At 37.4% G+C, this 72,089-nt stretch overlaps 2 protein-coding genes and 2 non-coding genes across 4 annotated transcripts; 3 read left to right on the top strand and 1 right to left on the bottom strand.

Annotated features, from left to right (window-relative positions):
- The first annotated feature begins 3,271 nt into the window (after nucleotides 1–3,271).
- Nucleotides 3,272–7,913, top strand: LOC112763332 (uncharacterized). The gene is made up of 8 exons (XM_072222888.1): nucleotides 3,272–3,670; nucleotides 5,372–5,442; nucleotides 5,607–5,681; nucleotides 5,940–6,120; nucleotides 6,728–6,830; nucleotides 6,920–6,992; nucleotides 7,080–7,546; nucleotides 7,653–7,913. The coding sequence occupies exons 1-7, from the start codon at nucleotides 3,607–3,609 to the stop codon at nucleotides 7,152–7,154; spliced, it is 642 nt and encodes a 213-aa protein (XP_072078989.1). The 5' UTR covers nucleotides 3,272–3,606; the 3' UTR covers nucleotides 7,155–7,546; nucleotides 7,653–7,913.
- A 24,192-nt stretch (nucleotides 7,914–32,105) lies between these two features.
- Nucleotides 32,106–32,213, top strand: LOC112767624 (small nucleolar RNA R71). Its single transcript, XR_003185065.1, has one exon. It is a non-coding gene; the product is annotated as a small nucleolar RNA R71 (small nucleolar RNA).
- A 3,960-nt stretch (nucleotides 32,214–36,173) lies between these two features.
- Nucleotides 36,174–38,298, top strand: LOC112764542 (BURP domain-containing protein BNM2A). Its single transcript, XM_025810201.2, has 2 exons — nucleotides 36,174–36,631; nucleotides 36,898–38,298. Exons 1-2 carry the CDS (start codon nucleotides 36,578–36,580, stop codon nucleotides 37,918–37,920), a joined length of 1,077 nt encoding a protein of 358 aa, XP_025665986.1. The 5' UTR covers nucleotides 36,174–36,577; the 3' UTR covers nucleotides 37,921–38,298.
- Nucleotides 38,299–50,481: 12,183 nt separating this feature from the next.
- Nucleotides 50,482–50,588, bottom strand: LOC112768086 (small nucleolar RNA R71). Its single transcript, XR_003185524.1, has one exon. It is a non-coding gene; the product is annotated as a small nucleolar RNA R71 (small nucleolar RNA).
- Nucleotides 50,589–72,089: the final 21,501 nt, after the last annotated feature.

Here is a 72,089-nt window from a genome sequence, read left to right as displayed (position 1 = left end):
CTCTGGCTCCCTCACTCGGATCTCTCTTCCTCCTTTTTTCCCATTTTCTTTTCTTTTCTTTTTGGTTTGCTGAAGTTGTGTTGTGTCTATATGGGGAAGAGGGGCTGGCAATGGATGAGTGAGTAATGAGGGGAAGGTGAGCCTAGCTCCCCGAAGAGTTGACAGGTTAGGGGTATACGTGTGTGTATTGCAGAAATCGGGACTAGGATTAGTGAATTAGGAATTAGGGTTTAGAATTGGGAATTTAAGATTTGAGTAGAGTTTGAATTTAATACCAAATTTAATCAATATAATTAATTTTAAGAATACTATTTAATTTTTAAAATTATAAATTATTTTTAATTAAATACTCTAATTTACAATTTAGAGATAAATAAATAAATTTTCTTTTAGTTTATAAAATTAATCAAAACTTTCAATTATGTAATTTAAATTATATATAAAACTATTTTATCTCCAATTACTAGAACTTTGAATTTTAATTAAGCAAGAACCATTAATTTCAATAAATCAAAAATATCTAATTATAATTGAAAATTTATATAAAACTGAATTAATTTAAAACTCGAAGTCTCATAATCTTTCTAAAAATATGGGGTCTTAAAATCTCTACATTCTGATGTTGAGCCAAAATCTTTTAAGAACGCCAATCAACACTCTAATTGGTGTAGTGCTATGAAAGATGAGTTGGATGCTCTTGAGTTAAACAAAACTTGGTGTCTAGTTGATTTCCCTACAGGCGTTAAGCCGGTTGGCTGTAAATGGGTCTATCGCATCAAACGCAAGCCTGATGGTTCAGTTGATCGATATAAAGCACACCTTGTGGCTAAAGGGTTCACTTAGACTGAAGGTGTTGATTTCTTGGAAACCTTCTTCCATGTTGTCAAGCCTACCACCATCAGATTAGTTTTGGCATTGGCCTCTATGAAGCATTTGCCCATCATCAGTTGAATGTCAATAACGCTTTCTTATATGGGGATCTTTCTGAGGATGTTTATATGAATCTGCCACCCGGGTACATCTCCTCGACCGAATCAATGCTGCAAGCTGCTAAAGTCATTGTATGGTTTACGACAATCTAGTCGTATGTGGTATGACAAACTTTCTCATCTTTTGCTATCTCATAGATATCAGCAGACCTTACCTGATTATAGTCTATTTGTTAACTTCACTGGTACTCAAATTTCTACCCTTCTAGTTTATGTTGACGATATTGTTTTCACTGGTAATTCCATTTCTGAACTTGCTGTCATTAAGTCTATTTTGCACCTACATTTCTGAATTAAAGACTTGGGCCCATTAAAATATTTTTTGGGTATTGAGGTTGCTCAATCAGCGAAGAAAATTTGCTTATCTCAGAGAAAATATTGTCTTGATCTTTTTTGGAGGATTCTGGTTTATTAGGTGCTAAATCTGTCTCTGTTCCAAAGGATAGTACCACAAGACTATATCAAGACAAAAGTCTCCTGCTATCTGATCCTTTTTTATATCGCCATTTGGTTGGGCATCTTATCTATCTCACCACTACTCGACTAGACATCATGTATGCCACTCAACAATTAAGTCAATTTACGGCATCTTCTATTGAATCTCATCTTCAAGCTGCTAAGCATGTGCTACGATATCTGAAAAGTAGCCCCCGCAAAGGACTTTTTTCCAAGAGAATTAGAAATTCAGCTTCTCGACTTCAGTGACTCTGATTGGGCCGGATGTTCTGACACTCGGCGATCTTTAACAAGCTATTGTTTCTTCTTAGACAGTTCTTTAATCTCTTGGAAGACCAAGAAATAAACCATCGTTGCCCGCTCATCGAGTGAAGCAGAATATCGTGCACTTGCCAATACATCTTGTGAACTTCAATGGATACTAAATGTGTTACAATTTTTACGCATCTCTACTATCCGCTCACCAGTTTTATATTGTGATAATCAGAGTGCTCTTCATATTGCTGTTAACCCGGTTTTTTATGAACGAACCAAACATTTAGAGGTTGATTGTCACTTGGTTTGACAAAAAGCTCAAGTTGGAGTGATGAAACTTCTCCCCATTTCCTCTTATGGGCAGTTAGCTAACATTTTCACCAAGCCATTGTCTTCTCAACCCTTCCATATCTTAATCTCAATAAGCTTGGTGTTCTTGACATCTTTCATCCTCCAGCTTGTGGGGGCATATTAAACCATTCTTCCACCTTAGTCCATGACAACAATAAAGAAGTTTCACGGCCCACAAATTCAGCCCAACAAAATATAAATTCAGTTACAATTTTAGTCTTATTTTATCTTTATGTTATCTTCTTATCTTATCTTATCTTTACTTTTATCTTTTGTAGGCAATGCTTTATATATATTTAGTTTTACCTTCATAATTCAATTATTCAACAATCAATAAAATTTTTTTCATCTTTTCTTTTCTTTTTCTATTTTTTCACAATTTTATTAGCATCTAATACACACAAAATGATTGAGCTTATTTTAGACCCAAACAAAAAAATTTTTATCGAAAATATAAAATATTTAAATTTTTAATATACTTATTTTATATTCATTAAATAAAAATATTTAAAATTTTTTATTAATAATAAATTTATCATGTAAATTAAAATTACATGTTAGCTAAACCCTTTAATTAAATGTTTATTATGCATCAACGTCTAATGCTCTATCTATAACTACTCCATGACCATAGTTTGAGACATCTCTCTCAATTCTGGCCAACCTTACATTATTTCATTTAAAAGTGCCTTTCATACAAATATATGTATCACGGTGTATTTAAGTTATAAAATTGAAACGCCACGTTCAATGCATCAGTTGATTAAGCTAAGGAATCGGTGGTCGTGTATCTTGGAGGATTCCAACTATGAACGTTAGCCAAAGAATGATTTCACTACTAGAAAACTAGTTATTACAGACGGATATTTTCGACAGATTTTATCCCACGAAAATACAGACAGAATTTCAGAAGGATTTTTTTGTCGGAAAACAAAAAAAATAAATTAACATAAATTACAGACGGAAAATAAAATCCGTCGATAATTCTGTCGATAAAATTAATTTTTTTCCGTAAAAAATAGTTACAGACAGAAAATCCATCTATAATTAAATAGACAAAACACTGCGTTTTATTAAATAATTACAGATGGAAAAATCCGTCTGTAATTTAAAATTTCCGTCGGAAAATATTAAAATAAGGTTGTGACAAAAAAGCTCGGCGTTTCAATCGCGATACTTCAACAAATCTCCACGCTCATCCCTTCCAAATCCTCCATCAGTGGCGCATCTCAGCTTTGGTTCAGTCGCACCGAAGCTCCGTCACACCCCTTCCCGGATCTTCTCCGTCACACCCTTTCCAATGGATCTTCTCCGTCACGCTCTCTTCCGTCCCTCCTCCTCCTCCGCCGCCGCCTCTACTGCCATTGTTCGATTGTTCCTCTGAGTTTTCGTCTTCTTCCGCCGCTGCCGCCACCGCTTGCGTCGCACGATCTCTCTCTATCATCCCTTGCGACGCACGAGCCCCCTCCTTGCTGTTGCTTAGGGTTCAATTTTTCTGTGCCAATTTTAGGTTTATCAATTTTTCCTCGCAGTTTCTATCTTCTTGTTGTTGTTGATGCTGATTGAGCTTCTTGTTCCTGTTGCAGTTTCTATCACATGTTGGTATCTCGAAACAGATGGTAATTTTGCCCTTTCCATTCTCTTTCTTCTGTTTAAATTTTTCTAATTTCCAGCTTAGGGATTCCATCACCTGTTCTGAGCTTGTTCCACGATTCTACTCTATTTGTGATTTTTTTTGTGTAGATAAATGCATTGCTTTCAATCATTCATCTTAGTATTTTTCGTTCTTATACGATGTGCGAAACACTTGGATTTCAATTTTATATATATAGCTTGAAGAGGCTTTCTGAAACTTTTTCAGTTTCACCATTGTAACGCTGGTTTAATCTATTTCCTCTCATATTGTATGCATGTTTGTTTATTCTGTTTGGTGAATTGTTTTTGGAACCCTAGAATTGCACATTCTTAAGTAATCAGTGTTCTAGCAATACAGTGAAATTCGTTGAACTCTTATAGATATAGAATGGAATTGAACTTCTAGATTATGGCTTCTCTTAATCACTTATTGCAGCAGATAGATTTATCTATGCAGAAATTGTAGTATTAGGATTATTTATTGCAGTATTATTCTCTCTTCTGTGATTTGGAAGTTGTAGAAGTAGTTAGGTGATATGTTAAGATAGAATATTGAAAGGTTCCTTTTTTTTTCTCCTTCTATTTTATGACCTTCTTTTCAGCTTAAATATTAATGGAAAATAAAATTAACTTTGTCTATGACCTACTTGGCTGAGGAGTGAGGAGCAGATACTCCGGGATGATATCAAGTTTGGTGGAAAAGCCCAAACAGCTTTTCATGAAAGATATCAGCTTAGTGCACTGATTGATTCTATGGATTTGTCAAATAGGAATTGGTTACTGACCTGGTTATTTTGGTGGTAGGATGCTACCCAAGTATAATGTCACTGCCACGTTAAGGTTAGTTTCAAATTAATAAGGAACATGATTTATTTCCTTTTTTCTTTTCGAAGGTGTTTTTGTTTTTGGTATATATACTGCAAATGAATTTGATTTTCACTTCTTGGGTCTGTTTGGTTTTTGCTTTTATTTTCTGTTTGGTATAAGAGGTATGCATTTCATGCAAAGATTGCAAATGCTGATTAGTTTTGTTGGCTTATATGATTTGGCAGGTCTCAGGACAAAGCTCTGGTTACAATGCAATTTTTGTATTGACCAGAGCTTGCTTCTCTTGCCATAAGTGTAATGCAGTTTCCTTTGATTATTGTTATGGTTAATAATTCTATAATTTTGCAATTCCTTAAAATAGTAAATAACTGTGTAATGCCAATGTCTTTTATTGTGAAAATTTGCTTGTGCTTTTTCTAAAACAATATTGTTACTACCTCGGAAATAAAATAATATCCAAGTTTCACTCCATGGCTTGGCAATTGGTCATTTTATTTCATATTGCAAAGAGGCTGATATGACTAAGGAACGCATTGAAAAACTATTGAAAGCTGGAGCCAATGTTGTTCTGACTACTATGGATGGTGTTTGATATGAGTCATATGACTCTCCTACAAAATTTGCTAGATTATCCTCATATGCTAGATTATCCAAATCTTTGAGCACCAAGGAAAGTAGATTTTTCCCTTCTTGAAGTCCTCCAAAGTAATGTGTTGTGGGACTGTATAATGTATGTTAATATTTTCCAAAATGTCAATCAATCAGTTTTGTTTTGTGCCTTTTGTTTTTAAGAGTTCTGCAAACTTTTTTTGTATACTGGTGCAAGTTACGGAAAAAGTAGCTATTGAAATTTGCAGGTTCAGCTGATAGAACAGTGAAATTCTGGGATTTAGAAACCTTTGAATTGATTGGTTCTGCCAGGCGTGAGGTACTTAAATGTACTTAATCTTTAGTTTCTATTCAAAAGGAAACAATTATGTCCATTTATGTCTTAATTTGTGCCTCTCTCTGTCTCTCTCTGTCATAAATATAAATGTCATTGCTTTAAAGTTATGTTGCTTCTCTGAAATATATTATATTACTTTAAATTAGGCTACAGGGGTGCGCTCAATAGCATTTCATCCTGATGGAAGAACCCTATTTACTGGACATGAGGATGGTTTGAAGGTAAGAGATTGAAAGAGATAATATAATGAAGAACTTGGACAAGGATAAAAGAGTCATGTATAATGCCGATATGATATGTTGCAGGTGTGTTCATGATATGTTGCAGGTGTATTCATGGGAGCCTGATATGATATGAAGAACTTGGACAAGGATAAAAGATTTTTTATTTTTTATTTTATTTTCCCCTACATTGCATTGCATGCACTATGCTTTATCTCTCTTTAACTATATTATTATGTGTTAATTTCAACGTGTCAGCTTATTAAACCATACGGTGATGGTTCCGGCTTGGATGCCAAGACAAGTGAAGGCATGGAGCACAAACTTAATCTTAAGGAAAATAAACAAGAGCAAGTAGAGGTTGATGTGGGGCCAACTACCAGATTCCGCAGTGTGTCCCCTGATGAGTCAAAAGAGATAAAGAATATATATATTGACTGTAAGCCGCTGACCTTTGATCTTCTCTTATTTGGTCTTCGAGTACTGCAACACTGTTAATCATTCGCAGTGTGTTTCTGAAACTGCCAAATTTTATACATTTCAATATTTTTCAGAAGTGTCAAGTGATAACTCTTGTCAAGTGATCCTTTTATAACTGTAAGCTATGTAGTGGTTTGTGTCTGTGAAGGATGTCTGTAGTGACTCAAGGCTAGAAACTTAACTTCTACATGCATTTATGTGCATCTAATGAATGCTATTTTCTTACATATGAAGCTTCTGGAGGGAAACCGATTACATTACAGGGAAACAATAGCAGGACTACTTGAAGGATGTTTCTGTGCGGCATAGTGAAATAAAAGCACCTAAAGTTCGAGATTCTTTATCTTGGGGGAAGCAAAAAAGTCAACATTCTGCTGAGGGAGCTGCACTCATTTCTGCAGCAACATCTAGCCTAAATAAATTTTCTAATGATGGAAGCTTTATGCGTGAATTTGTTAGCAACAAGAGCTCAAGCTTCAGGTGATTCAGATAGAACTGTTAGATATATAATATGGTTTGTGTTGATGATCACTAATATGAATGTTAATGTTTATACTCTATACAAGGTTCAACAAAAATTGAGGGGATTCCTGAGAAAACAGATTCCAAGGATGATAATTTAGTATTTGTTGCTGGTGCTACTGGTAGAGTTGGTTCAAGAACTGTTAGGTACATTTGTTAGTACTCTTCAATTCACTTGTTCTTTAAGAAGAAACTTCTTTTCTTTAAAATGCTGACTAGTGATAGTTTCATTTCAGAGAGCTTATAAAACATGGATTTAAAGTAAGAGCTGGAGTGAGGAGTGCTGAGAGAGCTGGTCCACTAATCAAGGTACAGGTTCTATCTTATGAACAAGATTTGGTATCCATTAGTGCTTGATATGAAAAGGATGTGCATTAAGATATAGAACATATGCAGAGTGTTGAGCAAATGAAGCTTGATGATGGAACAAGTGGAGGGAAGAGTACTGGTTACTTCATTGGGAACAAATAAATTTGGTTTACCTGCAGCTATTCTTAAGTGAGCATTAATGAAATTCTTTCTGATATTATCATATTTTAACAAGAAGTTCAAACTCATAACCTAACACTATCAACAGAAGACACTTTATTTGGGGGTCAAGTATCAAACTTTCAGGTGCTTAACATGTAAACTTTTGTGCTGATTTCCAATTTTGTAAAACTAGTCCTATGAATGACAGAGCAAAAGTAACAAATTCTGTTTCATGGTAGGTGGCAGAACTTATGGCAGTCATGGCCAAGAACCCTGATCTTGCATATTGTAAAATAGTGGAGGTAGTAGCAGAGACAACTGCGCCGCTGACTCCCAGGGAGGAGCTTCTTGCAAAGATATCATCTCAAAGACCTTACATTTCTTCACCAAAGGTATGTCCTTTCTTACATTACAAGTTATGACAAAGAAAAATTTACCTCACTGCTATAACTATACTAAGCTCTAATTTATGATTCATTATTTATTGTGATTATGCAGAAACCGGATGCTACAGCCATCAGTGATCCGGCTCCCTCGGAACCTGCCATTGCCACAACCACTGAGAAGGAAATTGCACAACCAAAACCGGTTGCGAAAGAGTCACTTTCGCCCTTTTCCAATTGCATTAAGAGATATAAAGCAACACCACATTACTCTAGTTGATTGGCTTGTAGAGATTTGCATAATGTAATTTTTCTCGTATAATACAATGTTATGAATTATAGCTGATAAATTTAGTACGGTTGGACAATACACTTAGGATTATAGTTGATGTATCAATACACTTCGTTTATGTTTTGATAATACGATGAATTTATGTATTTTTTGAAGTATTATAAATATTCAAATATAAATTAGATAAAAATTTGTATTAAATTTATATTTATTTTGTATGAAAACAAGTTTATTTTGTAATTAGAAAAATAAAAAAATTTCTATTTTACCTTACCGACAGATTTACAGACGGATTTTCTGTCTGTAATCAAAGTGAGATGATTTTCTAAGATTCAAATTACAGACGAAAAATCTGTCGAAAAATTTGTCTATAATTACAGACGGAAAATCCGTCTGTAATTACAGACGGAAAATCCATCTGAAAATCCGCCTGTAATTACAGACGAAAAATCCGTCTGCAAGTTTGTCGCCTTCAGGAAATGGAGGAAAAATTTACAGAGAAAAAATTCGTCGGTAACTAGTAAAAATTCGTCGGTAATTTTCCGACGGAAAAAAAATCCGTCGGTAAATAATTTTTGACGAGGCTTTTACAGAGGGACAAAATCCGTCGGTAACCAAAAATCTGTCTGTAATAAAGACTAAATCTGTCTGTAAATCTATCTGTATTAATCAATTTTCTAGTTATGTTTATATTGATGAAGAAAATTGTCATTTGATCACGATTTGACGGGGTGTTTTGTGATCAATTGGCTGTATTTGTGATCCTTAATTAACTACCCAATGGAACCAACCACAGTACCGGGATAATAGGGTTGGCCAAAATGCCGGGTTGGCTTTTTTTCTTCCTTCTTAAAAGTCAACTTATTACAAATATGAAACGATATAGAGAAATGGAATCAAAATTTAGCCGCACTTTGTTTTGTTCCCTACAGGGTACATGCATGCCACGTAATCACTATTGTGATATATCTGGATGGCAAAGTCAACTTTGTTTCTGAATTAGCTAGAAGGCCTCCTAATTTCTTGTCCTTATAATAATATTTGATTGTTTAATTTGTCAATATGGTTCCAATTCTCAATTAATAATTCGTTAAAATTTGTAGTATATATATCTTTGATGAAAAGCTAGTGACAATGCTTTTCCACATTCAACATCCAACTTCTGGAAGAAACTATATTACCATACCATGGTTATATATAATGAGGTGGATTATAGCATACAGATGTTATTTCATAAAGAGATAAAGATATTTTCATTTGTGGAATGGTTATTCGACACCTAGCTCTTCTTTCTTTGTGTAGGGAGCAGCTTGACTAAGCTTGGCAGAGCTTGTCCCAACAATGGCTAGTGATACTTGTGATGGAGTCGCATGTGAGATAGTAAAGTCTTGTAACCAAGCCTTCTAATAAGGAATACACGATTTTATATATTTTAATATTGTAAAAAAATTGTTCACCGTTTAAATAACCATATTAAGTTGAGATTTGTAATTAATAATTTTTATTCTGATTTATTAAAAAATATCTATTCACAACTAATTTAATACATAATAATTAATAATTTTTTAATGTATATATTGAGTTTATTGAAACAATTATTTTGTAATAAATCAATAATCAGTTTATTTATATTGTGTAATATAATTGAAATATTAACTAATGAAATATATTTATCAAATAAAATATGTATTATCACAAAAGAATTAGAAAAAAGTCATACTATGAAATTAATATTTTATTAAAAACACATTTAGTTAAAAGTATGATAGTTGAATTTGGATTTTTTAAATTTTAAATTTTTATTTTAGAGGATAAAGTGTAATTTTTTATCCTTGAATGGTTTTTTTTTTTATATTTTTTCTTGGTTCTACCTATGAAATAAATGGTGAGAGATCACACTTTATTTTTTAAAATAAAATTCAAAATTTAGAGGATCCAAATGCATGACAATTTAGTGGAATATATCAACAAAGTATCAAATTATCCATTTTATTTTCTGATCATAGTGCAATAAGTATAGTATATTTAGTTATAGTCCAATTCTCTTTTAATTTATATTGAAGATGGTCGAAAGCATTTAGAAGAAAGAGATATTTTCGGCATTCCTTACAATTCAATCCCATGTTTTGTTAATTCTGTGTGGAAAAAATTTTAAAAATAAAATTAACTAATTAATTTATATCTCTAAAATAAATTAAATTAACTTTAAGAGTATGAAATTATCATTTATTTAATTTTTTTGTTTTTTTTTATTTTTAACAAGAAGTTAATTTCACATAGTGCTGCACTCTTTATTGAATCCATGGCACAGGCTCTTGGATGTGCTCTATGAGTACTTCCAAGACTAATGTGAAAAGGTATGGACTTAAGGATGATCCCTGGTGTAATTCTATACCAATAGAAAATTCCTCTGTCACACCACCTTGAGTCTTCACACTAGTTGTGGCCCCATCATACATGTCTTTAATTGCACGAATATATGCGATCCTTACTCTCCTCTTTTCTAGAACCTTCCATAAGACCTCCCTTGGTACTCTATCGTACGCTTTTTCCAAATCAATAAATATCATATGTAGATCCCTTTTATTACTACGATACCTTTCTATCATCCTTCTTAAAAGGTATATCGCTTCAGTGGTAGATCTGCCTGGCATAAATCCAAATTGGTTCTCTGTTACTTGTGTCTCTTTTCTCAACCTCCGTTCTATCACCCTTTCCCATAACTTCATGATATGACTCATAAGCTTGATCCCTCTATAGTTTCCGCAACTTTGTATATCCCCCTTATTCTTGTAGATAGGTACCAATGTGCTCTTTCTCCACTCATCAGGCATCTTCTTTGACCTTAAAATCTCATTAAAAAGCTTGGTTAACCAGTTGATGCATTTTTCTCCAAGACCCTTCCAAACCTCAATCGAGATATTATCAGGTCCTACTGCCCTGCCATTTTTCATCTGCCTTAGAGCCTCTTTTACCTCGAAGTCTCGGATCCCCCGATAGTAGTCAAAGTTTTGATCTTCTTCCCTTGTGCATAACCGACCAAGGCTCGGAAGAGTCTTTTGTCCCTCATTAAATAACTCGTAGAAGTAGCTCTTCCACCTTTCATTAATCTTCTCCTCTTGAGCCAACACCTCTCCATCCTTATCCTTTATGCACTTAACCTGATCCAAATCTCTCGTTCTTCTTTCACGGCTCTTTGCGATTCTATATATACCTTTTTCTCCTTCTTTCGTGCCCAAAGACTGGTAGAGACCCTCATATGCTCTTGTTCTTGCTTCACTTACAGCCACTTTTGTCTCTTTCTTAGCCGCCTTATATTTTTCCTAGTTATATGCGTTGTGGCATAGAGACCACTCTTTAAAGCACTCCCTTTTTATCTTTATCTTATCTTGTACACTCGCATTCCACCACCAGGACTCCTTGTCTCTTGGTCCTATTCCTTTAGATTCACCAAAACTTTCTTTTGCTGTTCTTCTAATAACTTCTGCCATCTCCCTCCACATCTCTTCCGCGCTTCCATTCCCATCCCAATTTGCCTCTTCTCCTACCCGTCTTAGAAAGCTTCTTTGTTCCTCACCTTTCATCCTCCACCACCTCGTCCTTGGGTTCTTCATATGATGTCTTTTCCTCAGCTTTTGCTCAACGCGGAAATCCATGACGAGCATCCTATGTTGTGTTGTCAAACTCTCTCCCGGAATAATTTTACAATTAATGCAAAATTTCTGGTCGACTCTCCTCAACAAGAAGAAGTCAATTTGAGAGCTTGTCATGCCACTCTTATATGTTATAAGATGTTCATCTCTCTTTTTAAAACATGTATTTGCGATGAGAAGATCAAAGGTTGAGGAAAAGTCCAAAATAGTTTTACCCTCAGCATTGATCACTCCGAAACCATGGCCTCCGTGAATATTCCCATATCCAGTCACTTCTCTCCCAACATGGCCATTTAAATCTCCTCCTAAGAAAATCTTATCTCCCAAAGGTATGTCTTGAACCAAACTCTCTAGATCCTCCCAAAACCTTATCTTGTGTTGTTCGTCCGAACCCACTTGCGGTGCATAGACGCTAATCACATGAAAAGCACCTCCCTCCACCACAAGTTTGATAGAGATGATCCGATCTCCCACCCTCTTAACATCCACTACGTCCTTCTTCCACTGCTTATCCAAAATTATTCCAATCCTATTCCTATTCTTCACCTTTCCTGTATACCAAAGTTTGAAACTAGAAGTATCCAACTCTCTAGCCTTCGCACCAACCCATTTTGTTTCTTGTAGGCACATAATGTTAATCTTCCTCCTTGTCATGGTGTCCACCACCTCCATGGACTTTCCTGTTAGGGTGCCTATGTTCCACGTCCCAAATCTCAACCTTCCGTCGCTCCGACCTTTACTTTTTACTTTGTGAACTAGCTTATTTACCCTCGTCCGTTCATGAAAACGCGAGAACTCTTGCTCATTTAACACTACATCTGGGCACCGATGCAGCGGCTCTCGCTCATTTGACACCGTACTCGAGCCATACAGCGCGTTGCTTCCGGGCAACGACCTAGCTTTAGCGCAATAATGTCTTTGATTCATGTCATGGGGTTCGACTATATTTTTATGTTGGTTGTCGAAGACCTAGCACAACCCTCCTCCTTTATCCGGACTTGGGACCGGCTATGTACTGCAAATGTAACATAGGCGGAGTTACTCCTTATTTTCTATATCTTAAAGAACTTTTATAATTGAAAAGAGATAATTAAATTAAAATAGAAGAAATATCTTAATAATATTTTAATTATTACTATATAAAAAATTAGATAATCTTTTAATTTTTAAATATTACACTTAGTGTAGACTATAGATATCTATTGAATCATTTTTAAAATTTTTAATTTGAACTCCACTTTATTATATACTAAAACAGTAACTTTTATTTTATAGTTATATTATATAATGTTAAATGTCCTAGATGTTATAGAATTAGAAATTCATGTACCATCTATTTAATGAAATTCTTATGTTTAATTTTTAAATAAGTCCAACATCTCATTGTATATTGTAACTCTTTGTATTTTATAATAATAATAATAATAATAATAATAATAATAATAATAATATATTATTATTATTATTATTATTATTATTATTATTATTATTATTATTATTATTATTATTATTTATGGTCATGACTGTGGGAATCAGATCTCGCATCATTTGTTTACTGGATTTATACATTAAAATAATATTTTAGATTGAAAGAATAAAAAGAAGTAATCCACATTATATGAAGAACAATTCATGCTAAAAAAAATCACACGTTATTGTAGTTGCCGGTTGATTAGGACAAGTAGGAGGATATGTAAAGCGGCTTGGCTTGCACTCGATCTTCAACAAGGCTTTACGAGAATTCAGACAAGTTGATTAGAATTCCTAATCATTTACTACACGTGTCCTTTAACTATGTAAATCTGTAAATCTGTATGAAATTGTATCTATACACTAGAGTGACCCATATAATGATTATTATGAAAACCGGATCGAATTGACTAGAAAATCGACCACGGCATATATCAATCTGATTTTTTAAAAAAAAATCAATAAAAAAAGTAGTTAATTAATTAAATTAATTTTATTTTTTATTAATTAATTAATTTGAAATAATACATTATAATTTTTTTAAAATATATGTTACACATTAATATATTATTTATCATATTTTATTTAACTCTAATTAAATTTTAATTATGTTTTAAATTTTTTAATTTTTAGTTTTATTGATTTAATGTTTGATTCAATTTTTAAAATATTAAGGTGAGTTTGGATAAACAACTTAATTAAATATTTTAAAAAAAATAATTTAAAACATAGACTTATATTAAAAATAACTTATAAATATAATATTTTGTGTTTGAAAAGTTATGATAGAAATATCTATTTTAAAATTGTGACTAAACCACCAAAAGTAACCATGAAAGATTGATTCGCTGACAAAAGTAACCATGGAAGATCAAAACTCTTCAGATACTCACAATTGATTTGCTCTGTTTGTCAAAAATAGCCAAGTCTAATGTAGCCTTAGCAGAATGACATACGTGGACTGTTTACATTGACGATTACACGTGTTAGTAGGCATACGTGTACTCAGTACCATTTAGGGTCAATTTAAGCACTCATAAGCATTCATAAGGTTCTAAAAAGGAACATCAATAATTGTTTAAGTAATGTATATAGCATACGAACATGACATGATAATCCAAAATAAAAATAGTAAACATAACTGATCCTTAGTAGTAAAATTTTGAGCTAAATTACATACATATAGATTTCAAAAAATATAAAGACTGTTAATTTTTTTTTAATTTGGTGTTGAGTTGCTGCTCCCACTGGATAATCCATAGGCTGTGCCTTTCATAGTAGTAGATGGTCTGGGTGGTTTGAATCCAGGAACTGGCCATGTTGGTGTAAGGTACGATCTTGGTGTTGGCATAAACTGTGCGAACTTGTAAGTTGTGCCTGCACTGGCTCCTTGCATTGTATGTGGGGACACGGTGGGTGACCTAACAGATGCATTGGATGGCTGCCGAAGAGTGTTCAAAGTTGGAGCCTGAGCTGAAGAGTGTTCAAAGTTGGAGCCCCAGCGACAGGAATATGAACTTGTGATGGAGAAGGCCTCTTGGTGGATCTCTTTGTTCTTTTTATTTTTGTGGTTGGTAGCCTAATTGGTGGTGGCACTTCCGGTGTATGCGGCATATTAGGAGATGGATTCAATGTGGTAGTGGCATATAATTTAAATTAGACATTAATGTAAGTAAATTTAATAGCTCAAAAAATATTTAAGCAATTTAACAAATTTATATTTTACCTGTGGTTGGGTTCTGGCACACAGAGATGCCTCAAATTCAGCTGCTGCAGTATCTAAGGCTGCCTCTTTTGTTCTCTCCACCTATATACATAATTTTTTCATCTTTTGTTCTCTCAAATTTTCCTCTGTGATATATCTCCAAAGTGATATGTAATGTAGCCATTTACGTAAAAGAATTTAAAATTCACCATTAGTGGCAATCTTACAAATTCCAAGTTATTCAAATCCTAACCATCATGGTACCTAATTTCACTATCAATTTGGTTTCAAGAACAATAATTACCACAATATTCGAACCATAAAAAATTATACAGCTTAAATAGAGGAACAAGAATATAATAAAGTTACAACAAATCCAAACCATATCAGAAATAATCACAACAACAGAACTAATTTTTTCACATTGAACGAACTAAGTCTTATAACTTAGAGGTTACAATCATTAAATGACTTAGTTCATCAAAGTATTACTTCATAGAGCCTTTAAGTGTGACAGAATACGCCTCTAAACACGGTCCGTTGGAGAAGCAGCAACCTCCTTCTCCAATGTCGTCACAGAATCAGAGTACAATAGAAGTACGCTAGAGAAAAAGAAGATGAAAAACTGCTTTGTTAGGACATGATTGATGTCACGCTCAAAAGGAAGGGATAACACCTGTTTCTATTTTTCTAATTTCAATGCTTGAAAGAGTAACATTTTCTTTTTTAATAAACTAAATAAATGCAATTAAATAAATGTAATTTTAACAAAAAAAATTAATCCACGTAAGGCATTCTTTTGCCACGTTACAATGGATGTGGACGTTATAATGGATGTGGACACATCGTATAATTTAAGAACATTTTATTAATATTTGGTCACATTTGACAAACAAAGCAAATCAATTGTGGGTATCTGAAGAATTTTGATCTTTCATGATTACTTTTGTCAGCGAATCAATTTTTCATGGTTACTTTTAGTGGTTTAGTCTAAAATTGTGTAATAAATAAGAATAATAAAATAAGTTTTGAGAAGAAAAAAAATCAATTTTTTTAATTTTTTAAAAATTTTTAAATAATTTTTTAAAAAATAAAAAATATATCTAAAAAATTATACTAAATATTATTAATGTAATTTTTTATAAATCAAAAACTAAAAGCAAATTTTGAAGCCTTTTAAACAATTATATATATATATATATATATATATATTTCCTGTTGGTGCCACAACATTAGGATTAGGTAAAAGCTCAAAACAATGGTTTAGTTTGATGGCCGGGCAAGTTTGATTTAAATTGGATTTATATTTCAAAGGAAAGAAGGAAGGAGAGATCGTCAGGGTTTACATCACACGTGTAAACAATTAATTAAGCAGCTTGTTGAAGAAATCTATGGGAATGTGACCCTGTGTGGTGAGTACTGGTGAGTGCGTGAATCAAAGAAAATTGAATGGGTTCCATGTCAGTCAGTTTGATCGGTTTCTAAGTTAGACACATATTTATCAGTGTGATGAAGTTTTTAGAAACGCAATACTATGTATTATCTTTTCTTATTGCTAGTGATGGTGCAGAAGATTGAACGTATCAGCGTTTCAATTCCCACTATAAACTATTAATGAAAATAGTCAAAGGAATCTGATAAAGTCAGTGGCACGCACTATCATAGTGCCTAGCAAATAGCAACCAACTTTCATTTGTTGAGGGTTAAGTTTATTCGTCTGATTCAATAAATATTTAATATATAATAATTTATTAAATATTAATTAATAATTAATTTTTAAATAAAATTTAAATTTTTAATAAATTAATTTTTAAACTGTTACACTAGATATTACCGTCAGACACTTAAAGAGATAATCATGCGTGGCTCAAATTCCTAAACACAGATTCAATTCTTTTCTTCTTTCTCTTACACTATGTTTGGATCAATAGAAATTAAAAAAAAAAAATTGAAGGAAGGAAAATTGAATGAAAATAAAATTTTTCTTTGATTAGATCAACACAGAAATTAGATGGAAAAGAAAAATAGTAACGTAGGGTTCACATTCAAATTTTCTTTCTCAACTTGCGAAAAAATCACATCCAAATTTTCTTTCTCAACTTGCAAAAAAAACTGCTGAGAATTTCAAAGTAAAAGTAAAATTACTAACATGTCCATTATTAAAATTAAAAACAAAATTTATAATATTTAATAAAAAATAAAAAAATAAATTTTAAAAATATTATTATTTATAATAATACATTAAAATTCTAAAATATAATTAGAAACACTTTTTTTATTAAAAAAATAATTTAAATATATTAGTATATTATAATTTACAAATAATATATATAAGGATATTAATGTAATTTTATACTATTATAATTTTCTTTCTTTTTACTTTTCTTTTCATCCAAACAAAAGAAAATTTTTTTTCTCTATTTTCTTTCTATCTATTTTCTCTTAATCCAAACAATATACAAATAATTCTACTTTTCTTTCTATTTTCTTTTCATTCATTTTTTTTTTCATTTTTTTTTTCAATTTCTTTTCTATATCCAAACAAAGCCTTAACAATGGTTTTCTGCTATTTGACTTTTTATTCGGATTCATCTTTATGAATTTTACACTTTCCAAAACACGTTAATACTAATATACTATCTGTACATAAAATTCGTATGAAAGCCGCATAATTTAATTTTTTTCTTTACCAAGAATATAAGACATTTTTATCGTAAAAATATAAAAGTATATATAAAACTTTATACATGAATTAGTACTAAGAAAATAAATGGTTCAAGTTTCTTGTTCGTTAATAGATTATTACACAATAGACAATAGCATAATTGTTATTTAATTGATAAGTTATGCTAGAAAGCGAAGGGAAAACGATACAACATATATATATATATAGATCATAGATCATAGATGGGTTTAAATAAAATATTTTTTATATGTCCAATTGTCCTGGTTTATATTATAAAAAGTTCCATTTCACTCGAGAATTAAAGTAGTACAGACAAATGTAACAACCAAAAAGTCATAAGTCAATTCAGTTTCTCTGGTATTAAATCAAATTATTATGGTTTAAATTATTAGAAATAAAGACAAATTAAAATGGATAACTCGATTTATAAATTAATATAATTTGATACAATATAAATTGAATTAGATTATTTTGATTTAATTTGATCACTTAATAAATTGAATTAATTTGATTTGATTTAATACTATACAGTATATTCATAGTAAATTTAATTAGTTTTATTCAATTTATTATTTATGCAATTTATTAATATTTACTATTTTAAGTTAATTGTATTTATTTTATATTAATTTTAAAATATAAATATCAACATAATAAAAAAAATTTCATTTAAATTCAAATAAAATATAAAAAAACAAAATAAAAAAAATATAAATTCAAATTTTGTATTTTAGTTCAAATTCCAGAAAATTTATATTTTTAAAAATTTATAAATTCAAAACAGAACCATAAAACGATTTTTAAAAATCATCATTGGACTCATTAACATTTAAAAAATCATTATCGAAACTTTTAATGTTGAAAAAATTATTAAAAAGTATAACCCTCCAAGGTGGCATGGAAGTTAAAACTTGAATTTTTTCAGAATTTTTTTTTGAACCAAAGAAAGCTCAACACAGTAATGTGGAACAAACAGAATCAAACAACAAGTCCTAAAAACATTACAAAAAAACTAATATTTCCAATGTTGTCATCAACACTCAAAAAGATCACTATCTGTCCATTCTTTGTAGCTCAGAATCGTCTTCCTGATAACAATCTCAACACCTGCTTCCTTGTTATTAAAAATCCTAGCATTGCGCTCCATCCAAATGTTCCAAATCACTGCAAAGAACCCTGTTAGCCACTTCTTCTGATCTTGTTTTCACTTATGCCTATCAGTCCACCTCTCAAACAGTTCCCTTATAGTTCCAGGAATAGTCCAAACTTCACCAAAAGACCTCAACCAACTGCACCACACCTGCCATGTTAATTCACATAGAAGAAATAGGTGCTGCACCGACTCTATCTCCTTCTTACATAGTACACATAAATTATCATTGGGTCTAAGAACACCTAGCCTACTCAACCTCTCTTTGGTATTAACTCTACCCACCAGCACAAACCACCCAAAGAGCTCTATTCTCGGTGGTACCAAACCGCGCCAAACTGAACTTGTGAAACTGTAACTCGTTATCTCCTCCGACAGATACTCCGATTGTAGGACCTGCACAACTGACTTGGTAGAAAAAATCCCTTTACTATCATACTTCCACACCATATTATCCTCTTTATCCTCTGACAACTTCACCGGCCTTAGCCTCACATGAAGCTGGTTCACAAGTTCCAACTCCCATTGGAACAACTCCCTTCTCCACTGGAAATTCCATATCCACTCGAGTCCATCCCAAAAGCCACAATCCCCTATCATGTATCCTTGTTGATTCGAGAGAGAGAAGAGTCTCAGAAAAGTCACTTTCAACGGCCCACCTTGCAGCCAGTTATCTTCCCAGAACAAGGTTCGCCTCCCATTTCCTACCTCCATTGCTAGGCCATTAAGCAGTTTGTCTCTTATCCGCTGCTCTTTTATATGTAATTGACAGATGTCTTTCCAGGACCCTCCTTTCGCTGGTAACTGCTGAGTCAATAGCATTTCACCAGGGTTCAAGTTGTTACACGAGCATACAATCTTCTTCCACAATGGACAATCCTCCTTTGAAAATCGCCACCACCACTTAAACAATAACGCTGTGTTCCGAAGTACTGCATCCCCAACTCCCAGTCCCCCAGCCTTTTTTGGTGCCTGAACCAACTCCCACTTGACCAACGGGATACCGTCATTACCATCCCCCTTGCACCACATAAATCGTCTTTGCAATGCAATAAGCTTATTCGCCACCGCCTTTGGCATCTTGTATAGACTTAAGTAGTAAATCGGTAGGCTATTCAGCACTGATTTGATGAGCACAAGCTTGCCTGATTTGGTTAGAACCTTTGCTTTCCAAAGGCTGAGTTTCTCTTCCACCTTATCTATGATCGGTTTCCAAGTCTTCACCAACCGCGGATTCGCCCCCAAGGAAATCCCGAGGTATCTCACAGATAGCATCGCTTGCTTGCATCCCAGCAACCCACACGCTTGATCTACCTAATCCTGCTCACAATTCACCGATATCAGAATTGACTTGTCAAAATTGATGCTCAGTCCCGACATCAACTCAAAACACCGCAGAAGTCTCCTATAATTCACTAATGTCTCCGTTACCGGGGGGCAAAACAATATTGTATCATCTGCAAATTGTAAGTACGACAATGCTATATGCTCTCCTCCGACCAGTAACGGTTCAATGCGCCCATTCCTTACAGCTTCTCCCAGACTCCCACCATCCGATTCAACACATCAACCACTAACACAAACAGAAAAGGAGAAAGAGGATCCCCCTGTCTGAGGCCCCGCTCCATGTTAAACGGCTTGGATGGTGACCCATTTACCATAACAGACATAGTTGCCGAACTAACACACTCCATCACCCAATTCCTCCAACGCTGTCCAAATCCCATTTTCTGTAGCACTATATTCACAAAACTCCACCTGACTCTATCATAAGCTTTATGAAAATCCAGCTTAATGATTGCCGCTTTCTTCCGCCGCGCCTTGAGCCAATGAACCGTCTCACAGGCTATGAGAGCACCATCATGAATTTTCCTGCCTTTCACAAATGCCGTCTGAATCTCTCCCACCAAGCCTGGCATAACCGACCTCATTCTTCTCACCAATACCTTCGAAATCACCTTATACACACATCCCACCAAACTAATCGGTCGAAAATCCTTTATCTCCTTCGTGCCCATAAATTTTGGGGCCAGTGTCACCCATGTTATATTCACATCTGATGGTAACTTTGCCCTTTGGAAGAACTCCAATACCGCCGCCGTGAACTCCTGACCAATCTCTTCCCAACATTTCTTTATGAAATTCATATTGAAGCCATCACTACTTGGGGCCTTAGAAGATTCACAATCCCAGACTGCTTCCCTGATTTCCTCAGCAGTCGGTACAACCTCCAACGCTTCTGCCTCAGCTCTGTCAATTTGCTTCAACAACCCTTCCCGAACACCGATCCTTAGTGCAAACTCCTGCCGATACAACTCCTTATAGAATCCCCTGATTGCATGCTTTATTCTAGCCTGATTCCTCACAAGCCGCCCATGAACCATCAGAGCATCAATTCTGTTATTCCGCCTTCTAGCCGATGCAATATTATGAAAGTACCGGGTATTCCTGTCCATGTCCCTAGCATGTTGGGACCGGGACATCTGCTTCCAATGGATTTCCTTCCTAATATACCACTTTTCACAAAAGCTCACCAACGCCTTCCTCCTAGCCTCCGTTGTACCATCATAGATCCCTTCACTAACCTGATCATCCAGCTTCTTTATCTCATCCTCAAATCTTTTCAGTCTGTTTTCCATATCACTAAAGTTATCTTTGTGCCATTGCCTCAGAGGTATCGTCAAGGCCTTCAGTTTACCAAGAAACGAAGCTCGTCCCAAGTTCCTCCATTCATTTTTTACCATCCTAAGAAAACCCTCATGGGTGAACCAAGAATCTAGACTTCTGAATGGTCGATGCTCCCCTCCAACCCTTGTAACCTCCACAATCAACGGGCAGTGATCCGACAAGCCTCTTGGACCACCTTTCAGCCTAATGTCAGGAAATTCCTCCACCCATTCAATATTAACCAACACTCTATCAATTCTACTACAAGATTGACCCCTGAACCATGTGAACTTCCTATCAGTAAGGGGTAGATCCACCAACTGCATGTCTTGAACCCAACTCTTAAAATCTTCCGCGGAGACCGGCAAGCTCCGCACCCCTTTACGATCCTCCGCTTGTAGAATTTCATTGAAATCCCCCAACAAACAGAAAGGAAATGAACACAAGCCTGCAATATAGCTCAACTCCTCCCACACCACCCGCTTTGCCTCCCTCTCGTGAGCCCCATACACTAGACAATAAGCACACTGAAAATTATTCTTTGTTAACACGCCTTCAACACACAACCACCTCTCTCCTTTATAACAATTACGTTTCTGAAACACCATATCATCCCACATTAACAACAGCCCCCCGGATGCCCCATCAGACTCCACAAACTCCCAACCTAACGTACTATTCCCCCAAATCCTGCCAACATCATATTTCGAAATATCCTCTCTTTTTGTTTCAATCAAACCTAACATGTTTATGTTATATTTCCTCTTCAACATTTTTACCATACTGAACTTTCCATCCCCCCTCAAACCCCTAATATTCCAACAGCTCACAATCATTTAATCAAATTACTGCTCACCTTATGTTTGTTCTTTGGACGACTCCGTCTTGCCTTTTCCTTTTGTTTTGCCAGTTTTAGCTTTTTCGCTATTTCTTCATTTTGAGCTTGCAAAATACTCATGATATCCACTTCGTCATCATACAATTCCGCTCCAGATTCCACCGCCAAAGCCCAGGTAATCTTATTTTCCTCTACCTCTGCTTCCTTGGATATCTCGTCGCCCTCTCCTGTGGTGAATTTTCCTCTGTCCGTGTCAGATCATTCCTCTTCCACTAAGATTCCCGCATCCTGATCTAGGCGGTTAACTTCCGCTTCTTCTCCTCGGTCAGCCATGTTCGGTAGTGCCCCCGCATCGCTACTCCCATCCGCAAGAAACCATGCGTTGTCCGGCTGCCCCTCCTGTCCGACGCACACCCCTGGCCTCCTCTCCTTCCCGCGTCCACCCTCCTCTCCCATACCCAGATCTTGCACAAACCCCTGCCCCTCAGCCACGTCTTCCGCGAAACTACCCTGCGACTGGCTCTGCACCATCGGCCTGGACCACCCGGCTCCACCCTCCTCACTCACAAGCTTGGTCGCCGAGTTTCGCATGTCCCTCCCAGACGCAGCAGAAGAAACACGCTCAACCTGTCTACCCGCTACCCACTCCAGCTTCTCACGGGTCAGGGATCCATCAACCCGGTTCGCCACCTTCCAGCCCAGCACAGGCCCATCCGGTCTCCCACACCCTAGCTGCACTCCCTCTAACACTCGTGTCCCATTACCCTGCTGAGTTGGTATTGGGCTTGTTCCATCTAAGCCCAATTCACACCCCTCCAGATAGCATTCAGTTTGGTTCCTTAATGGCTGGCCCAATGGAGCAGTCCCACGATGTGTACCATAACACACAAAATCCCTTTCTCCCCCAGTACCGAACCCCTGTGTAACCGTTCTGTCAAAATCCCCCTCTTCACTCACACCAAATCCCTGCATAAGCTCCTTGCCCTTATTCTGTGTACTACTCTCCGATTCAGTTGCATCCCCAATCTTTTTCAAATTCAAAAACTCAACGTTCACATCATTCAATAGCATCTCAGGAATTACTATTCTGTCCTTCCCACTATCACCCCCCTGCATACCACCAATGATCATGGCCGCCGCCGGATCCCAAAGCACCGCCGCCTTCGTCAGATTATATTCACAGGACCCATCAGCGGCCCTCCCCTCATATACTGACTTCCTCTCCACCGAAATCCCCGTTCCACTAACCTCTACTCCCACCTCTTTCACGAATACTGTAAACTCCTTCTCCCCAATAACAATATGTACCCTCTCCCTAATCTCATTAAATTCATCAGTAGCCACTTGAAACCTGCCCACCCTAAATGAATCCCCTGCACCTGTTGGAATATCACACTGGAGAACGTCCCCCCATAGGCCTCCTATCGCTTTGAATGATTCTGTCCCACCGCCGGACCTGATGAAAGACCTGCAACATACTGTCCAGTTTAAACGTATAAGCCTCCTGAGCGTGCTCAACCGTATCAAAAGTTAATAACACTTTAGTCTCCCCGATCTCCCTAACATCCTCCACATACTGCCAATTTGTGTGTATTACTCTCTTCAAAGAACAAAGATCCATAGGTTTTATTGTGCATCCTACTAAGCTCCTGGCCAACCATTCCATATTCGATGCTACAATAGGTATCTCAACCCTTTTCATGCACTCATCACCCTGCTGATCTTGCGTTCGGTCTCCTGCCATTGTTCCGGCCACCACAGGGTTCTTCACCTCCTCATTCTCATGAAGAATTTTCTCTGACCTCCTTTCCAACTGACGTCGATTATCCACAGTCACCCATCTGTCCCCTGCCTGCAAATTCCTCCTAAATTTGGCCTCCCTCACAGACATAGTTTTACCGCGCAGCCTAAATTGGTTCATTTCTGCAATAGCCTTCAGAGCACCACCTTTCGTCGTGTAACGAACAAAAGTGAATAGGTGCACCATAACATTTTTCTGTTTTCTTCATATATAAATATCATTGATCCTTCCCGTCCAACAGAACAAGTGATACAATTCCCTCCTAGAGATCTCCTCTGGCAGATTATCCACAAACACTGTGAAGGAGTCCTTCTCTAAGCGATAGTATTCTTCTTTAGTCCAAATCCGCGGATCCTTCGACCCTGAATAGGATCCCCCGCTTCCACCCCCCTGGTGTTTCTTCCACGCTCAGCCTCTCGGTCTCTCATTCTTCCACCCCCCTATAGGATTCAAATTTTGTAAGTAATTTTTTCAGAGTTAGAAATAACAAATAGTCATACAATATAAAATGACCAACTATATTTATAAAATATGTAATTTTATAAAATGATAATTTAATTAGTATAATACTTTAATTATTTCATAAATTACATATTGTATAAATATGGTTCGTCATTTTATATTGTATAACTATCTGTTACTTCTGTCTGAAAAAATTTAAGTTTTAGATTCTATGCCACCTTGGAGGGTTATACTTTTTAATAATTTTTTCAACATTAAAAGTCTCGTTAATAATTTTTTAGATGTTAATGAGTCCAAAGATGATTTTTAACGAATTTTTAGAATCGCTTATTGTTCCATTCTCAATTTATAAGTTTGTAAAAATGTAAATTTTTTGGAATTTGAACTAAAATATAAAATTTGAATTTCTATTTTTTTATTTTAATTTTTTGATATTTTATTTGAATCCAAATGGGATATTTTCCAAGGTTGCGAGAACCAGACCAACCAATAAACTGGTAAAATCACTGGTTCACTGGTTCGACCAAAATTTAACCTGAGTTCAACCAGTTTAATTAAATATTAAATAAAAGTATTAAAAATTCAATATATGATTTCAAATATATTAATTCAATAATTTCTAACTTAATAAAATTCAAAATTTTACAATTTTACATAATAAATTATCCATAATTTAATATTAGAAGGTCACAAATAACTTCAAATATCAAAGTTCATAGCTAAAAATAATCAAAACGCACATAATGACAAACACAAAATATTCTACTATTAAAAGAATCATTGACAAACAAGTTTTCAACTTTCACAAAATTCTGTTAAACAAATATACATAACTAGCGACTGACCTTCAATTAAATCACAAGTATGAATTCAACATAACTAAAGAAAAAAATAAGATTTCAACTTAACTAGAACCTATTCATAACCTACTAATTTTGTCATTGACACCATAGTACCCTAATCCCACCAACTACTACCACCACACACACAAAAAAAAAAGGAAGAGAAAACACACCACACAAAGAAAAAGGGTAGCAATTCTCGATATTTGGCAAGCAGAAGTCTTTTTTAGTAGCTACAAATGTAATACATAAATCGTATAACAATAAGCTGCATTTCGTAGTATGTTCAAGATAAAAATTAAGCTCAAACTTTCATTCAAACTTTCAGCAGTAAATCAATTAATAATCAACAATTTGGTTCTAACTTCCAAATCCAAACTAATCTGAAAACATATCAGCAGCAAAAACTAAATTGAATCAAATTCTAAAGTCAGAATCTAAATTAAATTGAATTCAGAATTACACCAACATTCAACAAATTGAATAAATAATGTCGTTTGGCAGTTGTTTTTGTTCCATCTTCAACATCCAACAAAAAATAAATTGACCTTCAACAAAATTAACTCAAACAAATTAACTCAGCAAAGAAAATATTTAATCAAATCATTCAATTCAACCATTATTTCAGAAAACCAGTAACTCAGATTAAGCAAAATTATCAGACTCAGAATCAGAAATAAAAAAAACCTAAAACCCAGAACGTAGAATGAGTATTATTAACAAAAGTACATAACAAGAAATATTAATTAAAGCAGCAGTGCTTACCAGTGGCGAAGGAGAAAGAAAAGTGACGGAGAAAAGGAAAGTGATGGGCTGATGACAACGGAGAGAGAGAGAGAGAGAGAGAGAGAGAGAGAGAGAGAGAGAGAGAGAGAGAGAGAGAGAGAGAGAGAGAGAGAGAGAGAGAGAGAGAGAGAGAGAGAGAGATGCAACGGTATCAACGCTTCAATTCCCACCCCACGGTTAGGGGTGGCAAGCGGGGAAACCCGCCTTCTCTGCCCCGCCCCCACTTAACTGTGAGTTGGCAGGCTAAGCCCACCAAAGCTCTTTTTTTTTTTTTTACTTATTAACTACTGAATAATATATATAATTTCACAACCATGTTAATAAATTTATAATTTCTAAAGGTATAAAAAAATTATATTTTTTATATTCACAAACATAAATATTGTCTCTAAAGCAACATAAACATAATCCAAAACACTCGATTTTCATCTTCATACTCTTATAAGTTGGGTTGGGGGAAGTCGAGTTTTGGCTAAAAAATTACAAAAATACCGCCTTGCCAAAAAAACTAAGCCCACCCCGTCTGCCAAAACCCGCGGTTTACGCGGTGCAGGTTAGGTGGGTTTTTGTTCTTTGACGGTCCAATTTTGTAGTCCGATCCGCTTTTCTTGGTGGGTTACTGGTGCACAAAATTGTGATCTCCAGGCTCGAACAAATCCTGGTAATGGCTCCAAAGCTTGGTGCTTTGATCTTAATTCATAATTGTCACAACTTCGATACAACTAACCAGCAAGTGCACTGGGTCGTCCAAGTAATACCTTACGTGAGTAAGGGTCGAATCCCACGGAGATTGTTGGTATGAAGCAAGCTATGGTCACCTTGTAAATCTCAGTCAGGCAGATATAAAGTGATAATGGTGTTTTCGAATATTATATAATAAAATAGGGATAGAGATACTTATGTAATTCATTGGTAGGAATTTCAGATAAGCGAATGGAGATGCTTTTCGTTCCTCTGAACCTCTGCTTTCCTGCTATCTTCATCCAATCAGTCTCACTCCTTTCCATGGCTGGCTTTATGTGATACATCACCACTGTCAATGGCTACTTTCGGTCATCTCACGGGAAAATGATCCAATGCCCTGTCACGGCACGGCTAATCGTCTGGAGGCATCACCCTTGCCAATGGCTTCACCTTATCCTCTCAGTGAATAATATGCTCACGCACCCTGTCACGGCACGGCTATTCATCTGTCGGTTCTCGATCATGCTGGAATAGGATTTACTATCCTTTTGCGTCTGTCACTAACGCCCTGCAATCGCGAGTTAGGAGCTCGTCACAGTCATTCAATCATTGAATCCTACTCGGAATACCACAGACAAGGTTTAGACTTTCCGAATTCTCTTGAATGCCGCCATCATTCTAGCGTACGCCACGAAGATTCCGGTTGGGAGATCTAAGAGATATTCATTCTAGCTTATTTCATGTAGAACGGAAGTGTTTGTCAGGCACGCGTTCATAAGGGAGAAGGATGATGAGCGTCACACATAATCATCACCTTCATCACATTCTTGAGTGCGAATGGATATCTTAGAAGAGGAATAAGAAGAATTGAATAGAAAATAGTAGTACTTTGCATTAATCTTTGAGGAACAGCAGAGCTCCACACCTTAATCTATGGAGTGTAGAAACTCTACCGTATGAAATTACATAAGTGAAGGTCCAGGCATGGCCGAGAGGCCAGCCCCTCTGATCTAAGAACCAGGCGTCCAAAGATGCCTAATACAATAGTAAGAGGTCTTATTTATAATAAACTAGTCACTAGGGTTTACATGAGTAAGTAATTGATGCATAAATCCACTTCCTGGGCCCACTTGGTGTGTATTTGGGCTGAGCTTAAGTGTAGCACGTGCAGAGGCCATTTGTGGAGTTGAACGCCAGTTTCTATGCCAGTTTGGGCGTTCAACTCTGGTTTTGGATCCTTTTCTGGCGCTGGACGCCAGATTTGGGCAGAAGGCTGGCGTTGAACGCCAGTTTACGTCGTCAATTCTTGGCCAAAGTATGGACTATTATATATTACTGGAAAGTCCTGGATGTCTACTTTCCAACGCAATTGAAAACACGCCATTTCGAGTTCTGTAGCTCCAGAAAATCCACTTTGAGTGCAGGGAGGTCAGAATCCAACAGCATCAGCAGTCCTTTTTCAACCTCTGAATCTGATTTCTGCTCAAGTCCCTCAATTTCAGTCAGAAAATACCTGAAATCAAAGAAAAACACACAAACTCATAGTAAAGTCCAGAAATGTGAATTTAACATAAAAACTAATGAAAACATCCCTAAAAGTAACTAGATCCTACTAAAAACATACTAAAAACAATGTCAAAAAGCGTATAAATTATCCGCTCATCACAACACCAAACTTAAATTGTTGCTTGTCCCCAAGCAACTAAAAATCAAATAGGATAAAAAGAAGAGAATATACTATAAATTCCAAACAATCAATGAAACATAGCTGCAATCATATGAGCGGGACTTATAGCTTTTTGCCTCTTGAATAGTTTTGGCATCTCACTTTATCCATTGAGGTTCAGAATGATTGGCATCTATAGGAACTTCAGATTTCGAATAGTGTTATTGACTCTCCTAGTTCAGTATGATGATTCTTGAACACAGCTTCTTTATGAGTCTTGGCCGTGGCCCTAAGCACTTTGTTTTCCAGTATTACCACCGGATACATAAATGCCACAGACACATAATTGGGTGAACCTTTTCAGATTGTGACTCAGCTTTGCTAAAGTCCCCAATTAGAGGTGTCCAGGGTTCTTAAGCACACTCTTATTTTGCTTTGGATCTTGACTTTAACCGCTCAGTCTCAATTTTTCACTTGACACCTACACGCCACAAGCACATGGTTAGGGACATCTTGGTTTAGCCGCTTAGACCAGGATTTTATTCCTTTAGGCCCTCCTATCCACTGATGCTCAAAGCCTTGGGATCCTTTTTATTTGCCCTTGCCTTTTGGTTTTAAGGGTTATTGGCTTTTTCTGCTTGCTTTTTCTTTTTCTTTCTATATTTTTTTTCTATATTTTTTTTTCGCCCCCTTTTTTTCTTTTTTTTTTTTCTGCAAGCTTTGTTCTTTGCTGCTTTTTCTTGCTTCAAGAATCATTTTTATGATTTTTCAGATTATCAAATAACATGTCGCCTAGTCATCATTCTTTCAAGAGCCAACATATTTAACATTCTTAAACAACAACTTCAAAAGACATATGCACTGTTCAAGCATTCATTCAGGAAAACAAGAAGCATTGTCACCACATCAATATAATTAAACTAAGTTCAAGGATAAATTCGAAACTCATGTATTTCTTGTTCTTTTGAATTAAAACATTTTTCATTTAAGAGAGGTGATGGATTCATATGACATTCATAACTTTAAGACAGAGTTACTAACTACTAATGATCATGTAATAAAGACACAAACATAGATAAGCACATAACATAGAAAACGAGAAAACAGAGAAAGTAAGAACAAGGAATGAGTCCACCTTAGTGATGTCCTTGAGCTCTTCTATGTCTCTTCCTTGCCTTGGCTGCTCCTCCTTCATTGCTTTTAGATCTTCTCTGATTTCATGAAGGATGATGGAGTGCTCTTGATGTTCCACCCTTAGTTGCTTCCAATAATTGTGTGGAAGAAAATGTATCCCCTGAGGTATCTCAGGGATCTCTTGATTTGCAGTCAAATGTTCTACCACTGAGCTATAGACCCTTGATAGAAGCTTTTGTCTTCCCTTTCCTCTTTCTAGAGGTTTCTCTGGCCTTAGGTGCCATCAATGGTTATGGAAAAAAAAAAAACAAAAAAGCTATGCTTTTACCACACCAAACTTAGAATGTTGCTCGCCCTCGAGCAAAAGAAGAAAGAATAGAAGAATAAGAAGAAGATATGGAGGAGATGGTTGGGAGTGTGTATTTGGCCATATGGGTGGGATTGGGTGGGAGAGAGATGTTGAATTTTTGAAGGTAGAGGGTGTATGGATGTGAGTGGTAAATGGAAAGTAGAAGGGATGATCATGAATGGGAAGAGAGATGATGAGGTAGGTGGGGATACTGTGGGGTCCACAGATCCTGAGATGATCCTGTGGGTCCACAGATCCTAAGGTGTCAAGGCATTTACATCCCTGCACCAATTTAGGCATGTAAAATGCCCTTGCACACAACTCTGGGCGTTCAGCGCCAGGTTGGTGCCCATTTTGGGCGTTCAACGCCCCTTTGCTGCCATTTCTGGCGTTGAACGCCAGAACCATGCTTGTTCTGGGCGTTCAGCGCCAGGATGCTCCCATTCTGGGCGTTCAGCGCCAGAACTATGCTCTGTTCTGGCGTTTGAACGCCAGACAGATGCTCCTCCAGGGTGTGATTTTTCTTCTGCTGTTTTTGATTCCGTTTTCAATTTTTATATTTATTTTGTGATTCCACATGATCATGAACCTAAGAAAACATGAAAAACAATACAAATAAGAATTAGATACACATTAGGTTGCCTCCCAACAAGCGCTTCTTTAATGTCAATAGCTTGACAGTGGGCTCTCATGGAGCCTCACAGATGTGCAGAGCTTTGTTGAGACTCTCCAACACCAAACTTAGAGTTTGGATATGGGAGTTCAACACCAAACTTAGAGTTTGGTTGTGGCCTTCCAACACCAAACTTAGAGTTTGACTGTGGGGCTCTGGTTGACTCTGCTGGGAGAGAAGCTTTTCCTGCTTCCTCTCCATGGTTGTAGAGGGGGATCCTTAAGTTTTGAATACAAGGGAGTTCTCATTCCATTGAAGGAATATTTCACCTCTGTCAACATCAATCACAGCTCTTGCTGTGGCCAGGAAAGGTCTTCCTAGGATGATGGATTCATCCTCTTCCTTTCCAGTATCCAGGACTATGAAATCAGCAGGGATGTAAAGGCCCTCAACCTTTACTAATACATCCTCTACTTGTCCATAAGCCTGTTTTCTTGAGCTGTCTGCCATCTCTAGTGAGATTTTAGCAGCTTGCACCCCATAGATTCCCAGTTTCTCTATTACAGAGAGGGGCATGAGGTTTATTCCTGAACCAAGGTCACACAGAGCCTTAAAGATCATGGTGCCTATGGTACAGGGTATTATGAACTTTCCAGGATCCTGTCTCTTCTGAGGCAATGTCAGTTGATCCAGATCACTTAGTTCATTGATGAACAAGGGAGGTTCAACTTCCCAAGCATCAATGCCAAACACTTTGGCATTCAGTTTCATGATTGTACCAAGAAACTTGGCAGTTTGCTCTTCAGTGACATCCTCATTCTCTTCAGAAGAGGAATACTCATCAGAGCTCATGAAGGGCATAAGGAGGTTCAATGGAATCTCTATGGTCTCTAGATGAGTCTCAGATTCCTTTGGTTCCTCAGAGGGAAGCTCCTTATTGATCACTGGACGTCCCAGGAGGTCTTCCTCCTTGGGATTCACGTCCTCTCCTTTCCTTACAGGTTCGGCCATGGTGCTTATGTCAATGGCCTTGCACTCTCCTTTTGGGTTCTCTTCTGTATTGCTTGGGAGAGTACTAGGAGGGATTTCAGTGATCCTTTTACTCAGCTGGCCCACTTGTGCTTCCAGATTTCTAATGGAAGACCTTGTTTCATTCATGAAACTTACAGTGGCCTTAGATAGATCAGAGACTAGATTTGCTAAATTAGAAGCATTTTGTTCAGAGTTCTCTGTCTGTTGCTGAGTTGATGATGGAAAAGGTTTGCTATTGCTAAACCTGTTTCTTCCACCATTGTTAAAGCCTTGTTGAGGCTTCTGATCCTTCCATGAGAAATTTGGATGATTTCTCCATGTTGAGTTATAGGTGTTTCCATAAGGTTCACCTAAGTAATTCACCTCTGCTATTGCAGGGTTCTCAGGATCATAGGCTTCTTCTTCAGAAGATGCCTCTTGAGTACTGTTGGATGCAGCTTGCATTCCATGCAGACTCTGAGAAATCATATTGACTTGCTGAGTCAATATTTTGTTCTGAGCCAATATGGCATTCAGAGTATCAACTTCAAGAACTCCCTTCTTCATAGGCGTCCCATTACTCACAGGATTCCTTTCAGAAGTGTACATGATCTGGTTGTTAGCAACCATGTCAATGAGTTCTTGAGCTTCTGCAGGCGTTTTCTTTAGGTGAATGGATCCACCTGCAGAGGTGTCCAGTGACATCTTTGATAGCTCAGATAAACCATCATAGAATATATCCAGGATGGTCCATTCTGAAAGCATGTCAGAAGGACACTTTTTGGTCAACTGTTTGTATCTTTCCCAAGCTTCATAGAGGGATTCACCTTCTTTCTGTCTGAAGGTTTGAACATCAGCTCTAAGCTTGCTCAGCTTTTGAGGAGGAAAGTACTTGGCTAAGAAAGCCGTGACCAGCTTATCCCAAGAGTTCAGGCTGTCTTTAGGTTGAGAATCCAACCATAATCTAGCTCTGTCTCTTACAGCAAAAGGGAAAAGCATGAGCCTGTAGACTTCAGGATCTATTCCATTAGTCTTAACAGTATCACATATCTGCAAGAATTTAGTTAAGAACTGAAAAGGGTCTTCAGATGGAAGTCCATGAAACTTGCAGTTCTGCTGCATCAGAGAAACTAATTGAGGTTTCAGCTCAAAGTTGTTTGCTCCAATGGCAGGAATGGAGATGCTTCTTCCATGTAAATTGGAATTAGGTGCAGTAAAGTCACCAAGCATCTTCCTTACATTATCATTATTTTCGGCTGCCATCTCCTCTGCCTGTTCGAAAATTCCTGAAAGGTTATCTCTGGATTGTTGTATTTTAGCTTCTCTTAATTTTCTCTTCAGAGTCCTTTCAGGTTCTGGATCTGCTTCCACAAGAATGTTTTTATCCTTGCTCCTGCTCATATGACAAGGAAGAATGGCCAGAAAAATGATAATAATAATAGAGATCCTCTATACCACAGTATAGGGATCCCTTTGTGAGTGGAAGAAAAGGGGGAGACAAAGAATGTAATATAAAGGAAGAAACACAACTGTGAGAATGGAAGAGATGTGAGATGAGATGTTAGGATATGAATGAATAAATAGAATAAGATGGGGGAGGTATAATTTTCGAAAATTATTTTTGAAAAGGAGTTAGTGATTTTTGAAAATAGTTTTTGAAAATTGTTAGTATTTTTTCGAAAATTTTTTTGAAATAAAAATAAAAATAAAATAATTAGTTAATTAAAAAGAAATTTTTGAAAAAGGGGGAGATATTTTCGAAAAATGAGAGAGAGAGTTAGTTAGGTGGTTTTGAAAAAGTTAAGAAACAAACAAAAAGTTAGTTAGTTAGTTGAAACAAATTTTTGAAAAGATAAGAGGTTAGGAAGTTAGAAAAGATATTTTGAAAAGATATTTTTGAAAAAGATAAGATAAGAAGATATTTTTGGAAAGATATGATTGAAATTAGTTTTGAAAAAGATTTGATTTTTAAAATCTCAATTAATGACTTGATTCATAAGAAATCACAAGATATGATTCTAGAACTTAAAGTTTGAATCTTTCTTAACAAGCAAGTAACAAACTTCAAATTTTTGAATCAAAACATTAATTGATTGTATTATTTTCGAAAATTTGATATAAAAATAAGAAAAAGATTTTTGAAAAATATTTTTTTTAATTTTCGAAAATAACTAAGAATTTTGAAAAAGATTTGATTTTTGAAAAAGATTTTGAAAAAGATAAGATTTTCAAATTGAAAATTTGATTTGACTCATAAGAAACAATTTGATTTTAAAAATTTTTGAAAAAGTCAATCCAAATTTTCGAATTTGATGAGAGAAAAAGGGAAAGATATTTTTTTTGATTTTTGAAATTTTTATGATGCAAGAGAAAAACACTAAAAAGATGCAATGCATGAAATGGATATCTTAGAAGAGGAATAAGAAGAATTGAATAGAAAATAGTAGTACTTTGCATTAATCTTTGAGGAACAGCAGAGCTCCACACCTTAATCTATGGAGTGTAGAAACTCTACCGTATGAAATTACATAAGTGAAGGTCCAGGCATGGCCGAGAGGCCAGCCCCTCTGATCTAAGAACCAGGCGTCCAAAGATGCCTAATACAATAGTAAGAGGTCTTATTTATAATAAACTAGTCACTAGGGTTTACATGAGTAAGTAATTGATGCATAAATCCACTTCCTGGGCCCACTTGGTGTGTATTTGGGCTGAGCTTAAGTGTAGCACGTGCAGAGGCCATTTGTGGAGTTGAACGCCAGTTTCTATGCCAGTTTGGGCGTTCAACTCTGGTTTTGGATCCTTTTCTGGCGCTGGACGCCAGATTTGGGCAGAAGGCTGGCGTTGAACGCCAGTTTACGTCGTCAATTCTTGGCCAAAGTATGGACTATTATATATTGCTGGAAAGCCCTGGATGTCTACTTTCCAACGCAATTGGAAGCGCGCCATTTCGAGTTCTGTAGCTCCAGAAAATCCACTTTGAGTGCAGGGAGGTCAGAATCCAACAGCATCAGCAGTCCTTTTTCAACCTCTGAATCTGATTTCTGCTCAAGTCCCTCAATTTCAGTCAGAAAATACCTGAAATAACAGAAAAACACACAAACTCATAGTAAAGTCCAGAAATGTGAATTTAACATAAAAACTAATGAAAACATCCCTAAAAGTAACTAGATACTACTAAAAACATACTAAAAACAATGTTAAAAAGCGTATAAATTATCCGCTCATCAGTTACGCGGACCAGCCCAGCGGATTTAGACCCGTTTGCCACCCCTACCCACGGTTCCTGCCAGCGGTGACAGCACCATTTACCGAAAAAGAAGAGTTCGGCCATGGGGGATAGTGATGGTGCGCTGGGTTTAGGTTAGGGTTAGGTTTCTGATTCTCAGAGAGATGAGAGAAAGGAGTGGGGGTGGCATGGGTTTTTCTTCTGAGAGAAACAGTGCGTTGGAGCTTAATTACCCAAACCGAAAATCTTGAAAAAAATCGGTCGGTTCCAACAGTTCACCGATTAACTACTGGTTTGGCTAATTTTTAAACCGGTTTTTTGTAAAGCAGTTTTATGTCTCAACCGAATCAACTAAGTGACCGGTTTTTGGTTAACCCAATTGAATCGGTTGATTCGGTTCGATTTTCAGAACATTGGTATTTTTTTATTGACATTTATATTTTAAAGTTAACATAAAATAAGCTTTATAAGGATTCATTTGGGAAGTTTCAAAAGTAACTTGTTTGAGATTTTGACTTATGAAAAGTAGTAGTATTAATGTCTAGTGTAATTTTCAAAATCAAATTGCAACTTTCTAAGAAGCTATTTAGGAGCTTATAGAGAAGTTAAAAAAATAACTTCTTTCATAATACTATTATTTTTTATCACATTTTTATAACATAAGTATTTTTAAAACTAAAAATTTAAACATAAAATAACTTATTTATAAGTTACTTTTAATATAGTCATTTATTATTTAAACTATTTTTTCAAAAGAAGCTTAATTAAGGTATTTACCCAAACTAGACTTAAGTGGTAAATCAAATTAGATTAACTCAATTTACTAAATGACCTAATTCAATTTACATTATATCAAATTTTATTTATTTATAAATCGAAGCTATTCATTTTGATTTGTCTGATCTTTATTTCTACTAATTCGAATCAGTATGATTCGATTTAGTACCAAAAAAAACTAAATCAAATTTACATAAATTTATGCATGAGAATATGCAAGTACAGTTTTTTAATTTGAGATTTTCATATAATATTAAATCCTACTTAATTTATTAATGTTATTTACCCGACAAATGTAAAAACGAGAAGCCATAGCGCGTGAAGTGTGAACATAGCATAATCCGTTCATTTTTCTGGCACCATATTTATTTCCATGAAGAATTGACATTATATATGTTTGACTATAATAAATTTTGATATTGTAAATATGTAACGTTCGTTAGTGGGTAGAATTACGTTAAAATTTAGATGATCTAAAATAAAAATAAAATAAAAAATTAATGATCACTAAATTTATAAATTTTATAAAATATATATTTTACTATTTTAATTTAAATATGATTAATTCATTATTCTATTACTTTATCAACTTATTCGCTTTGAAAAATATTGATCTTACGTTGAAACTTGAAAGCTGCATGCCAGTATAGAAATGACAAAGCATTATTTAATTTGTTGTCATCTATATGATATTTTTCTTAGCTACATGAGGTGTATCCGTTTATGCTTAATAGAATAAGATTCTTTGAAAATAGATGTGTGATAATAAAGGTTTGACTTATAAAATCACATATAAATATATATTATTGAATTTTAACAATTTATATTACAGAGCAAGATAATAATATTTGTTAATCAAAATTTAAGTGAAGAAACAAAAAGGCAAAGAATTAATTTTTGCACATGATTCAAGTATGATTTCTATTTCTCGTCACTGAAAATATTTAAAAAAAAAAAAAATAAATGACCAACATTGTTTTAAACAATTTTGTCTTGTATTTGAATCCGCTAACCAAGAACTATTAAATTTAAATGCGTTACGGTCATGCAAATATGTCTTACTATTATTAATAATATTAAATCAAGAGGAAACAGAGCATTTAGTGGAGTAAGCATCTAGGGATAAAAGCATCTGAATTTCTAGTTCAGATTTCTGTACCATTTCTTTCGAAGTAGTAACAGAAAAAGAAACAGAGAAAAAGAAAGATCTGAAAATCAAGAGAAAGAAATGAGACTTAGAATAGCTTCTTGGAGTTTCATCCTATTTACCCTAGTCTTTTTGGTAAGATCTACCTATGTTATTCAATTAAAGTTACTCAATTTTATCGTAAGGGTAGTGTTATAGATCTTGCATCGAATACTTTGGTCCCTTCATTATTTGGTTTCAGAATTAGTCATCCTCTGTTTCAGCGAAACTTAGTTTGAAATGAATCTGGCTTTGTTTTCATGATACTGTTGAAGTTGAACTAAAAGCACTTTTTCTTTTTCTTTTTTTTCTTTTGGAGAGAAATTTGACTTTGTTTTTCAACTGTAATTCTGATGCTGCAGGTTGTGAAAGATGGTAGCGCAAGAAAGATAGGTATAACAACTGAGAGGGATAATCAAGTGAAGCTAGTAACCTATGATTTGCATCAATCTGCAGCAGAGGATCTTGCGCTTAATAATATTATGCAAGTTGAAGGCACCGATTTGAAAATGAAAACAGAAGCAGCAGAAGAAGAAGATGATGATGATCATGATGATCACCATAAACACAAAGAAAAAGATGATGAAGACTCCGATGATGAAGATGAAGATGATGATGACGAGGATGATCATAAGAAGAAAGGAAAGCATTATTCTAAAAACGAGCACGATAAAGATGAACACAAAAAGTTCATCATGGACCCTGAACTAAATGTGTTCTTCACACCAAAGGATCTCTACGTTGGGAAAACGATGCCGATATATTTTGCAAAAAGAAATTCGTCAACATCTCCAAAGTTTCTCCCAAGAGAAGAAGCAGAACAGATTCCATTCTCATCAAAAAAGCTTTCCTCTCTTCTCAAATTCTTCTCCCTGCCAAAACACTCACCACAGGCCCAGGCCATGAAATACACACTCAAAAACTGTGAGATTGAACCCATGGAGGGAGAGACCAAGTTCTGTGCTACTTCCTTGGAATCCCTTCTTGATTTTGCACGCTACCTCTTCGGATCCAACAAGCAGTTCAAGGTTTTAACCACCACACACCTCACGAACACAACGGTTCTTCTGCAGAACTACACAATCAGAGAAGTGAAGGAGATTTCAGTTGCAAACGTTTTAGGGTGCCACCCAATGCCTTACCCTTATGCAGTTTTCTATTGTCATAGCCAAAAGAGTGATGTTAATTTGTATGAGATGTTGGTAGAAGGTGACAATGGCGGCAAGGTTCATGCTGCAGCTATTTGCCACATGGACACATCGATGTGGGACTCCGATCACGTGTCCTTTCGCGTACTCCATGTCGCTCCGGGAACCTCTCCGGTGTGCCACTTTTTCCCTCCTGATAATCTTGTTTGGGTGCCTTCCCCTGCTGCAAATCCATGATAATCTATCACTGCTACTTGCGTAAACAGTGTTTCTTGTATATGAAACTATCTACAAAATGTTAGTTCTTAACCTGGTGTTCTATGAAATAAACGACTGTCTTAGTGAAAATACTATTAATGTGTCTGTCAATAAAGATGTTATTTTGGTGTGCTTAGAACCTTGGAGTAATCTTTGTTCTATGTGTAAGGACTAGATGTAAATTCTTCAATGTGTTAGTTACTAGGGCTTGACACAGTTTAGTCTTAATGGACTGTTGGACATTGCAAACTTCTTTAATTTTCAGTTTTTGATGGTCAAGCTCTAGCTATTTGTTAGGGCAAGTTCCCTAATTAAATTGTTTGAAAATGAAATTTATTAGAATACAACTTTTAAATATTTAAGATGTTTTTATAACTTTTTTATTTTTATAGAAATCGCTATAAGATGTAGCAATTTCTGGGCAAATGGAGCGTTGCAGAAATCTTGGCATCCTGTAGCAATTTCTTTATAGAGGGATTCTCTATAAATACTAGTACGAGGCATTTGTGAAGAAGCCTAGTGTTATTTTCACAAATGGAGTGTGAGGAGAGTTTTTTAGCATTTGTGCATTGCTTCGGAAAAATTCAAAAAAGCAAAAGGTACCATATTAAGTTTACTGATAGAGAACCAGTGAGTGTTTTTATCCGGTCATCAAATATGTTGTGAGAGCAAAAAATCAGTATATTGCAAAAGTTAGGGGTGTGTGGAACAAAGTGGGTGAAGTTGTTTTACAATATCTCTATTACTGTTGTGTCAACTGGTGTGAAGTATGAAACATTTGTGATAGGGTTCGATGAAGATATGCATGTTTTGTTTCATTGTCAGCGAAGTTTTTCGGAAGTGAGAATACACGAGTTGTATGTCAAGTTGGAAGATGGTATCGACAGTTCTGGGGCATTAGCGTCGAATCCTCAGTCGACTACGTTAGGGGTTGTTCTACCTCGATGCCTGTGGTTGCACCTGCTTGTCTGTTGGTTGATCCTCCATCTGTTGCAGTGGGATAGTTAGGCCACCCCGTCTTATTTTGGATATTGCTGGTGAGGGTGAACCGGATCGAGTTAAAAATGCAATACAATAGGATGATTCGGATGAAGAGCCTATTGACATTGTTTGGGACAGTGATGAGGATACTTGGACCAACTCACCTATACATCAGGGGCTATCAAGTTCCGGCACACAACAACATCGTTCACATTTTTCAACCTTGAACTTTGGGGTTCAAGGATTGAATGAGGGATGTAACACCCTATTACCCTAAGCCTTACCTCTAGCTGTAAAGTAAAGAATAACAAAGCGTGACAACATAAAGAAATAAAGCTCAAAGACGTAGAAAATAGAGATACAAAAGCACGAAGTGTTACACACGATAAACAAATGCGTAAAGGTAAGAAAAGGATCATAGATACAAGATAATCAAAGTATATACATATATAGGATACAAAAGAGGACTAGTCACAGCCTACGGAACTTAGGCCGGCTAGCTCAAACAGAATACAAAAGAATTTTATTCTGTCTCTCAAAGTAAGCCTCTAAGGCAACCAGTGCAATATACAAAAGTGAGAGATACTACATCAAAATAATCAAAATACAAAAGATAAAGAGCGATTCTCCGCTTTGTCACCATCCCCAAACTCACCGATGTGGGTTGCGACCTACATCTGAAATACAACAACAACATATGGTATGAGAACCGGAGGTTCTTAGTTTGGTAACAGTTCCCAATAGATAAGATATAAGGTTTTGGAATGCCAAAGGCAATCCTAGAACTTCACACCGATATAAAGATTCAAAACCTAGAAATATTTAATAAAAATCCATAAAGGGTTATCTACTCCTGAGGATTTTCTGACTAACAGAAACACTGATGTCTTACAGCCTTCGCCAACCTATCCTCCATGTGATCCCATCGCTATCGCCTACCGAACCTCCTCAATCCCATCAAAAAACACAGATAAATGCAAGCAAGTAAAGCACAGATAATATACATTTACAGCAAGTAATTCAGAAAGCAAGTATCCAGGTATGTCGCCTTTCGGTCACAAATAATTGTTACCCGAAGGATATAGTGTCAAGAACACTCTTGTGACTCAAAAGGATGTGAGCGGGATACTCTGCCTCAGCCCTCACATTGTTCTCAACATAAGCAGGATTAATAACCGTTCTTATGCCGGCGCTGTAATCTCGACAAGCGGGATCCATCACCAACCTTGTCCGAGGAGCATAACGACTTATCAATAATCTTGTGGATCTCTAACGTGGGATAAATGTCGGCTTAGAAAATTCTAAAGGATTTTTCAAACTCAAGTGTCACAAGTATAGCCTAAACCGACAAGTGATCCGCAATCAAAGTTTAGAAGAATGTCACAACAATCAAATCAATTATCAGGAGTGGAATCCTGGGTCGTTTTCCCTAGGACTTGCCATTGAATGCACATCATTGGTTAGGAAATTTAGGGGTTTTGAATTGCTTGCAGAAAAAGTAAAGTGACAAGAAACTAAGAGCAATGAACAAGTAACAATTAAATTAGAACAACTCGAATTACCAATCAAGTAATTGACTAACTAACAAGCATCTAATAAAATGATAGCAATAAAAATGGCATATAACTAATCAGGGTAAAATTAAGCTAAAAGAGCTAGGAAATCAAAGCTAACAAAAAGGAATGACAATCAATCAATATAAAAAGCCTTAGCTAGGAGTGAGAATTAGAATTCCTATCCTTATTATCATCGTCAATTGTGATGGTAAGTGTACATTGCTATCACTTAGTCATCCTCTAACATTGAAGGAAAGTCAAGTGAGCACAATTACCTGTAGTCCACAAGTCCTAATCAAATCCTAATGAAAGATTAGATTTAGTGAAATTTAAGCCAACTAGCAATCTTCAATTACCAATCAACATTAGATTTTGATAATTCAAGAGTCTCAAATTACTCAACTCAAAGCCAAGAATAGAAATCTACACCATAATCATAAGTTGCATTTTCACAAACACTTGGTGAGCACTAATAAAAGACATCATAAAATTGAGGAATCAACCCAAATTAAAACTACCCACTGTCAATTATCAACAATAATAAATCAAATAACACATATGAAACATAAAAACCTCAATGCATTAACTAGAAATCAAATCCAACAAGATCCAAAATCATAAACCAAGGTAACTTGATTTACAAGACTACTAAGCAAAAGTAAAGTAGAGAAACTACAATTAGAGTAATAAAAACTTAATGTAAACAAGATCTAATCCATGGATTCAAGCAAAAGTTGATCAAAGAACAATAAAACCTAGAGAAAAAGAAGAGTTTCTCTCTCTAGAAGTAAAAACTATCTAATTTTCTACATTATGGAATGTTGTGTCTTTGCCTCCTTCACCCCCAGCCTCTATTCTTCGAATTGGGCTTGAAATTGGGCCAAAAGAGCTTCAGAAATTGCCCCCCATGTGTTCTATTAATGAGGCACATGTTTGTGTTCCCGCGTATGTGGCAAGTGGTCCGCATACGCGGACGATGCGAAACTCAGCTAACGTGTACGCGGCAAAGGAGACGCGTACATGGGTGTGCTAAAATTTCAAGCTCCACTTCTTCATGATTTCCCTACTTGTTCATACCCTGGGTCGAGCTATCCGACCTGGGGTGATCGAGGACAAAGCAACCGACCTCTTCAAGTAAGCACAACCGACCTCTTCTTTAAAAGAGTTCGGCCAAATCACTACAAGAAGCCCAAAGACGGCCCAAACTAAGGGACATAGCCCAATCTAAAGGCCAAAAGCCCAGAAAGATAGAGGCGGTACCCCTGGAGATAAGATGACCTCACTTAAAGATAAGATAAGATAACTAACTTATCTTATCTAGAAAGGTCAGCCCACACTAATACAAATACATTGGAGCACCCAGGTATAACTCATACTCTGATTCTACTAAAAACCTGCTTAAAGCCCATGCTAACTTAAGTATCGGAGTCTCTTGCAGGTACCACCACTCTCCGGTGACGAAGGATCAGCAGCATGACGAACGGATTTCTGCCGGTAAAGAATTTTATAAAAATAATCACGTTGTAAGTATAGTTTCTAAACCAACAGAGAATTCTTTTGTACAAAAGTTTTGTTTGTCACTTAAGCAAACCTAATAAAATTGATAACCGAAGTATTTAAACCTCGGGTCGTCTTCTCAAGGAATTGCAGGGAGGTGTATTTATTATTGGTTATGGAAAAAGGTATATTTTTGGGTTTCTGAAATAAGGAACAAGTAATTTAAATGGCAAGAAAAATAAATTAATAATTTGAAAAACCATTGCAAGGTATGAGAACTGGAAATCCCATCCCAGTTATCCTTATCAGGTGTGATGAGAATTATTTATTGCTCCCACTTAGTTAACCCTTACTAAATAAAGAAAAGTCAACTGGACTAATTAATTTGATTCCTCAAGTCCTAGTCAACTCCTGTGGAAAGACTAGCTTTAGAGGGATCCAAATCAATCAGCAAATCTTAATTTTCAATCAACAGCTGAGTTTGATAACTCAAGTGTCACCAATTACTCAACCAAAGCAAAGGGGGAAAAATCTAAATTATTTATATCATAAATAGAAGAAAGCAATCATAAATCTGAAATACCTCAAATTGCATTAAATAGAATATTCAAATCTAACATGAAGAGTTCATAAGCCAATTTGGCAACATAAGTAATTAACAAGTAAAAGCATTAGAATAAATAAAAGTAGAAGAGAAATATAAATTAAAGAAACATAGAACCTAGAATGAAGAAATAACCATAAAGTAAAAGAAATGATAATCCTAAAACCTAAGAGAGAGGAGAGAGCCTCTCTCTCTAGAAAACTACATCTAAAACCTAAAATTGTGAATTATGAATGTTGTATCAATTGTCTCAATGAATGGATCGATTTTCCCACTTTATAGCCTCTAATCTATGTTTTCTGGGCCGAAAATTGAGTCAAAAACAGTCCAAAAATTGCCCTCATCAATTTCTGGTACGTACAGGTCGCTGCAGAGCCACGCGTTAGCGTCGTCCACTCGTTCACACGGATTGAGTTTTTGCCAGGTCACGCGTCCGCGTGATCCACGCGTGCGCGTCACATGGCTTTGGGGCAGTTGTGGCAAATTATATATCGTTGCGAAGCTCCGGATGTTAACTTTCCAATGCAACTGAAACAGCATCATTTGGAACTCTGTAGCTCAAGTTATGATCGTTTGAGTGCGAAGAGGTCAGGTTGGACAGCTTAGCAATTTCTTCAACTTCTTGTATTCCTTCCACTTTTGCATGCTTCGTTTCCATCCTCTAAGCCATTCCTACCCTATAAACCCTGAAATCACTTAACACACATATCAAGGTATCAAATGGTATAAAGGGAGAATTAATATTTGGTAATTTAAAGGCCAAAGAAGCATGTTTTCAATCATAGCACAAAATCAGGAAGGAAAAATGTAAACTCATGCAAATCATATGAATAAGTGAGTAAAGAATTGATATAAACCACTCAATTGAGCATAAGATAAACCATAAAATAGTGGTTTATCAATCTTCCCACACTTAAACATTAGCATGTCCTCATGCTAAGCTCAAGAGAAGCTATAAGAGAGTGAAGGGGAATGGTAAAACTTATGAAATGCAACCTATCTATATGAATGTAACTAAATGCAAAAATACTTCTACCTACTTGATTAAAAGTAAACAAATCTTTTAAGAACAAACATGAACTGGATTTCACTAATTCAAATCACAAAATAAAGTACAAGTAAACTTGCAGAAGAAAATAGCTTATGAAAGCCGGGAACAAAGAATCGAGCATCGAACCCTCACCGAAAGTGTATACACTCTAATCACTCAAGTGTTTAAGGTTCGACTCTCTCAATTCTCTACTAACCTTGCTTTCTAAGGCTTGTTTTTCTTCTATCAATCAACAAAAATTTAATGTATAAATACACATATCAAAAGGTCTTTTAAGGGTTGTAATGGGGTTAGGGTCAAGGTAGGATTGTATTTGGCCAAGTGGACTAAAATCTGAATCCTTAATTAACTTAAACTTTTCTCACCTAACTTAAGACAATCCATGTAATCATAATACAATGTCTAACTATCCATTAACCATGTTTTCCACATATTCATGCATTCTAATTTCAAGTACAGTACATATGCATTGCACCACTTACTTTGGGGCATTTTGTCCCCTTTTACTTATTTGCTCTTTTTCTTTTCTTTTTCTCCTTTATTTTTCTTTTCCTTTTTTTATCTATATTATTTTTTTTGTCTTTTGTTTTTCTCAATGCATATGATTAAATTATTTAATGCATGAACATGTCCTAAATATTTCTTTCACATTTTCAAAAAATTCTAACATACTCAATTCTCAAACCAAAGGTTTCCAAACCCAATTTTCCCACACTTAAATCATAAGCACTCTCACTAGTCTAAGCTAACCAAGGATTCAAATTAAGGGCATTATTGTTTTCTACTTAGAGTTAATGATGTGCTAAAGTAAAGAATAAAAAGGGTAAAATAGGCTCGAATTGGTTTGCAAAGGATAATGAAAGGTTAAGGTCATATGGCTATGTAAGCTTAGTGAAACAAGGCCTCAATCATATAAGTGCATGCATACATCAAACAATGGAAATATAGAATTAAGCAAGACAAAGATCACAATTTTAGAGAGAACAACACACACCAAAAATAAAATATTGGTTGATAAGATGCAACCAATCAATTAGGCTCAAAATCTCACTGGTTTTGTGTGTTCGAGCTCTAAACCATGTTCCAAAATAAGATTCCTTCAAACAAGTTTATCAAAAATTTTAAATCAAATTAGTGAAATTTTATAAAAAGTTTCTTGAAGAAGAAAATATTACTTTAACCAAGTGGTGGTAAAATATGCATAAAATCAAACAAATATGCAATCAATCATGCAAATGCAACAACTAACTAAAAAGAAAATTAGACATTGGTGTTGAAAAGAAAATAACTAACCCATGGAGATCGGTATCAACCTCCCCACACATAAAGATTACACCGTCCTCAGTGCATGCTGAGATGTGCAAGTGGACGGGCTGCTACAACTGATGCTTTCTCTAGAGATTGTGCAGATGGACTTGTCTGTTGCCCCATATAGAAGTTTCTCTTTCCCTTTCTCGGTGGCTAGCCTGAAGGAAGAGGAAAAAGAAGAAAAAGTAACCCAGAAAACAAAGATAGAAAACAAATAAAATATGGGTGTTAATGCCAAATAATAAGGGTCTCAATTACATAGTAGCTACAACATGCAAGTGAAAAAATAGTAGAAGCAAACAACATATCAATAGTACAAAATTGCAACAAAGGGGAAGAGAGAGTAGGTAATGAAAGACAGTATAAACTCATGTCAATGCAAAAGTGATACAAGTATCATAAAAGATGAGCATTGACTTAAATAATATTACCCAACAGTGGAAAACAAGTCACTAAGCACCAAAATAATACCAGAAAAGATGTAACAGTTGAATAAGAAAATTTAACACCAATGGAAAAATAATCAATTTAGAAAAGAATAAAAAAGGCACAAAATTAAAATGCAATGAATGAAAGTATGCAAATAAATTAAGTAAAATAGAATGGAAGTGAAGAAGGATGAGAAGTTAAAGAGATGAAGAAAAAGAAAGTAAGAAAGGAAGAAGAAAGAATAAGAAAAGATAGAAGAAAGAAGAAAGAATGATAATAGAAAGATAAGTAGGATTGGAGAAGAAAAGATAGGAATTCTGGCGCTGATCTGGATAAACTGTGCGGCGCATGCGACGCAGACGCGTGGGTCACGCGTTCGCGTGGAATGAACTGTGCCATTGGCGCGAGTGCAGCCTCGCGCACGTGCAACTCTCTGTTTCGTTCGCATAATGCCAAAAATTTTGGGTGACGCGTGCACGTGGGTGACGCCCACGCGTGAATGGCTTCTATTTGAAAAATGACGCGGACGCATGGGGCACGCGTTCGCGGGATAGGGCTTGTGCTTCCAGCACCACTCCATCATAACTTTCTGCCATACACCCCTTTACGTCGATTTTGCAGGGTCACGCGTGCGCATGGGCGACGCACACGCGTGGGTGGCTGATTTTCGCAAACGACGCGGACGCGTCAGGGATGCGTTCGCATGGGCGTGTTTGTGCCTAAGGCACACCTCCAGCCACGCTCTCGCGTGACTTTCTACTTCCTTTCTTCTCGTGTCCAAGGTGGTGCCATTGCCGGGGAATTGCAAACGTGTACCTTAATATTGGTTATTGTAAATATTTTATTTTGCTTGTTTATTTGTTTTTATTTTTGTTTTTAATTTTCATTAGCTACTATGAGTTCTCACCCCCGTCGCTTCAAGTTTGGTTCCAATGTTGTTGTAAGGAATGGAAACTATAATGAAAATAGGCATCAAGGTTGGAAGAATCAAAGATGGGAGGAGCCACAAGGATTTGATCAACCCTGTTGGCAACAACCCCCTCCAATGCGCTATAACTAACAACCATTCTGTGATGCATACCAAGACAATAGTTATGATGGACCCTTTCGTGACAAACCACCTCCACCTAATTACTATGGTCAAGAGCCATTCCGAGGTGCATACCAAGATGATAGATATGGTGGACCCCCTTGTAGTTACTAACAAGTCCCATCATATGCTTATGAACCACCTCCACAACATACCTTTGAACCACCAAACTCACAAGCCCCTTTACACCATTCACCTCCATATGACCATAACCCTTACCCACCCCAATTCCAATCCAATTACCCCCAAGAACCACCACTTTCATATACACCATGTCCATATCCATTAACCCAAGAATCACAGGCTCGCCTCAAGGAAACAGTAGATCAATTTAATGCAACCCTTCATCAACTGGAGAAAGCAATAAATCGATTACCTTCCTAACGTTCGGGCACTCAAGGAACTCCCATGGCTACATGTGGAGAATCTAATGAAGAACGTAGCATGAAGGAGACACTAGAAACTCCGGTGGACAGTAAGGAGCATGACTTGGTACTAGAACAAGTGGAGGAAGCCGGAATTATCAAAGAAGAAGAAGTGGTTGAACACTTAGGAGATGCGGAACGTCCATGGGAAAGCCCAGTCATAGAGTCCCCTTCTAAGGAGTTTGAATTTGATGTTGAGGATGGTGTACAACCTCCAAGGTATATCATGGTTGAAGACTTTGAAGGGGATGATCAAGAGATGGATTCAATCATTGATGAATTCTTATCTACATTTGAATACTCTTCCATTGGACTTGACATGGAGATTAAAGAAGAAGAAGCACAACCTCCCATACCTCTGGTGAACAATGAAGAAGAGATCGAATTGGAAGAATGCTACCAAGAGGAAGAGGTTGATATTAAAGAAGCTTGCAAAGAGGTGGAAGTTGTCAAAGAAGAACTCAAGGGAATGGAGCTGGAAATCACCTTGCCAAAGCTGTTGGAAACCTCTCCCCCAAGGCCATCACCATCCATTCCTTCATTCAAGTGGGTAAATCTTTCATCTCTAAGCTTAATTAGCCCACTTGAATATGCTTTGCTTGAGACGGATGGGCAACTTAGAGCTCTTTGTGGCTATAAGAGTAAGAGGGAGATGGTTAGTGGTTGGCAACACAATCCTAGGTTCATTGTGGTAGGAAGCTCACGGCTGAATTATCATGGTTAGAAGAATACTAAATTGCATGGGTCTAGGAAGCTGTTTGGATGCCTCAGTGAGAATTCGGATTGCTTACCACCCAGTTGGAACAAAGATAGTCAACAAGAAGACGGGTGCAAAAGCAAGATTTGGGACCCCGGAATTCATTCTAGCAATCAACCCTCTTGGGGCTTTGTCACTTGCTTTAACTTACTTGAAGTCTTTATGCAACTAGTATGGGAACCCGGAGGCTATTGGAATTGCAAACATTGGTGGAGATTCCTGGATGAGTTCAAGCACAAGCCACCATAACAAGGAGCTCACCAAACGTCCAACTTAAGGACTTAAACCAAAAGTGCTAGGTGGGAGACAACCTACCATGGTATATTCTTTACTTTTTGTTCTTAGTTTAATTTTATTATATTTTCATTTGTGATCATTCATAATTTCTGCATAATCATCTACATTCTACATTTTGCATTCTGCATGCTGCATTAAAAAAAAATTGCAAGCGACGTGTAAGCGTCGCTGACGTGTCCGCGTCATATGTGCATTGGACACGAGAAGAAAGGAAGCAGAGAGTCACGTGAGAGCGTGGCTAGAGGCGTGCCTTAGGCACAAACATGCCCACGTGAATGCGTCCCTGACGCGTCCGCGTCGTTTGCGAAAATCAGCCTCCCACGCGTTCGCGTCGCCCATGCGCACGCGTGACCCTGCAAAATCGACGTAAAAGGGTGTATGGCTGATAAACCACTATTTTATGGTTTATATTGTGTCTAATTGTGTGGTTTTATCATGATCTTTACCCACTTATTCATTAAATAAGCATGCATTTGTAATTCCTTCCTAAAGATGCTTTATGATTGAAAACTTGCTTCCCAGAGACTTTTAATTATGTATTTTAATTCTCCTTTATTCCATTCGATGCCTGATCTGTGTGTTAAGTGTTTCAGGCTTTATAGGGCATGAATGAGTTAGAGATTGGAAAGGAAGCTTGCAAAAATGGAAGGAACACAAGAAGTTGAGGAGATGACCAGCGAGAAGTGACGCGGCCGCATGGCTCACGCGACCGCGCGAAAGAGAGGAAATCGTAGTGACGCGGTCGCATGGCTCACGAAACCACGCGGATTGGAATAGCACAAGTGATGTGGAGGCGTGGACGACGTGCCCGCGTGGCAAAGCAAAACGCCGAATGACGCGTCTGCATGAATGACGCGATCGCGTGACGTGCGCGATCTGCATAATCTGCAGAATTCGCTGAGGGCGATTTTGGGCCCTACTTTGACCCAATTCTCCGCCCGGAAAAGCAGACTAGAGCCAGAGAACATGCAGAAACCAACAACAACATTCATTCTACACAGTTTTTAGTTTTTAGATCTAGTTTTACCCCTCCTCTAGGTTTTCTCTCTCTACACATTCATAGTTCTTAGGATTTTAATTTCTATTGTTCTTTGCATTGGGATATTGAGAAGAGTTATTACCTCATCAAGACTTCGTCATTCTAGTTCGTATTCTTTACTTGGCTTTACTCTTCCATGTCCTTTAATTTACTCAATTTTACTATTGGATTATTTTAGAATTTATTAATACAAGAATTATGTTTATTTTTAATTCATTCCTTTGAGTTTTATTTATCATGTCTTCCTTTAATTCCCTTTCTTATGTTATGAGTTCTACATTCACAATGAGCGAGTAGCTCCTTAACTTGATGGGGAGTTGATTGAAAGGAACCCTTTAATTGGGGTGCTTAAAAGAAAAATTGTAATTGGGTTTATTGTTGGAATGCTCTCTGATCACTGACACTAATCCTTTTCAATTGAGCGGATTGGGACTTGTGAATAGAAACAACATTCCAACTTGTTTGACCTTCCCTTACCTAGTAAAGGATAACTAAACAGAACAACCTTTAATTATCAATTAATCTTGAGAGTACTGCAACAAGAATAGGGCTTCCAACTAATCTACTCCCAGTCAAGGCTTCTATTTAAATTATTTAATTTCTCTAATTTAATTTCCTGTTTATTTAACTCAAACCATTTTGAAAACATCTGATTAATAAAATAGCACACCTTTCTGCAACTCGTTGGGAGACGACCTGTGATTCATACTCCCAGTATTTTAATTTTAATTTTTGTGACAACCCTTCTAAATTGATAAGCAGATTTCTGGTTGATTAAGAACTATACTTGCAACACATATCTCATAACAATTCTTAATTCGCCAATTTCTGCCATGTCAATTTTTGGCGCCGTTGTCGGGGAATTGCAATAAAGTGCTAAAGTTATTAATTAGAATTTATTTATTTGCATTTTATTTTATCTTGCTACTATGAGCTTCTTGTTTCTTTCGCTAGATGACGCGTTCACTTCCTGATCCAAGCTTGCCAGTATTCGATCCTGAGATTGAAAGAACTGTTTCACGAATAAGGCAAGCTCGGTGTCGGTTAGTCCTCTCTGAGGGCGGATCTGAAACGTCATTTGAGGAAGAAACCAGCCCTCGTTCTACTGATTCGGTTGATTTACGTGTAGGTGACATGGCAGAACCTAGGAGAGTTACTATCCAGGAGCCTAGAGCCCCTGATTTTACAATGCAACCATTTCAAGCGCATCACCCAGCGGTGGCTACAGACTTTGAAATAAAGACCGCACTGCTCAATTTGATGCCCAAGTTTCATGGCTTACCTACTCAAGAGCCTATCAAGCACCTGAGAGATTTTTAAGAAGCCTGTTCTACTGTCAGGCGTGATGGTGCAGATGAAACTTCAATTTTGTTGAAAGCTTTCCCGTTTTCTCTTGAGGGAAAGGCAAGAGAGTGTTACTACACTCAACCCGCAGCAACTGTATCCAACTGGGATACACTTAGAAGAGAATTCTTGGAAAAATTCTTTCCAGCTGAAGTTACTGATAAACTAAGGAAAGATATTTCCATGATTATTCAGGACGAATCTGAGACTCTCTATGAATGCTGGGAGCGCTTCAATAATCTTCTGGAAGCATGCCCCCACCATATGATCGACAAGATAGTGTTGCTCGGTTACGTCACACAGGGCATGAGGCCCCAAGATAAGACCACATTGGAAAGTGCTAGCAATGGGTCTATGAAAAAGTACAAGACCACTGATGAGGCATGGCAATTGATCAGCAACTTAGCTGAATCTACTCGGAATCACAGGCAGAAACAAGGCCGTTCAAAAGCCGTTGCAGAAGTATCCTCTAGCAGAGAGACTGCTGCTCTAACTCAGAGTATCTGTGAAATGACCAACTTGCTGAAGCAGATACAATTGAATCAACAACAAGTTCTGCAAGCTCAACCTTCTCCACCACAGCAAAGCCAATAGTTAGTCCCACAGAGAGTTTGCAGAATCTGTGCTGATTATAGCCATTATACTGATGAATGTCCGTAGCTCCAGCAGGAAGACAACACCGTGGCAGCCACTCATAACTTCTATGATCGCCCCAACCAAGGGTACAATCAAGGTGGCAATTACAGTCATGGATGGCAAGACAATTCTAACCAGAATTGGAGGGACAACAACAATAGAGGAGGCAGAGACAATCAAGGAAATCAGATGTGGAATAACAACAACAGGCAGCAGAACCAGAACCAGCCTTACAGAGCACCTCACCTGAGGCAATCCCAAGGACCACAGAATAACCAACAGCAGACCTCTCAACTTACTTATCCTTCCTCATCTTCTAATGACGACTTACTACAATCTATTGATCGGAGACAACAGACCATGGAAAATAACCTTTATGCTATACTAAATGGTCTGAACTCTACCCTGCAAGCTATTGTCTCATAGATTGGATCAATGAATAACTCCAATAACCAGCCTTTGAGCTCCAGTAGAATCCCCTCTCAATCATTACCCAATCCAAATGGTGGCATTAATTCCATCACCCTAAGGTCCGGAACCACACTGCAGGAGAGGAATCAGGAGGAGCCAAGCCCACCAGAACACGCCTCAACTGAAGAGGTAGTGGAAATAGAAGATGTTGAAGAGGAAGAAGAGATGCAGGACATAGATGAAAAAGAAGAAGTTCAACCACAGGAGGAAGCACCAAAGGGTGCAGACACTGCAGAAGACACCACTCCCATTCCATTTCCACAACTTGCAAGAAAGCCCAGGAAGCAGCTGGAACCTGATCCTAAAATGGTAGAGATATTCAAAAAGGTTGAGGTAACTGTTCCTCTTTTTGATGTTATTCAACAGGTACCTAAATATGCAAAGTTTCTAAAAGATTTATGTATACATAAAGACAAAATTAATGAATTAGAAACTATTCCTTTAGGTAGTTCCATATCTGCTTTAATGGGAGGTTTACCTGAAAAGTGTAGTGACCCAGGTCCATGTATGGTTAATTGTACTATTGGTGGTGTGGTATTTTCTGACTGCATGTGTGATTTAGGAGCATGTGTGAGTATAATACCTTTGTCTATATATGATATTTTGAGGCTCCCTTCTTTAAAAAGGTCGGCAGCTCGTTTTGTGTTAGCAGATAAAAGCATTATTACAGTGGCTGGAGTTGCTAAAGATGTATTAGTGGGCATTAAGGGGCTCACATTTCCCATTGATTTTTATATCCTGGAGATGCCCCAAAATGACTCAGAGAAGCCATCATCAATCCTACTCAGAAGACTATTCCTGAAGACTTCGAAGTTCAAATTAGATGCTTTTTCAGGAACATACTCTTTTGAAATAGATGGCCGAGTAGTAATCTTCAATATAAATGGAGTTATGAAGCATCATCCGGAGGATCATTCTATCCTCCAGTGTGACATTATAGATGAAACCGTGGCTGAAGTTCACCAGGAGGAATTTGAAGAAAAGTACATAGGATAAGGTCCAAGTGTGGGAACATTCTTAGAGGACAATGACAGTACTTTACCATTGTCACCAGCTCCAGACAACCCAGAGCCTGACCATGATCAGAAGTTAGAATTAAAACCCCTTCCTCCACACCTCAAATATGCTTACCTTGAAGACGAGCAGAAGTTTCCAGTTATCATTGCAAGGGAACTCACCTCTCAACAGGAAGAGCAGTTACTTAGTGTGCTGAGGAGGCACAAGAAGGCAATTGGTTGGAGTTTGGCAGACATAGTAGGCATCAACCCTCAAGTCTGTGAGCATAGGATATTTTTAGAAGGGGGAGCAAGACCTGTCCGTTAACCCCAGAGAAGACTAAATTCCACTATCTTAGAGGTTGTCAAAAAGGAAGTGACCAGACTACTGGAGGCAGATATCATCTATCCCATCTCAGACAGTGAATGGGTAAGCCCAGTACAAGTGGTGCCCAAGAAGTCTGGAGTCACTACAGTGAAGAATGAGCACGGAGAGCTCATGGCAACCAGAGTTCAGAACGCCTGGAGGGTATGCATTGACTACAGACGCCTCAACCAGGCCACTCGTAAGGATCACTATCCTCTTCCATTCATTGATCAAATGCTGGATCGCCTGTCAGGTAAATCACATTACTATTTTTTAGATGGTTACACAGGTTATTTCCAGATTCATATAGCTCCTGAGGATCAGAAAAAGACCACTTTTACATGTCCTTTTGGGACTTATGCTTACAGGAGAATGCCCTTTGGCTTGTGCAATGCACCAGCTACCTTCCAAAGGTGCATGATGAGTCTTTTCTCTGATCTTATTGAGGACTGTATGAAAGTTTTTATGGATGATTTTAGTGTGTACGGTGATTCCTTTAGCCTTTGCTTAGATGGATTATCTAGAGTATTAGATAGATGTGTCAGTACAAACCTTGTATTAAATTTTAAAAAATGTCACTTTATGGTAAAACAAGGTATTGTACTGGGACATGTTGTGTCTAATACTGGCATTTCTGTAGATCCAGCAAAGGTGGATGTTATTTCTAGTTTACCTTACCCCTCTTCTGTGAGGGAGATCCGTTTGTTCCTTGGCCATGCAGGTTTTTATAGGAGATTCATTAAGGACTTCAGTAAGATAGCACTTCCCTTATCCAGGCTACTGCAGAAGGATATTGAGTTCGAGTTCAGTGAGGATTGCAAACAAGCATTTGATAAGCTGAAGACCGCCCTGACTCAAGCTCCAATTGTGAGAGGACCAGACTGGAGCCAGCCATTTGAAATAATGTGCGATGCCTCCAATCATGCAGTAGGAGCAGCACTGGCTCAGCGTGAAGGTAAGGACCCCTTTGTTATTGCTTATGCGTCTAAAACTTTAGATGCCGCTCAGTCCAATTACAGTACTACTGAGAAAGAGCTGCTTGCTATTGTTTTTGCTCTGGATAAATTCAGAGCCTATTTACTTGGTACGAAGGTAGTAGTGTACTCAGACCACGCAGTTCTAAAGTATCTATTAGCTAAAAAGGAGTCCAAACCAAGGCTTATACGTTGGATACTGCTATTACAAGAATTTGATTTAGAAATTAAGGATAGGAGTGGTAACCAGAATTTAGTGGCAGACCATTTGAGTCGCCTTGAGCACATTACAGATGACCCCAATCCTATAGCTGATAATTTCCCATTTGATAACCTACAAGCAGTATCTGAGGTAGTCCCTTGGTATGCACCTATAGCTAATTATCTAGTTAACCGCACCTTTCCTCCAAACTTTTCTAAGCATCAAAGAGACAAGCTGAAAAGTGAGTCTAAATATTATATATGGGATAACCCATATTTATGGAGATGTGGCGCTGATCAGGTAATTAGACGGTGTGTGCCTCAATCAGAATTCCAGTCCATCTTGGAGGCCTGTCACTCATTTGAGAGTGGAGGACATTTTGGCCCTCAAAGAACAGCTAGAAAAATCTTAGACTGTGGATTCTAGTGGCCTACACTTTTTAGAGACGCTACTGAATTTTGTAGATCTTGTTTTCCGTGCCAAAAATTTGGTAATATATCCAAGAGGGATGCGATGCCTCAACAAATTATGCTTTTCGGTGAAATCTTTGACGTTTGGGGCATTGACTTCATGGGTCCATTTCCAAATTCTAATGGTTATTTTTATGTATTGTTAGCTGTGGATTACGTTTCCAAATGGGTGGAAGCAATTCCTACCCGCACTGATGATGCTAACACTGTTGTTTCCTTTGTGAGAAACCACATTATTTGTCGCTTTGGATCACCACGAGCAATCGTGAGCGATCAAGGCACCTATTTTTGTAACAGGAGACTAACAGGATTACTGAAAAAGCATGGGATAATTCATAAGGTTGCAACAGCCTACCACCCTCAGACTAATGGGCAAGCCGAGGTGTCAAATAGAGAGATAAAGCGTATCTTGTAGAAGATAGTCAAACCTCATAGAAGAGACTGGAGCACCAGGCTACAAGATGCACCCTGGGCATACAGAACAGCATACAAAACACCCATTGGGATGAGTCCTTTCCGCTTAGTTTATGGAAAAGCTTGTCATCTCCCTATTGAAGTATAGCACAAAGCCTTTTGGGCAGTAAAGGAGTGTAACATGGGAATTGAGAAAGCTGGAGCTGAAAGGAAATTGCAACTGCAAGAACTGGAAAGCCTTCGCCTAGAAGCTTATGAGAACTCAAGACTATACAAAGAGAAGATGAAGGCTGTACATGATCAGCACATCAAGAGAAAAGAGTTCCAACCTGGGGACTTAGTCCTCCTTTACAAGTCTCGACTAAGGCTCATGCCAGGCAAGTTGAGATCAAGATGGGAAGGTCCATACAGAGTAGAGAAGGCCGAACCATACGGAGTTTACCACCTAAGCCATCCTTCAAGCTCTGAACTTATCAAAGTTAATGGACATCGTTTAAAGCTGTACCATGGCGAGAAGCTGAAGAAAAACAAGGAGCTCGAGATCTTCCTCTTGGAAGATCCCCACATAGCCGAAGCCTGAGCTAGTGGAGCGTCCAACTTACGGACGTTAAAGCAAAGTGTTAGGTGGGAGACAACCCACCATGGTATGATCGTTCTTTTCTTTATTCTCAGTTTTCCTATTCAATAACTCTTCTCTTTATTAGTACATTTCGTGCATCTGCATTTACATAATTTTATTTAAAAAAAAATTTTCACGTGACGCGACCGCCTCATTGACACGTCTGCGTCGCAGGAGATGGGAGGAAATAATAAAACAAACAGAGAGTCCTGCAAGAGCGTGGCTGGAGGCATGCCAATGGCACAAAACGCCCCACGCGACCGCGTCGCCGACGCGTCTGCGTCACTAGGGAACATTGGCCTCTCACGCGACCGCGTCACTTACGCGGCCGCGTGCCCTGGAATTTGTCGTGAAAAGGGTGCACGACCGAAAGTTGTGCTAGAGTGGTGCTGGATTGGTGCTGAACGCACAATCCTTCCCACGCGGCCGCATGACCGACGCGACCGCGTCATGTCCTTCTCATGGCCACTCCCGCGATCGCATGCCCCACGCGATCGCGTCACCCCTGATTTGGTAAAAATAAACTTTCAAACAGAGAGTTGTGCGAGTGCGAGTGCGAGGCTACCCTCGCGCCAGTAGCATGAAACGGGTCACGCGACCGCGTGACCGATGCGACCACGTCAATTATCATAAACGCAATTCGCGCGACCGCGTGCCCCACGCAGCCGCGTCGCTTGCGCCGCACAGCTTCCCTGATTTGCCAATTATCTTATCTTTCTTTTACCCAAATCCTATTTTCTCTTTTCCCTCCTTATTTCTTCCTTCTTCCTTCTTCCTTCTTCCTTCTTTCTCACTTTCTACTCTCTCTCTCTCTCTCTCTCACCTCCATTAACAAGGTTTTCTTTTCTTCTTCCCTCCTTACTTTTCTATTTTTCTTCTTATTTTTATATGTTATCTTCTTTTCTTTTCTTTTTACTTTCATTATTCATATTTTCTTTTTCTTTCTTTTTCCTTTTTGCTTGGTGTTAGAAATTTATTTGACTCATTATTTCTCATTATATTCTTGTGGATTGTTGTAAATTTGTTTGGCAATTGTATATTACTTTTTAAAGGGTTGCTTGCATGTTCAATTTAATACTTTCTATACCTTAATTATCATGCATGCTATGTGTTTGTGAAAAAGCCCATATGGCATTATGCACTTTCCTATGTTATTCTACTCTAACATTCAATGCTTGCTTTTCACAAATTTCTTTTACTATTGTATTAATTGAATTTAATTGTCAATACAAACGTGATGGCTAGTTTGTTACGAGTGATAACAAATTTGACTAATTAAATGCTTGATCTATGCTACTCATGCCTTTGCCTGCATGCCAATAAACCTCTTGCATTTAATTGTCCTCATATGCACTTGCTATATTTCCATTGATGACCTTTTCACATGTAGTCATGACCATGTGTTAATGACATCCTCTTTACCGTGCATTGATTATCACTCCTACAACCCTCTTCCTTGCTCTTTCTCTTTGAACTTAATTTCCTTCCTCTTCCCTTTTTCAGGATGGCCACCAAGAAAGGAAAGGAGAAGGCTACTCCCAAACAACCAGCAATAAGAGGAACAAAATGAGCATTAGTGGCAGAACCCTCTTCAACTGCGGTTAAACCCTCAACAAAAAGAACTAAGAGGATTATAAAGGTTGATGATAAAGAAAAAGCCTTCCCAGCAAAGGACACTGCGCGATTTCCCAATCGCTACTGTGAGCAGATGTTCCCCATCCTGGCAGAAAGGAGCTACAACAACGAATACCTTCTTCTCCTCCCAAACCATATTGCTACCTTTGTTGAGCCGCAAATTGCACAAAGACAATGGGGTTTCCTACAGAGACAGCCGAGGCAGGTCAATCTTTCTTGGGTAGTCGAGTTCTACTCTAACTTCCACCTGCCAACCCTGTAGTCTGTCTTTGTCCGTCAGAAGCAAGTCCCCATTACAGAAGAGGCCATTCAAAGAGCTCTAGGTCTTCCCCCTATTCCAGAAGGTTTGGATGCCTTTCAAGAAGCCGCACTCAAGCGCCAGATGTACCAATTTGACTGGGACACCGTTCTCAGAGTTATCGCACTACCTGGCAGCCGTTGGATCTACGGATACCATCGTACCTACCCTAAGGGAATATCGGCTTCTGCATTTACCTTGGAGGCTCGCGTATGGGCACAGATCATGTCCCATTACGTCTTCCCGAGCACTCACGAGTCCTCCTTCACTATGGACATGGCCGTTCTACTATGGTGCATCCTTACAGACCAATCTATGAACCTACCAAGACACATCCGGAATGCCATAGGACACGTACAAAATGCGGGCAACTTACCTTTTCTCGCCTTGGTCTCAGATCTTGTCTCAGCAGCCGGAGTCTCCTACAGAGCTGGGGACACCAAAGCCATGCTTCCACGGGATGATCAGTATGTCTCTAACGGGAAATACATCAGACCTGCACCAGCCGCCACAAGCCATCAGACTGAACCGGTTGAAGATATTGCTTCTTCAACACCACAAGCACCTACAACAGACCAACTGCTCCATCAGATACTCGAAAGGTTAGATTGGCAGGAAGCTAATATGAGAGAGCGCCGTAACAAGCGCCGATTCACATACCTCAAGGAGCTGATTATGGGAAAATTCAAGGACTCAGACACCCCGGATTCCACTTCCTTTACCAGCACAGGAAGCCATGATAGCCCAGACTGTGGAGATACTGCTATCAGCCCACCTTTGTTTCTGACAGATGGCACCGAGGACGGTGCAAATCCTTAAGTGTGGGGAGGTCGGTCAGTACCTGACTTTCGGAGGTAATTTCTCTTCCTTAAACACCAATAAATTAGGATATTTAGTTAGTTTTTCTTTTATAGAATAGGATAAATTGCATAGTAATAGGTTAGTTGCATGCATGTTCTACTTGATTGAAAATACAATAAGTTTCTTCTAAGACTCTATTTTTGGAACAAAATTTCACTAATTTTAATTAAAATTTTTATGTTAAATTTGCTTCAAGTTGTATTTGGAACATGATTTTTGAGCTAAAGAACACACAACCTGTGAGATTTGAGCCTTTATGCATGGTTACATTATTTAACCATAATTATTTTTTTCTTGTGTGTTTACTTCTCTATGATTGTAATCTATATTTTGTTCCATCCTATATGTCCAATGTTTATTATATTTATATGTTTGCATATGATTGAGGCCATTAATTGTTTAGCTCACTTATCCAAATTAAGCCTACCCTTTCAATTACCTTTGTTAGCCACTTTGAGCCTTTAAATCCCATTTGTTCTATATTTTACCACATTACTAGCCTTAAGCAGAAAAACAATTATATATCCCAAACTGAATCTTTGGTTAGCTTAAGATAGAATTGTGTGTGCTAATTAAGTATGGGAAATTGTGGGAACAAAAGATAATAAGGGAATGTGTCATGATAATATAATGAAAATTTGGAGACCTACTCATGTGAAACTATAAAAATTAAAAATCTATGTGCATTGATAAAGCTATGTTTATTTTTATGCTTATGAAAAAAAAAACCAAAAATATTCAATAAATAAATAAGGGGACAAAATTACCCCAATGTAAAGTTAAGAATTCAAAGATCTATGCATGTATGATAAAATTATGATAAAAAGTTGATACATGAGTATGGAATGTGAAAGGAAAATTCTGGGTAGCTAGGTATGAATTCTAAAGTTATATAGAATATATATAGGTTATGTTAAAGCTTGGGTTAATTAAAGATTCAGTTTATAAGCTTACTTAGCCATATATGTATCCTTACCATTACCTTAGCCCCATTACAACCTTGAAAAGACCTCATGATGTTTGCATTGGTATATTAAATGTTGTTGATTGGTTAGGAAAAGAACAAAAATTAGAGAGCACGATTAGAGAATGATAGAGTGATTGCCCTATACACTAGAGAGATTAGAGCGTACATACATCATCAGTGAGGGTTCAATGCTTAAAATTCTATGTTCCCTGCTTTCATGAGCTACCTTCTTGCATTTTTATCTGTTCTTACTGTATGAGAATTGAATTAGTGGAATTTAATTTGTAATTGTTTTGAAGAGCTTATTTACTATTGATCAAGTGGACAAGAATCATATAGTTGCATTCACATATATAGGTTTCATTGCATTGCATGAGTTTTACATGTTCCTACTCATTTATTTTATCTCCTTCAACTAAGCATGAGGACATGCTAATGTTTAAGTGTGGGGAGGTTGATAAACCACTATTTTATGGTTTATATTGTGTTTAATTGTGTGGTTTTATCATGATCTTTACCCACTTATTCATTAAATAAGCATGCATTTGTAATTCCTTCCTAAAGATGCTTTATGATTGAAAACTTGCTTCCTAGAGACTTTTAATTATGTATTTTAATTCTCCTTTATTCCATTCGATGCCGTGATCTGTATGTTAAGTGTTTCAGGCTTTATAGGGCATGAATGAGTTAGAGATTGGAAAGGAAGCTTGCAAAAATGGAAGGAACATAAGAAGTTGAGGAGATGACCAGTGAGAAGTGACGCGGCCGCATGGCTCACGCAACTGCGCGAATTGGAATAGCACAAGTGACGCGGAGGCGTAGACGACGTGCCCGCGTGGCAAAGCAAAACGCCGAATGACGCGTCTGCATGAATGACGCGATCGCGTGACGTGCGCGATCTGCATAATCTGCAGAATTTGCTGAGGGCGATTTTGGGCCCTACTTTGACCCAGTTCTCGGCCCGAAAAAGCAGACTAGAGCCAGAGAACATGCAGAAACCAACAACAACATTCATTCTACACAGTATTTAGTTTTTAGATCTAGTTTTACCCCTCCTCTAGGTTTTCTCTCTCTACACATTCATGGTTCTTAGGATTTTAATTTCTATTGTTCTTTGCATTGGGATATTGAGAAGAGTTATTACCTCATCAAGACTTCGTCATTCTAGTTCGTTTTCTTTACTTGACTTTACTCTTCCATGTCCTTTAATTTACTCAATTTTACTATTGGATTATTTTAGAATTTATTAATACAAGAATTATGTTTATTTTTAATTGATTCCTTTGAGTTTTATTTATCATGTCTTCCTTTAATTCCCTTTCTTATGTTATGAGTTCTACATTCACAATGAGCGAGTAACTCCTTAACTTGATGGGGAGTTGATTGAAAGGAACCCTTGAGTTGGGGTGCTTAAAAGAAAAATTATAATTGGGTTTATTGTTGGAATGCTCTCTGATCACTGACACTAATCCTTTTCAATTGAGCGGATTGGGACTTGTGAATAGAAACAACATTCCAACTTGTTTGACCTTCCCTTACCTAGTAAAGGATAACTAAACAGAACAACCTTCAATTATCAATTAATCTTGAGAGTACTGCAACAAGAATAGGGCTTCCAACTAATCTACTCCCAGTCAAGGCTTCTATTTAAATTATTTAATTTCTCTAATTTAATTTCCTGTTTATTCAACTCAAACCATTTTGAAAACATCTGATTAATAAAATAGCACACCTTTCTGCAACTCGTTGGGAGACGACCTGGGATTCATACTCCCAGTATTTTAATTTTAATTTTTGTGACAACCCTTCTAAATTGATAAGCAGATTTCTGGTTGATTAAGAACTATACTTGCAATGCATATCTCATAACAATTCTTAATTCGCCAATTTCTGCCACGTTAATGGCAGAAAGTTATGATGGAGTGGGGCTGGAATGATGCTGGAAGCACAAGCCCTATCACGCGACCGCGTACCTCACGCGGCCGCGTCGTTTTTTCAAAATATGCCACCCACACGAACGCGTCACCCACGCGAACGCGTCACCCTAAATTTTGACAATGAGAGTATGAAACAGAGAGTTGTGCGTACGCGAGGCTGCACTCGCGCCAATGGCACAAATCATTCCACGCGAACGCGTCCCTGACGCGTCCGCGTCACTTGAAAATAGCCCAACCTACGCGAACGCGTGCCCCACGCGTCCGCGTCACATGCGACGCACAGTTTATCCAGATCAGCGCCAGAATTCCTATCTTTTCTTCTTCAATCCTACTTATCTTTCTATTATCATTCTTTCTTCTTTCTTCTATCTTTTCTTATTCTTTCCTCCTCCCTTCTTTCTCACTTTCTTTTTCTTCATCTCTTTAACTTCTCATTCTTATTCTCTTTCATTCTATTTTACTTAATTTATTTGCATACTTTCATTCATTGCATTTTAATTTTGTGCATATTTTTATTTTCTTTTCTAAATTTATTATTTTTCCATTGGTGTTAAATTTTCTTATTTAACTGTTGCATCTTCTCTTGCATTATCCTGGTACTTCATGACTTGTTTTATTCTGATTGGGTAATATTATTTAAATCAATACTAATCTTTTATGATACTTGTGCTCCTCTTGCATTGATATGAACTTACACTGTCTTTCATTACCTACACTTCTCCCCTTTGTTGCAAATTTTTGCACCACTAGTATGCCATGTGCTTCTATTGTTTTCTCACTTGCATGTTATAGCTACCATGTAATTGAGACCCCTATTATTTGGCATTAACCCACTCGTACTTTATTTGTTTTCTTCTCTTTATTCTTGGGTTACTTTTCTTCTTTTTCCTCTTCTTTCAGGATGGCCACCGAGGAAGGGAAATGGAAAACCTTTACATAGGCTATAAACAAGTTCCATCTGCACAATCTTTGGAGAAAAGCATCAGTATAGCAACCCATCCACTTGCACATCTCAGCATGCACCGAGGACGGTGCAATCTTTAAGTGTGGGGAGGTCGATACCGATCTCCATAGGTTAGTTTTTTTTCTTCCCAACACCAATGTCTTATTTTCTTTATTAGTTCATTGTTGTATTTACATGTTTGATTGCATATTTTCTTGATTTTGTGCATATTTTACCACTGCTTGGTTAAAGTAATGAGTTTCTTTTCAAGACTTTATAGTATTTCACTAATTTAAATTAAAATTTTTGTGTTTAAATTGTTTGAAGATTGTAAATTGGAACATGAATTATAGCTAAAGAACACACAACCTGTGAGATTTGAGTATAATTATATGGTTACATTATTTAACCATAATATTTTATTCTTGTGTGTTTACTTCTCTATAATTGTGATCTTTATTTTGTTCCATTCTATATGTCCACTATTTAGTGTATTTACATGCTTGCATATGATTGAGGCCATTACTTGTTTTTGCTCACTTATCCCAAATAGCCTACCCTTTTATGTCACTCTTGTTAGCCACCTTGAGCCTTTTTATCCCCCTTGTTCTATATTTTATCACATCACTAGCCTTAAGCAGAAAAATAAATTAAATACTCCAATTGAATCTTTGGTTAGTTTAAGATAGTGTGTTAACTAAGTATGGGGAAACTGTGGGTACTTGGGTTAATGAAAGTGTACAGTGTTTAAATGATAAAATATTGAGAATTTGGGGTTTAGGGTTTAGGGTTTAAATAAGGGGACAAAATTACCCCCAATGATAAGTTAATGAAAAATCAATGCATATGTGATAAAATTAAAGAAAAGTTGATACATGAGTATGATATGCAAAAATGGGAATTTTGGGTAGCTAGGCATGATTTTAGAAGTACATAGAGTGTGTGTATAGGTGAAGAGCTTAGGTTAATTAAAGATTCATATTATAGCTCACTTGGCCATACATATATCCTCACCCTTACCTTAGCCCCATTACAACCCTGAAAAGATCTCATGATATTTGCATTGGTACATTAAATTTTTGTTGATTGGTTAGATGAAGAACAAAGTTTAGAAAGAATGATTAGAGAAGAGTAGAGTGAATTAACCCTAGACACTTGAGAGATTAGAGTGCATATACACTACCAGTGAGGGTTCAATGCTTGATTCTATGTTCCCTGCTTTCATGAGCTGTCTTCTTACAAGTTTACTTGTTTTAACTGTATAATTTGAATTAGTAGAATTTGAGTTATTTTTGTCATTGAAGAACTTATTTACTTTTAACCAAGTAGGTAGAAACATTTTGCATGTAGTTGCATTCATATAGATAGGTTGCATTTCATAAGTTTTACCATTCCTCTTCACTCTCTTATAGCTTCTCTTGAGCTTAGCATGAGGACATGCTAATGTTTAAGTGTGGGGAGGTTGATAAATCACTATTTTATGATTTATCGTATGCTCAATTGAGTGGTTTATATCAATTATTTACTCAATTATTCATATGATTTGTATGGTTTTACATTTTCCTTCCTGATTTTGTGCTATGATTGGAAACATGTTTCTTTGGTCTTAAATTTGCTATGTTTAGTCCTTTTTTATTACCATTCGATGCCATGATATGTGTGTTAAGTGTTTTCAAGGTTTATAGGACAGGAATGGCTTGGAGGATGGAAAGAAAGCATGCAAAACTGGAAGGAATACAAGAAACTGAAGGAACTGCTAAAGCTGTCCAGCCTGACCTCCTGGTACTAAATCGACCATAACTTGAGCTACAGAGATCCAAATGATGCGGTTTTAGTTGCATTGGAAAGCTAACATCTGGGGCTACGCAACGATATATAATTTTCCATAGCTGCCTAGAATCCAGGTGACGCGCACGTGTGGATCATGTGGACGCGTGACCTGGCGAAAACGCAATCCATGCTAACGTGTGGACGACGCTACCGCGTGACTTTGCAGCGACCTGTACGTACCAGAAATCACTGGGGGCGATTTTTGGGCTGTTTTTAACCCAGTTTTTGGCCCAGAAAACACAGATTAGAGGCTATAAAGTGGGGAAATCAATCCATTCATACACAACAACAGAGACAACATTCATAATTGACATTTTTTAGGTTTTAGATGTAGTTTTGGAGAGAGAGAGAGAGAGGTTCTCTCATCTCTCTTAGGTTTTAGGATTAGGATTTCTCTTAGTTTATGGTTATTTCTCCAATTCCAGGTTCAATATTCCTTTAATGTTTCTCTTTTACTTTTAGTTACTCTAATGCTTTTACTTGTTAATTACTTATGTTGCCAAATTGGCTTATGAAAATCTTTCCATGTTAGATTTGAATATTCTATTTAATATATTTGAGGTATTTCAGATTTATGATTGTTTTATTCTATTTATGATGCTTTCAATTTAATTTATATTTTTCTCCTTTTGGTTTTGGTTAAGTAATTGGTGACACTTGAGTTGACAAACTCAGCAGTTAATTGAAAATTGGAAATTACTGATTGATTTGGATCCCTCTAAAGCTAGTCTTTCCACAAGAGTTAACTAGGACTTGAGGAATCAAGTAAATTGGTCCACTTGACTTTCCTTTATTTAGTCAGAGTTAACTAAGTGGGAGCAATAACAATTTTCATCACACCTGATAAGGATAACTAGGATGGAATTTCTAGTTCTTATATCTCGCCAAGAGTTTTCTTTATAATTATTAATTTATTTTTCTTGCCATTTAAATTACTTGTTTCTTATTTCAAAAAAAAAAAAAAACCCAACGATACTTTTCCATAACCAATAATAAATCATACTTCCCTGTAATTCCTTAAGAAGACGACCCGAGGTTTAAATACTTCGATTATAAATTTTATTGGGTTTTATTACTTGTGACAACCAAACTTTTGTACGAAAGGATTCTCTGTTGGTTTAGAAACTATACTTACAACGCGATTATATTTTTATAAAAATTCTTTACTGACATAAATTAAAGGAATATTGAACCTGGAATGAAGAAAACGAAGGAATCCTAATCCTAAATCCTAAGAGAGAGGAGAGAACCTCTCTCTCTCTCTAAAACTACATCTAAAACCTAAAATTATGTATATGAATGTTGTTTTTTTTAAATAAATTTCGAAGTTTTATTCTATTTAATTTATTATGCCTTCTTCTTATATTTTTCTGAGTATTATATTAATGTTAATGGAGTAGATTCCCAAACTTGACATGGGGGTTGATAAGAGGAGACACTTGAGTTGGAAGGCTTAAGTGTTGGTTAAATTGGAAATTGTTGGCTAGTTCTGTATTTACTAATGCTAGACCTTCCCAAGGGAGAGGACTAGGATTTGCAAATAAGGATTAGCTCAATCACTTGACTTTTCTTTATTTAGTAAGGGTTAACTAAGTGAAAACAACAACCTTTTTGATACTACACTTAAGATATCCCAATAAGAATAGAACTTCCAATTAATCATTCCCCCAGTCAAGGCCTTTTTATATTAATAATAATTCTTAGTTTTATTGCTTTCATTTATAATTATTGCTCATTATCCAAACTTGAACTCTTTTAAAAATTCCTGATTAATAACTTAGCACCCTTTCCTGCAACTTGTTGGGAGACGACCTAGGACTCATACTCCTAGTATTTTTATTTCTAAATTCATAGTAGCTAAAGAAAATAAAAATTAATAAAAATTAATAAAAATAAACTCCTAAAATTAAAAATACTAACAAAGAAACGAAAAAGCAAATATTTACAATAACCAATGATAAGGCACACGTTTGCAATTCCCCGGCAACGGCGCCATTTCTGACGAACGAATTTCTACTGGTAAAGAATTTTATAAAAATAATCACGTTGTAAGTATAGTCTCTAAACCAACAGAGAATCCTTTCGTACAAAAGTTTTGTTTGTCACTTAAGCAAACCCAATAAAATTGATAACCGAAGTATTTAAACCTCGAGTCGTCTTCTCAAGGAATTGCAGGGAGGTGTATTTATTATTGGTTATGAAAAAAGGTGCATTTTTGGGTTTTTGAAATAAGGAACAAGTAATTTTAAATGGCAAGAAAAATAAATTAATAATTAGAAAAACCATTGCAAGGTATGAGAACTGGAAATCCCATCCCAGTTATCCTTATCAGGTGTGATGAGAATTGTTTATTGCTCCCACTTAGTTAACCCTTACTAAATAAATGAAAGTCAAGTGGACTAATTAATTTGATTCCTCAAGTCCTAGTCAACTGCTGTGGAAAGACTAGCTTTAGAGGGATCCAAATCAATCAGCAAATCCCAATTTTCAATCAACAGCTGAGTTTGATAACTCAAGTGTCACCAATTACTCAACCAAAGCAAATGGGGAAAAATCTCAATTATTTATATCATAAATAGAAGAAAGCAATCATAAATCTGAATTACCTCAAATTGTATTAAATAGAATATTCAAATCTAACATGAAGAGTTCATAAGCCAATTTGGCAACATAAGTAATTAACAAGTAAAAGCATTAGAATAAATAAAAGTAGAAGAGAAATATAAATTAAAGAAACATAGAACCTGGAATGAAGAAATAATCATAAAGTAAAAGAAATCCTAATCCTAAAACCTAAGAGAGAGGAGAGAGCCTCTCTCTCTCTAGAAAACTACATCTAAAACCTAAAATTGTGAATTATGAATGTTGTATCAATTGTCTCAATGAATGGATCGATTCCCCCACTTTATAGCCTTTAATCTGTGTTTTTTGGGCCGAAAACTGGGTCAAAAACAGCCCAGAAATCTCCCCCAGTAATTTTTGGTACGTACAGGTCATTGCAGAGCCACGCGTTAGCGTCGTCCACGTGTTTGCGTGGATTGAGTTTTTGCCAGGTCACGTGTCCGCGTGATCCACGCGTGGACATCACCTGACTTCAAGGCAGCTATGGAAAATTATATAACGTTGCGAAGCCCCGGATGTTAGCTTTCTAACGCAACTGAAACCGCATCATTTGAAACTCTGTAGCTCAAGTTATGACCTTTTGAGTGCGAAGAGGTCAGGCTGGACAGCTTAGCAATTTCTTCAACTTCTTGTATTCCTTCCACTTTTGCATGGTTCCTTTCCATCTTCTAAGCCATTCCTGCCCTATAAACCCTGAAATCACTTAACACACATATCAAGGCATCGAATGGTATAAAGGGAGAATTAATATTTGGTAATTTAAAGGCCAAAGAAGCATGTTTTCAATCATAGCACAAAATCAGGAAGGAAAAATGTAAACTCATGCAAATCATATGAATAAGTGAGTAAATAATTGATATAAACCACTCAATTGAGCATAAGATAAACCATAAAATAGTGGTTTATCACAACACCACTAAGCCCAACAAGTCGGACACGGCGGCTCCGATCACCATAAAAGATCTCGACCGAGATCGACCTACAGTTTTAGGTAACCCTCGGAACATTGGCGCCGTTGCCGGGGACCTGGAAGTCATCCCATCATCATGGCAGATAACCTTGACAACGATCACAACTCTGGTTTGGAAGAAAGAACTCCGCTTAAAAACACGGATGCCACATCAAAAGATGTGCCTTAAAACAAGGGGGATAAACAACCCACCAACACAAATACAGAAATCTTGGAAGCCATCTGAGAACAACAAGATCGCCTTAAACAGCTCGAACAAGAGGCTGAACATTAGCGAGAAGCTGAAAGAGACCTCCGCAGAGAAACTAGGCGACGACGAGATCTAGAGGATAAGCTTCTAAAGCTCGAAGCCGACTTCAAGACCAGAACTACTCATTCCAACCATGAGGATAACTCCCACAAGGACCAAGATCCCTGCAGCGAAGAGATCACGAAGACTAATGTTCCAAAAGATTTTAAAGCTCCCGACATGACGTCATATGACGGAACCTCGGATCCCAGCCATCATCTCAGCAATTTCAGGAGCAGAATGTATCTCACTGATGCCTCGGATGCCATTCGATACAAAGCCTTCCCAACAACCCTGACAAAAATAGCAATAAAGTGGTTCGACAGTTTGCCTCCCAGGTCCATCACAACTTTTGACGACTTAGCCAAAAAATTCCTTGCCAGATTCTCCATTCAGAAGGACAAAGCTAAACACGCCCCGAGCCTGTTAGGGATTAAGCAAGGAGAATGGGAAAGTCTTCGCAACTACATGAAAAGATTCAACAAAGCGTGTCTGGATATACAAAGTCTGGCAACAGAAGCAACCATCATGGGTCTCATCAATGGCCTAAGAGAAGGACCCTTTAGCCACTCCATATCGAAAAAGCATCCCATGTCCTTAAACGAGGTACAAGAGCGAGCAGAAAAGTACATTAACATGGAGAAAAACTCATGACTAGGAGAGGCCTCAAAATATGGATTCTCCTACCCATCTGAGGACAAGGACAAGGAATCCAAGAAAAAAGAAGATCAACCCAGTGGGAAGCCAAGAAAATATCACAACTACACCCCTCTTCGGGTGTCCCTTGTAGATGTTTACCGAGAAATATGCAACACTGAGAAGATCCCTCCACCTCGCCCAATCAAAAGCAAAAAAGGAGGGGGAAATCGGACAGAGTACTGTGAGTACCATTGAATTTACAGACACTCCACTAATGAATGCTTCGACCTTAAAAATGTCATTGAGAAATTGGCAAGAGAAGGTCGACTAGACCGGTACTTAGCTAACAAGACGGATGAACCAAGAAAAAGAAGAAGGGATGAAGAGGTCGGACGGACTGAACGACCACCTCACACTCCTGAGAGACATGTCCACATGATAAATAGAGGATTCGCAGGAGAAGGAATCTCTAAATCTTCTTGCAAAAGACACCTTAAAGAAGTATATCATATCGGGGAAGGAGAGAGGTCAACCGACCTCCCCACAATTACCTTTACTAAAGAAGATGCAATAGGTGTCATCCCGGGACATGATGATCCCATGGTCATTACTATCATATTGGCCAACGCTAATCTTCACAAGACGCTAGTAGACCAAGGAAACTCCGTGGACATCTTGTTCAAATCCGCCTTCGAAATATTCGACCTACAAGAAAAAGAGCTCAGAGCATATCCGAATAGCTTATTCGGGCTAGGAGATACTCCAATCCAACCACTTGGGTATATCTCAATACATACAACCTTCGGAAAGGGAACCCGGTCAAGGACACTCAACATAGACTACATAGTAGTCGACGTGAGCTCAGCCTACAATGTCCTAATAGGTCGGACAACATTGAACCAGCTCGCCGCAGTAGTTTCAACTCCACATCTGTGTATGAAGTTCCCAACTCCGGAAGGGATCACCACAATAAAATGAGACTAAAAAATTGTGCGACACTGTTACAATGAAAGTCTGAACCTCAAAGGCAACCCCAAAGGAGGGAAGTCAACACCATTGAACTCGGGGGAGTTCGAGCTTGCGAAGAATCCTGCCCACAACTTGAAGGCGAGACTGAAGAGGTCCAAATCGGTGATGCTCAGGATAAAATGACAAATGTTGGAGGAACCTTAAAAAAAGACTTGAAGGAGTCTCTGATACAGTTCCTAAAGGAGAACGCCGATCTCTTTGCATGGAAGGCCGCAGACATCCTAGGCATAGATCCCAAACTAATGTGCCATAAACTGGCGGTATACCCAGGATCTCGGCCAGTGCAGCAGAAGCGTAGGAAGCTCGGACCAGAAAAGTCCTAAGCTGTGGAAGAGCAGGTACAAGCCTTACTGGAGGCAGGATTCATAAGGGAAATCAAATACCCACTATGGCTAGCCAACATTGTCTTGGTAAAAAAGTCAAATGGGAAGTGGCGGATGTGCATTGACTACACTGACCTCAATAAAGCTTGCCCAAAAGATCCCTACCCACTACCAAGTATAGACGCTCTAGTGGATGCATCTTCGGGATACAAGTACCTCTCCTTCATGGATGCTTATTCAGGATATAACCAAATCCCGATGTATCCACCCGACCAAGAAAAAACCTCGTTCCTAACTCCCAAAGCAAATTACTGCTACATCGTCATGCTGTTCGGACTCAAGAATGCAGGAGCTACCTACCAAAGATTAATGAACAAAGTCTTCGCAGAGCACATCGGGAAACTGATGGAGGTCTACGTCGATGATATGCTGGTGAAAACACAAATTGAGGAATCCTTGTTATCTGACCTCGCAAAAGTATTTGACACCATCAGAAAGCATGGTATGCGACTTAATCCTGCAAAATGTACCTTCGCAGTAGAAGCTGACAAATTCCTGGGCTTCATGCTCACACAAAGAGGAATTGAGGCGAACCCAGATAAATTTTGGGCTATACTCAACATGAAAAGTCTGACTTGTGTTAAAGAAGTACAACAGCTCAACGGAAGACTGGCAGCTCTGTCCAGATTCTTAGCCGGTTCGGCCATAAGATCCCTCCCCTTTTATGCCACATTAAGGAAGGGACATAGGTTTGAATGGACTCAACTGTGCGAGAAAGCCTTTCAAGATTTCAAAAACTTCTTGGGGCAACCACCCATTCTTACCCGGCCACGGGAGGGAGAAGCACTCGTACTATACCTGGCAGTAGGAAATCGGGCAATAGCTTCAGCACTAGTTAGAGAGGACCAAAGTGGGCAATAACCCATCTACTTCATCAGCAAAGCCCTACAAGGGGCCGAGCTAAACTATCAAAAGATAGAGAAGTTTACCTACGCTCTCATACTCACTTCCCGACGACTTTGCCCATACTTTCAAGCACACACTATCAAGGTTTGGACCAGCCAGCCCATAAAAGGTATTCTACAAAAGACAAACTTAGCTGGAAGAATACTGCAGTGGGCAGTCGAGTTGTCCGAATTTGATTTGCAATATGAAGCTCGGATAGCAATCAAATCACAGTATCTGGTCGACTTCATTGCTGACCCCGAGAACTCCCACAAAGTGGAATCTCTATGTGGACGAATCATCAAACAAAATCGGGAGTGGGGCAGGTGTGATAATAGAAAGCGATAAGGGAACCCAAATCGAACTATTACTAAATTTTGAATTCCCTGCTTCAAATAATCAATCCGAGTACGAAGCATTACTGGCTGGTTTGAGGCTGGCTAAGGAGGTAGGAGTTCAAAAGCTCACCATCTTCAGTGATTCTCAAATAGTTACCTCACAAATAGAAGGGAAGTACCAAGCTAAAGATCCCACCATGAAGAAATATCTAGACAACTAGCCAGCACTCTCAAAACATATACCTCGGGAGCAGAATGCTCGAGCTGATGCACTCTCAAAACTAGCCAGCACCAAATCAGGGGGCAATAATAGAAGCCTCATCCAGGAAATATTGCAAAGCCCATCAATCTTAGAGGAAGAAAAGGTCCTAACCATATCAGGTCAGGATCAGGGGTAGATGACCCCCATAATCAAATACCTCAAAATAGAAACACTCCCCACAGACAAGAAAGAGGCAAAACGTCTAATACAAGAAGCGCAGTACTACACCATGGTAGGCGACATCTTATACAGAAGAGGGTTCTCAATACCCCTCCTAAAATGTGTACCGACCTCCAATACAAAAGAGGTCCTGGAAGAAGTACACAGTAGCATGTGTGGTAACCACTTGGGGGCACGAGCTCTTTCAAAAAAGGTACTCCGAGCCGGATTCTTCTGGCCGAACTTGCAAAAGGAAGCAACAGAGTTCGTCAAGACATGCTCACCATGTCAAAAGCATGCTAACGTCCACATCGCCCCACCAGAAGAGCTCATCAGTGTAACGTCACCCTGGCCGTTCGCAAAATGGGGACTAGACCTCCTCGGACCCTTTCTCCAAGGATCGGGACAAGTAAAATTTCTCATTGTAGGGTGGACTATTTCACAAAACAGATTGAGGCAGAGCCCCTAGCCAATGCCACTACTCAAAGAAGTCGGAAATTCTATATAGGAATATTATCACAAGATTTGGAGTCCCTTACTCCATCAACACAGACAATGGCACTCAATTTACTGAT

This window comes from Arachis hypogaea, chromosome 17 (assembly GCF_003086295.3).
Source record: "Arachis hypogaea cultivar Tifrunner chromosome 17, arahy.Tifrunner.gnm2.J5K5, whole genome shotgun sequence".
NCBI lineage: Eukaryota > Viridiplantae > Streptophyta > Magnoliopsida > Fabales > Fabaceae > Arachis > Arachis hypogaea.
Note: the sequence above shows the minus strand (reverse complement) of the source record. Positions and strands in the feature narration are given on the sequence as shown.

Bases quoted from the DNA above. Each gene is read 5' to 3' on its own strand.
- LOC112764542 (XM_025810201.2), top strand. From the start codon at position 36,578: ATGAGACTTAGAATAGCTTCTTGGAGTTTCATCCTATTTACCCTAGTC. The intron at 36,632-36,897 runs GTAAGATCTACC...CTGATGCTGCAG, and splicing joins TATTTACCCTAGTCTTTTTG to GTTGTGAAAGATGGTAGCGC.
- LOC112763332 (XM_072222888.1), top strand. From the start codon at position 3,607: ATGCTGATTGAGCTTCTTGTTCCTGTTGCAGTTTCTATCACATGTTGG. The intron at 5,682-5,939 runs GTAAGAGATTGA...TCAACGTGTCAG, and splicing joins GACATGAGGATGGTTTGAAG to CTTATTAAACCATACGGTGA. The intron at 6,831-6,919 runs GTACATTTGTTA...GTTTCATTTCAG, and splicing joins GTTGGTTCAAGAACTGTTAG to AGAGCTTATAAAACATGGAT.